This window comes from Centroberyx gerrardi, chromosome 18, assembly GCF_048128805.1.
Source record: "Centroberyx gerrardi isolate f3 chromosome 18, fCenGer3.hap1.cur.20231027, whole genome shotgun sequence".
NCBI classification, from domain to species: domain Eukaryota; kingdom Metazoa; phylum Chordata; class Actinopteri; order Beryciformes; family Berycidae; genus Centroberyx; species Centroberyx gerrardi.
The window spans coordinates 2,274,584-2,340,979 of NC_136014.1; the positions used below are offsets into that span (position 1 = coordinate 2,274,584).

General features: G+C 41.3%; 3 protein-coding genes across 3 annotated transcripts; 1 reads left to right on the forward strand and 2 right to left on the reverse strand.

Moving 5' to 3' along the window:
• Positions 1–1,682: 1,682 nt before the first annotated feature.
• LOC144542741 (uncharacterized) lies at positions 1,683–6,385 on the reverse strand. Its single transcript, XM_078289793.1, has 6 exons — positions 6,332–6,385; positions 5,800–5,825; positions 4,225–4,416; positions 3,208–3,410; positions 2,232–2,271; positions 1,683–1,948 (listed from the first exon to the last, which is right to left on the reverse strand). The coding sequence occupies exons 1-6, from the start codon at positions 6,367–6,369 to the stop codon at positions 1,851–1,853; spliced, it is 597 nt and encodes a 198-aa protein (XP_078145919.1). The 5' UTR covers positions 6,370–6,385; the 3' UTR covers positions 1,683–1,850.
• Positions 6,386–10,025: 3,640 nt separating this feature from the next.
• Positions 10,026–13,778, reverse strand: LOC144542786 (uncharacterized). The gene is made up of 3 exons (XM_078290061.1): positions 13,759–13,778; positions 11,336–11,527; positions 10,026–10,249 (listed from the first exon to the last, which is right to left on the reverse strand). Exons 2-3 carry the CDS (start codon positions 11,520–11,522, stop codon positions 10,026–10,028), a joined length of 411 nt encoding a protein of 136 aa, XP_078146187.1. The 5' UTR covers positions 11,523–11,527; positions 13,759–13,778.
• A 3,741-nt stretch (positions 13,779–17,519) lies between these two features.
• znf512 (zinc finger protein 512) lies at positions 17,520–41,751 on the forward strand. The gene is made up of 17 exons (XM_071925799.1): positions 17,520–17,636; positions 19,662–19,794; positions 21,032–21,087; positions 21,321–21,379; positions 24,018–24,598; positions 25,210–25,299; positions 30,259–30,381; positions 30,735–30,859; positions 31,849–31,935; positions 32,713–32,808; positions 34,699–34,866; positions 36,305–36,502; positions 37,422–37,523; positions 38,201–38,263; positions 40,304–40,402; positions 40,617–41,055; positions 41,651–41,751. The coding sequence occupies exons 2-17, from the start codon at positions 19,695–19,697 to the stop codon at positions 41,749–41,751; spliced, it is 2,487 nt and encodes an 828-aa protein (XP_071781900.1). The 5' UTR covers positions 17,520–17,636; positions 19,662–19,694.
• Positions 41,752–66,396: the final 24,645 nt, after the last annotated feature.

The following is a 66,396-nucleotide window of genomic DNA, read 5'->3' on the forward strand; positions in this document are numbered from 1 at the left end:
CTTTGGCTGCATGTCTATTGCCAACACCAGAGCTTGCTGTGTCACCGTTGGCAGGAGTTTTCCGTAGTTCCCGTAGTCTGTCTCTTACTCTCTGCATGAGAGCGGACTTAACTGTCCTTACTTATCCCGACTTTTTGTTTGTCACAGTTCTTTGCCGACAAAATGCTCTGAGTGCAAGACGGTCCCCATATCTCATGATATACTGTCCTAACTCCTCATCAGTCATAATATCTATGACGTTGATGTCGATCTGAAAAAAGCAGGGCAAATGTCAAAAACGTTTGAAAAACGAAATTACCATACCAGGTAGAGAAAGCTAGCAAAATGAGGCTAACGAAGTATTTCTAACGTTATGTGGCTAAAGTTAACATTTTACCTTCAGAGCATGCAATGAGTTAACGGCGGGATCATTTACCTTATCATCTTTTAGTTGGTTGATGATACTATCAGGTATATTTCGCGTTTTCAGGAAAGTGAATATATCCACCTCATTCTTTCTAATAAAATGAGCTTAATGGTCTTTTGCCAGCTCTGGAAGCTGAAGTTACCTGAAAGAGTTTCTCGTGCGCACGCGAAACTTTCTCGTGCCCACAGGATAGTTTCTGGTGCGCACCAGAACCTTAAAGATTTTTCTTTTTTTTGCCCATGTCCCCTTAGGGGCTCCGTAGTCTACTGCAGTTGTGCCACATGTGAAAAATATAATTGAGTCCTGAGTTTAAAGTCAGAATTCTGACATGAGTGAAAAAACATATATTCTCAAAATCTCAATGTTATTACCTGGTTAAAAGTTGAATAAATCAAATAAAAATCCTGGAGGCTTCTCTGACTTCCCCTACCTAATCATGTGTTAACACAAGACAGTCAATGCAGAGAATGATTTTGACCTATAACACCTGCATCAACCACAGAGTACAAAATAGTAATGTCTTGCAAGATGAAAGTTTCTAACCTTAAAGGCAATGACGAACATCTGTATATAATACAATGATAATGAGAAACATAAAACAGACATTTACTTGGATTGATTTATTTTATTGATTTATTATTATTATTATTATTATTATTTTATAATCTGCACAAAAAACTCACAGTGTTGACATTTTAAGCAGCACAGTGGATCACACAAATTGAGTCCCTCAATTCAGTATACATTATTTAACACTGATTGATTTAAAACTTCATATGCTGTAAGGCTGGACCATGCATACTGACATGAGACTGCAGCTACTGTATGGAGGGCTATCAGGTGATGGCAGCCATATTGGAGTCTTCAGCTCTTGACAACAGTGGCTGTGAACAGCTGATTGTGTTTCTAAACTTATGGCTCAGCTGTCTCAACAGAATTGAAGAGACATGGTTAATTTCGTAATAACGTTGCTGTATATTTACACACCCGTGACTTTTTCAGGTATCTCTCCTTTAATAGCCCAGCTGTTATATATTTAACTATTATTTGCACTCAACTTCCAAGATGGCACAACTTCCAAGATGGCACCAGATGTAGTTGAGATTCCTGATGGAACTGCAAAGCCTCTGTCAGATAATTTCATCAAAAAATCCCAAAAAATATAAATAATAATATATCGAATAAACCAACATCTCTGTAAGGTCAATGGATAAAAACGTATCTCCAAACTCATACTGTCCTAGTCACACTCATTTGTTTCATTTTTTCTTTCTGATATTATGATTTTTGCATATGATTACACACACATATAATAGCACATTAAATAAAATTTTTACTCCAGTCTGACCTTTCAAGGTTTACATAATGTGACAATTTGGTCCACTAACATTAGGACCCTATCAGTTTTAATGTGCCTGCTAGTGAGCATCCTCATACTCTTCCTTCATTTCTTGGACAAAGCAGATATGACTATCACAGTGATAATCAACCCCCCTGCAATAAACCCGGCCATAACACACAGAGGTCGATTGTTCTTCCAACCTAAGATAAAGGAATAAAGAGCAATATGTCAGCTGATATTGTAACACAACTATGACTGAACACTAAAGTAACTTTCCAGACATCTTTTTCTCTTCACATTCACTCTCTCACTTTACTCTCTCACGCCCTCAGATCAGGGTCAGGCTGCCTTTCTAAGCATCAAATAATACATCCAACCCCTTTTCATGCAGGAGAAATTCATCATTTCCCATCAAAGTTAGTAAACTTTCAGGTTTTAGAACATAAGAGTATGGTTTAAATCCATGATTACAGTAAAACTTACAATCCAAGATGTAATTCCTGGAGGTACGTGGGCTGGGGACCTGGAAAATTAAAAAGATATGTATAAGATGAAAATGTATTGATTCCGAACAGTAGCAGGATACAGCAAAGAAAATAGATTATAAATGGTGTTGCGTGTAAATTGGAAATGCATGAATACAAGTATGAAAAAAAAACTACAGCACTATGAGGTTGTGCAAAATAACGGTGGTAGAACTTTCCGAGGCAGAATAAGATAAGAATAGATATAAAACAGCCAGTAGCAGAGTAGATTTCTGAACATTATTAGTAAAGTTTGTCATAATGAATTGAAACAATAAGACATAACCAATAAAATAACAAAAATAAGTCACCACCATAAACCTTCCATAAGTCAAATTACTGAATTAAAATGTACGAAATGCATGCTGGATTTACAGATACAGCCAATAAGACTTAACTTAAAGTCATAAATAGGAGTGAACATGATTGAACGCAATATTTCCAACCAGGTCTATTTTATATTCAATGCATAAGGTTTCACCGATATGGGTTTTTGAATGCCAATATGGATATTTATTGATTGAAGCTGCCGATAGTCAATATTTTGTGCTGATATGCAACATTTTTTAATTCGACGCTTTCATGCTTATTTATTCAACTTTATTCTTGTCAGGGTGGAAAACAGCATTTAGACCATGTGACACTAAAACACTCCATTGAAACCCAGGATAAAATAATAATAAACATATTCCTGCATACTTCAATCCAATCAAAATGTCTCATTAGAATGAATTCAGGTTAAGGGCTTCCCATAGACAACCACTGCAGCATTGATCAGTTCTACAATTAATCAAACTGCATCATATCCATCATATCAGAGGTGGACAACACTGACTGCACCAGATCACATTTTTTATAAAATGACAATATCAGTCCCGATATACCATGTTATCTGGTTGATATACTGTATAAGGTTGAGTAAACTGAGTCAGTACCGGGAAACGACGAGGTCCAACAAGCCTCTCGACCTCATTGAATGCAATTTTGTTGCGGTTACAGTCCTGGAAGTGGCCTTCATGGAACACAGAGTCCACAGTGAGGATGACGTCCAGCCGGTTCACATGCCTGCTGCTGTCACCTACAAAACTGTCAGGATTGATGGTGTGATGCATCACCACCAGGATCACCTGTTTATCATCTGTCAACATAGAGAGAACACAGCTGAATGAATGGAAAACAAGATGAAACTTTAAAGGGGAAATGAGTGAGCATTGTTGATCAATACCAATGACTTTCCAGCCTTTACTCTGTGTTGGAACTAAACCTCCCCACCCATTGGAGTTTCTACACACTCTCAAACTCCCAATCAAACCGACCCATCACTGGCTGTATAGAAAAGAAAATATAAAACTTAAAAATATCAATATATATGTAATATATAAGAAATGAATTGGAATATGAAGAATATGAAGAAAACAGATATGTTAATTTACAGCACATTATGTGCAAATGCATACTGTGTTCACGTTAGCAGGTCTACATAAGGCCATACATATACAGAAAGTGTCTAGGTGTTAAAAAAAACAAAAACGATTCACCTTATCAAATATATTCAATTTACAGATGTAGATAACATGGACAGAACAGGTAAATTTGGATATGTGCATCACTAGCTGTTCACCTTATCAAAAACTCCAGATGGAGGAACCAAATGTGCATTGTTGTCTGCACTTTATTATACATTACATAATGTGCAAACAATCCATGTCTTGCACACTTTCTGGAGTATAGCTATACAATCAGTCATATCAGATCCATAATGTATTCTAATGCATGTCTTAATGAACATGATCTAATTGACATGATTTTCTGATCTTCATAATGTATAGGCCTACTAGTCACCTGATCAATATTTTCAATTTTTTTAAGGAAGGAGGGAGGGAAGGATTTAATTAATTAGTTAATGATGGATGGATGGATGGATGGATTTATACAACAGGAGGATTTCCTACCTGGAATCTTTTCCATGGCCTCGCTGATGTCAGTCCCGACTCGTGAGACGACAGGACAGAAAGCCAGATAGTAGTCGCAGTCGTCAGGTGAGAACACCTCAACCTGTCCAATGGCTTTAAGCTTCCTAATGAAGACATCATGAGCCCCCAGTGTTTTCCCAGTCAGAATGGTGTTGAACCTCTTCATTGGACCTATTGAGATTGAGAAATATATGTAAGTCATCATTCATCTGTAAGTTTCACATAGCCACAACTCCAGCTCAAACAACAGTGGAAGAGGACTAGGGCCACATGTGAAAGATTTTAATTCTGAGATTAATCTCAGAACTTGAATTTTTCACGTGGCCCTAATTCTCTTCCACACACCTTTTTACACACGTTTTGTTTCAGTTGCCATTTGTCATTCCCACCTGCTGAGGGCGATATTGCCCATCTCTAGCGTTAAAGGGGTATTACGTAATTATGATTTTATCGACTGCTATTGCAACAACATTGAAAGAACATATATGTCTCTGTCTCATTATATCCTATGTATTTATGTTTTGTAACATTATATTTATAGTTATATTTATTGATATGTATATCACAGATTTCATATTTAGTAATCTATATTTCAGTAGGAAATCAATAAGGGACTGTTCGTTATTTATGAGAGGGGGGTGGTGCAAAACGGGGGAGGCACGTCAAATAATTTTTTAAGCACTGGGGAGGGACTTATGTTTTTTATTTTGGCTTTAAGGGAGGGACATACAACTTTAAATGGTTGTACTTAGGTGGTACAGCTTCGACTACAACTGACACTGGCATAGTTAAGTGGTGTATATGGTAAGGGTTATATACAAAAATATTTACTGTAAATAGTAGTATGTTCTTGTAGCTTACTGGTTAAAACGCATACATTGTAACTGCAACGTTTGCGGTTCGAATCCAGTAATGGACTTCTGTTGTATGTTGCCCCCAATCTCTCTCTCTCTCCCTATATTTTTCTTGTCTTTGAACGTTGAACGTTCACATTTAGGTGGGTGGTCATGCATTTTCCCCCAGTCACTCAGGGAGGCTCAAGGAAAAATATTTGTAGCTCCGGGGAGGGTCAAGATAAAAAAAACACTAAAAAGTCACACCCCAGCCACCACCACCCCCCCCCCCACCCCCCCACCCCCCCTCATAAATAACGAGCAGTCCCTAACAACTTTAATACTACTACTACTTTATTAACACTAAATCCATAGGCCTACATGTCAGATACTTCCCACTCACACAGTCTAGCCACAGTCTAACATGTTGAAATTGCTGGTTGCGCATGTTCATATAACTTTATATTCTACTTTCATTGCTTTTATTTTTTTTATTGCTAATTTTATATTCTATTTCTGGCCTTATATTGTATTTTTCTACTGAGTCCTATTAGTTTTGCTGCTGCAATGACCCAAGTATAAATTAAACATATCTTATAATATCTTAAATCTTGTAGGTATTGTGAGTGTATCCTGAAACAGCAGCGTGTGTAGAAAGAGTAAGATATGTAGGAAATGTGGATGTTGTGGATGTACAGAAACAGTAGACAGGCTTCCTCACCAGTAGCTCCGCCTTGGTTCATCACTCTGAGGGAGAGACAGAAAGAGAAAGCAGTTTTTGTAGCTACAAGTGATCACATCAGCAAATCTATAATCCATCACCCCGACCTCCACAGTGTAACAACATCAGATGCACTATTTCAGATTAGGACCTGTTTCTAGTCGTATCGCGTTCATGTCATTCTTTCGTGGTGGGAAAACATATTTCTCTCACTTTTCGTGCACAGAGCATGTAATTGCATTTTAACAGATTGTGCTTCAATTTCAGGAGATCAGGTCGATCTGTCTATGATTGCACAACTTGAGTCAAATGCCCTTTGCACTTTTCCATCATAGAAATATAATCATATAAATAAAGTGAGGCTATTTTCAAAGACTAGTTAGACCTATTTTAACTGTCTCATGAATACCAAGGACACTATTAAAGAACATTTAGGAGGCATATAACCTATATTTTCTATCCCAGTGATACTCCATAACATTGATACACAGGCAATATTTTACAGGCAAGAAGTTTTGAGATGTTTACTCACACAGTAGACTGATAATTTCTTGGTGCTACCTCCGGCATGTCAGTCCCCCAGCTGGTTTACAGGAAACCCGTACCAGCTCCGCTATATATATACCAGCGTGTAACACTTTCACTTTTGCTTTCGCACACTAAACAGTGGGGGGTGGAGCGGCGGTATTTCTAAAGGGATTATGCTATGACTGCAGCAGAAGGAGGGTGATAGAGCTAGCGTTAGTGCGGGGAGGGGACAAATAAGGGTGAAGTAGACGATAAGTGCATTTCTGCACTCCGTTTTTGCAGCTAGGGGTGTTTTGCCAAAATATGTATCCCCTAAAAATCTGTTTCCCCCTGGCGGTGTGTCTTTGCCTCAATTTCACGGCATGGAAGAAAATAAAAACATTCCAGGATTGATTTTATTTTTTTCCATGTCATTTCTATTTTATTGGATAATTTACATGAAAAAACTGCAAAAAATCAGATTTTACAAAATCTGACTTTTTAAGCAGGATGTAATGGAAGGCAATCAACCTAAAATAAGTTTATTGGGAATGACTGTTGTTAACTGTCACTGTGTTATTTTTGTATTGTTTTGTTTTGAAAAACATTACATTATCCACCTTTTTAGGCTGACATAAATCTTTATGACATAAATTCATAGGAAATAGCAAACAGCTGTCATTTATGAGGATCGGGTCTTTTTTATTTTTGTTTACAACTATACTACTGATTATGTTTTTAACTTCATGTGAGATGAACGACAGTTTCGAGATCAGCCAACATCTTATTTATCACAGTGAGTTGAAGTTATGGTGTATGGAAGAATCTGATCTAGGATCTGCCAGTTAGATCCTACCAGGACCCGCCCCTTGTCCCAGTACTGCTGAATGATGCTGCGTTCAGGGTTAGCTCGTAAACTTCTACTACCGAGTCGGGAAATGTTAAATACGATTCGTTGGTGCATTCAAGTGCTTTTGGTCGAAAATAATAGCAAAACGGATCATGTAAAAAAAAAGCTTATAGTTTTTCCTGTGACTGTTGTTTCATAATAGTAATATAGTGGCACAGAGTTGCTTTGTGCTGCAGTGGCAAAACATACTCTCAAAATCTCAATGGGATTACCTGGTTGAATAAAAGTTTAATAAATCAAATAAAAATTCTGGAGGCTTCTCTGACTTCCCCTGCCTAATCATTTAGTGTGTTAACACAAGACAGTCAGGCCATGCAGAAAATGATTGAGCCATAACTCCTGCATTAACCACAGAGCAAAGTACAAGTAACGTCTTGCAAGATGAAAGTTTCTAACCTTTGTACACAATGACAGACATCTGTCCGTAATACAATGATAATGACAAACATAAAACAGACATTTACTTGGATTGATTTATTCACATTTCTGTTTGTTTTTGTTTTCCAAAAAATGAAAAAAGAAATCTGTACAAAAAACTCACAATGTTGACATTTTAAGCAGCACAGTGCATCACACAAATTGAGTCCCTCAATTCAGTATACATTATTTAACACTGATTGATTTAAAACTTCATATGCTGTAAGGCTGGACCATGCATACTGACATGAGACTGCCGCTACTGTATGGAGGGCTATCAGGTGATGGCAGCCATATTGGAGTCCTCAGCTATTGACAACAGTGGCTGTGAACAGCTGATTGTGTTTCTGAACTTATAGCTCCGCTGTCTCAACAGAATTGAATGGACATGGTTCATTTATTTGCTGTTTTTGACTGAGAACTGATCATTTCATCACTGATACATCTAACAGATTTTCTGCTTAGATAATAACAGCTTGTTAGTTAGCTAGTATCTGAGCTCAGCTATCACTGGCTTGTTGTTAACACATCTGATGTGTACAATAGCTAATGCAGTGGCTAATATAAGTTAGCTTGCTGACTGGTTAGCCGGCTTAAAGCCAAAAAACAACTGTTTGTTCAGGTTAACTGAGCTGACTCTTCTCAAGCTACAACTCATTCACTTGAAGCTATAACGTTGCTGTATATTTACACACCCGTGACTTTTTCAGGTATCTCTCCTTTAATAGCCCAGCTGTTATATATTTAACTATTATTTGCACTCAACCAATCATTTAATGGACTTCCAAGATGGCACCAGATGTGGTTGAGTTTCTGATGCAACTGCAAAGCCTCTGTCAGATAATTTCATCAAAAAATCCCAAAAAATATAAATAATAATATATCGAATAAACCAACATCTCTGTAAGGTCAATGGATAAAAACGTATCTCCAAACTCATACTGTCCTAGTCACACTCATTTGTTGCATTTCTTTTTCTGATATTATGATTTTTGCATATGATTACACATGCATAGAATAGCACATTAAATACAATTTTTACTCCAGTCTGACCTTTCATGGTTTACATAATGTGACAATTTGGTCCACTAACATTAGGATCCTCATACTCTTCCTTCATTTCTTGGATGAAGCAGATATGACTATTAGATAGATAATCAACCCCCCTGCAATAAACCCGGCCATAACACACAGAGGTCGATTGTTCTTCCAACCTAAGATAAAGGAATAAAGAGCAATATGTCAGCTGATATTGTAACACAACTATGACTGAACACTAAAGTAACTTTCCAGACATCTTTTTCTCTTCACATTCACTCTCTCACTTTACTCTCTCACTCCCTCAGATCAGGGTCAGGCTGCCTTTCTAAGCATCAAATAATACATCCAACCCCTTTTCATGCAGGAGAACTTCATCACTTCCCATCAAAGTTAGTAAACTCTTTTCAGGTTTTAGAACATAGGAGTGTGGTTTAAATCCATGATTACAGTAAAACTTACAATCCGAGATGAAATCCCTGATGGTACACAGGCTGGGATCTGGAAAATTAATAAAAATATATGTATAAGATTAAACTTTATTGATTGCTGTGGGGAAATTGGGCCGCTATTGCAGCAAATAGTAATAGGATACAGCAAAGAAAATAGATTATATATCAGAGTATATTTTATATTCAATGCATAAGGTTTCACCGATATGGGTTTTTGAAGGCCAATACCGATATTTATGCATTGAAGCTGCTGATAGACAATATTTTATGCTAATATGCAATAATTTTTAATTCAACCCTTTTCATACAAAAAAATTCCAAACTATTTGGGCGTCCTCTGCACAGCTGTGCGTTTCTTCTAAGGTGCTTGTGATTGCAGGAACGAGCATGTCCATGTATAAGTAGGTTCACCAAGCACTACTTTAGACTAATTTGCTTTAATCTTTCTTTATTTTCATGAAGCTCAGCAAGTAAAACATTCAAGAGCTAACAAAATGTTTTGCATCTGCTTCCTCAAGTGCATTCTGTTTGTTCTGGAACATTTTACTTGCTTTACTTGCTGAAAATAACAAAAGATTAAAGCAAGTTAGTTTAAAGGAGTGTGCAGTGAATTTACTTATATGTGGACAGTAGTCAGTTTCCCACAGAATTGTATTCTTGTCAGGGTGGAAAAGCCTCTTAAACAGCATTTAGAACTACCTTAGATCAAACTGCATCATATCCATCATATCAGAAGTCAATAACACTGACTGCACCAGATCCCATTTTTAATAAAAGGACAATATATATATTATATATAATATAAATATAACATGACAATATAATAATAGATGATAATATATGACAATATATATATATAACATGATATCCCATATACCATGTTATCTGGTTGATATATTAGGTCAGTTAACTGAGTCAGTACCAGGGGAGGGGGGAGGTCCAGCAAGCCTCTCGACCTCATTGAATGCAATTTTGTTGCGGTTACAGTCCTGGAAGTGGCCTTCATGGAACATAGAGTCCACAGTGAGGATGACGTCCAGCCGGTTCACATGCCTGCTGCTGTCACCTACAAAACTGTCAGGATTGATGGTGTGATGCATCACCACCAGGATCACCTGTTTATCATCTGTCAACATAGAGAGAACACAGCTGAATGAATGGAAAACAAGATGAAACTTTAAAGGGGAAATGAGTGAGCATTGTTGATCAATACCAATGACTTTCCAGCCTTTACTCTGTGTTGGAACTAAACCTCCCCACCCATTGGAGTTTCTACACACACCCAAACTACCAAACAAAGTGACCCATCACTGGCTGTATAGAACAGCAAATGTAAAACTTTCATGAACTTTTTTTTGGCTGAGTAATGTTGATTTGATCTTGTAGGAATATACGAATGAAAAGTATGGCAAAAAGTGTAAATCATACAGCGATAAAGTAAACAAAACAATGAAAATATGTACATATGAAAATATACCAAAAATATGACATGCAAAAATTACAAAAATATCAATATATATGCAATATATAAGAAATTAATGGAATATGAAGAAAACAGATATGTGAATTTACAGCACATTATGTGCAAATGCATACTGTGTTCACATTAGCAGGTCTACACAAGGCCATACATACACAAAAAGTGTCTAGGTGTTAACAACAAAATAAACAATTCACCTTATCAAATATATTCAATTTACAGATGTAGATAACATGGACAGAACATGTAGATTTTGATATGTGCATCACTAGCTGTTCACCTTATCAAAAACTCCAGATGGAGGAACCAAATGTGCATTGTTGTCTGCACTTTATTATACATTACATAATGTGCAAACAATCCATGTCTTGCACACTTTCTGGAGTATAGCTCATAACAATCCATACCAGATCCATAATGCATTGTATTCTAATGCATGTCTTAATGTACAAGGTCTAATTTACATGATATTCTGATCTTCATAATGTATAGGCCTACTAGTCACCTGATCAATATTCAGTTATGATCAGTTTTTTAATAATCAGTTTTTTTTAAGGAAGGAGGGAGAGAAGAATCGAATTAATTAATGATGGATGGATGGATGGATGGATGAATAGATGGATGGATGGATGGATGGATGGATGGATGGATAGATGAATGGATTGATGAATAGATGGACAGATGGATTTATACATCAGTCGATTAAACAGCTCTTACAGGAGGATTTCCTACCTGGAATCTTTTCCATGGCCTCGCTGATGTCAGCCCCGGGTCGTGTGACGATAGGACAGAAAGCCAGATAGTAGTCACAGAGGTCAGGTGAGAACACCTCAATCTGGCCAATGGCTTTAAGCTTCCTAATGAAGACATCATGAGCCCCCAGTGTTTTCCCAGTCATAATGGTGTTGAACCTCTTCATTGGACCTATTGAGATTGAGAAATGTATGTAAGTCATCATTCATCTGTAAGTTTCACATAGCCACAACTCCAGCTCAAACAACAGATCTGGGTCTGGAGAAATTCTCACCATATGGGATAACATGGTAAACATGGTAAAAAGGTGTGTGGACGAGGATTAGGGCCACATGTGAAAAAGTTAAATTCTGAGATTAATCTCCGAATTCTGAGTTTAAAATCAGAATTATGACTTTATTCTCAGAATCTCACAATGACTTTCTGAGAATAATCTCAGAACTTGAATTTTTCATGTGGCCCTAATCCTCTTCCACACCTTTTTACACACGTTTTGTTTCAGTTGCCATTTGTCATTCCCACCTGCTGAGGGCGATATTGCCCATCTCTAGCGTTAAAGGGGTACGTAATTATGACTTTTATCGACCTCTATTGGTGACCAATAGGAATTGCAACAACACTGAAAGAACAAATATCTCTCTGTCTCATTATATCCTATGTATTTATGCTTTGTAATATTATATTTATAGTTATATTCATATATGTACATCACAGATTTCATATTTAGTAATCTATATTTCAATAGGAAATCAATACTAAGTGACAACTTTAATACTAATAGCCTATTAACAGCTTTCACTAAATCCTACATGTAAGATACTTTCCACTCACACAGTCTACCTAACATGTTGAAATTGCTATTTTCATTGCTTTTATTGTTTTTATTGTTAATTTTATATTCTATTTCTGGCCTTATATTTTATTTTTCTAGTTTATAGAGTCCTATTAGTTTTGCTGCTGCAATGACCCAAGTATAAATGAATCTTAAATTGGAAAAGGAGGTTGCGCTTCAACAATGGGATTCTCAGTGGAGTGCTAAACCCAAAATCCAGAGCATGTTCCAAAAACTATGAAAAGGTAGCACATCTCAAATTTCCAAGTCAAGGAGGACAAAATACTAATATTTCACTTATTTATTTGGCTCACATCACAATAGAAAAACGCTTATGCGTTTTGGCACAGAGCCTTCTTCAGAGCGTTTGAGCTATACAGGTTCAATTTGGTAATATACACAAGTGCAGAGTTAATACACAGCTGGGAGTTGGACCCAATTATTTAGGAACCAATCATTTTTCTTATCCCATGGTTCTAGATACAAGGACCAATCACAATATGAAGCTTCACAAAACACTGTTTCTGGCCATCACTATTAAGACCATACACTAGATGGCAACAAAGGGACATAGATTAAACAGTCTTAACTTAAAAAGCATTTTAAGCTGTAGTCATCATTAAGGCCATTTGGTGTCATAGTATTGAGTGTGTATATCCAGAACATTTCTCTCTGGGCCAGTTTCTTCAAAACATCACCTCCTCTTGTGGGCATCATGACTTTTTCAGTCCCACAGAATTTGAATGAAGAGGGTGAACCATGATTTGCTTCAGCATAATGTTTTGCAATTGCATAATCCATATTGCCTGTACAGATTGCAGTTTTGTGCTCCGATATTCGTTGTTTAAGGGGTCATTTGGTTTGTCCAACGTATGCTAGACCACAGGGACATGATAACATGTAAACCACGAGTAGACTTACAGTTTATAAATTCCCGAATAGGAATTTTCCTCCCAGTGTGAGGATGATTGAACGATTTCGTATTTGTTGTATTGTTGCAGCAGGCACAGTTACCTTAATGATGACTACAGCTTAAAATGCTTTTTAAGTTAAGACTGTTTAATCTATGTCCCTTTGTTGCCATCTTTGTTGCCATCTAGTGTATGGTCTTAATAGTGATGGCCAGAAACAGTGTTTTGTGAAGCTTCATATTGTGATTGGTCCTTGTATCTAGAACCATGGGATAAGAAAAGTGATTGCTTCCTAAATAATTGGGTCCAACTCCCAGCTGTGTATTAACTCTGCCCTTGTGTATATTACCAAATTGAACCTGTATAGCTCAAACGCTCTGAAGAAGGCTCTGTGCCTCTGTGTAAGCGTTTTTCTATTGTGAGCCAAATAAATAAGTGAAATGTTAATATTTTGTCCTCCTTGACTTTTTGAGAAATTTGAGATGTGCTACCTTTTCATAGTTTTTGGAACATGCTATAAATGAATCTTATCTTATAATATCTTAAATCTTGTAGGTATTGTGAGTGTATCCTGCAACAGCAGCATGTGCAGAAAGAATAAGATATGTAGGAAATGTGGATGTTGTGGATGTACAGAAACAGTAGACAGGCTTCCTCACCAGCAGCTCCACCTTGGTTCATCACTCTGAGGGAGAGACAGAAAGAGAGAGCATTCTTTGTATACAAGTAATGACATCAGTTGAAGGCAAATCCACCACTCCCTCCACAGCGTAACAACGCTCTATGAACCAGTAATCCCTTAAAATACCCATACATTTACATTAACTCACCCCTTAAATCCCTTTAAAATTAGTTAAAGGAATAGTTCACCCAGAAATGAAAATTCTGTCATCATCTACTCACCCTCATGCCAAATGAAACACAGGTGAAATTTGTTAGTCCATATAACACACAGGGAGGTTGCTAGCACAACTTCGTAGCAGCCTTCTTCAAAACAACTGAAGTCAATGGGGACCTGTTCTTTAGAGTTCCAAAACAAAAACAGCCAAACAATCACACTGTGAATAGAAAGACCTATACACCATGATTTGTTGCAAATCAATCAGCTGTAGTTAAGATTTGCACTAAATTATGGTGTAAATATAGGTCTTTTTGGAACTCTGAAGAACTGGTCCCCACTGACTTCAGTTGTTTTGGAGAAGGCTGCTATGGAGTTGTGCTGGCAACCTCCCTGTGTGTTATATGGACAAATTTCACCTGTGTTTCAACTGGCATGAGGGTGAGTAGATGATGACAGAATTTTCATTTTTGGGTGAACTATTCCTTTAAGGGAGTTATTAATGGAGGAGACCCCATCAGAACCACCTTAAACACCCTTTCATGTTTGACTGCTTACTTTCTAATTGAATGTAAAATTCAGGGAGATTAATTAATTTCCACTTAATAACTCTGTAAACCATGCACAAAAGGCATGAAAAATCCCTTAATTTCTAGTGTCTCCACGAACCAACCCATGAATAAATCCCTTATAAACCCATGATGCTGACCTTACTTTTTTAAGCTATGTTATTTTTAATGGATAATTAATGTTTATGTAATGAGAAATTAAGGACATTTCAGGGATAAAATTAAGGGATTTTGGTTTCGTAGTGATGTCAGACCCACTATTTCAGATGTCTAGTCGTGCCACCATAGCCACCTTCATGTAATACTTTCAAAATGTATTTCTCTCACTTTTCGTGCACAGAGCATGTATTTGCATTTTAACAGATTGTGCTCATTTCATGAAATTTCAGGTCGATCTCTCTATGATTGCACAACTTGAGTCAAATGCCCTTGTGCTTTTCCATCTTATAAAATAAAGTAAGGCTATTTCCAAAGACTATATTTTAACTGTCTCATGAATACCAAGGACACTATTAAAGAGGAGGCATATAACCTAGGAGGCATATAACCTAGGCTATATTTTTTATATTATTTTTTTAGCACTGGGGGTATGTTCTCCCCATGCTTTCGATGCCCAGTGCCCAGGTGGGCTATCTCGTGAAAAAGGGCCTTTCTGTGTGGAGTTTGCATGTTCTCCCCGTGCTCACCTGGTAGTCCAAGTGATATGTGAAAATGATGTTCACTTTCTCATAAAAGCATGAAACTTGGTATACTTGTACAGTTTGGGGCCCTGAACATTTTCAGAAATGGAGCCATCGCAAAAACGCCTCATGGCGGCCATTTTACTTTCCGCCATAACCAAATTATGTATTTTGCATCATATCTCCTGAACCACACATGATAACACAGAAAAGGTGTGAAAATGTCTATCCCTATGTTTTCATGGTCAAAGATTACAATGATACCATATACAACATCATAAACTGTTCAGGTGAATAGTTAATGGTGAATTCAGTGACGTTGTGAGAAGGAAATCACAGTATCTGAGAATCTAGGCTAGACTTTATAATATCATGTCTGTTGCATGCATGTTGTGTAGAGTTTTAAAAGCTTAATCCATTTGTTCATTAACCCTGACAATACAGTGACTGTAAAGAGTAGAACAATATTCAATATGACCTTAGCAACTTAGCTTAAAAAGACACAAAGATTTACTTCAAAAAATTTATTTCAGAAACACGTTTGTTTGATTGTTTTGTTGTTGTTGTTGAACCTATTCTTCACTGTCTCCTTCACAGTCTCCTCCACATTGACACAGAGCTTTGTACTTTAAGGAGGTTTTTTTGCATTTGCAATGCCCCCATTACCCACCTAAAATACGTGTACTGGGAATGGCTGTTGTTAACTGTTATACTGTTATTTTTGTTTTGTTTTGTTGTGAAAAACAAAATCTTTATGACATAAATTCATAGTATACATAATAGGCAATAGCAAACAGCTGTCATTTATGAGGATAGGGTATTTTTTATTTTTATTTACAACTATATTACTGATTCTGTTTTTAACTTCAGGTGAGATGAATGACAGTTTCGAGATCAGCAAACATTTTATTTATCACAGTGAGTTGAAGTTATGGTGTATAGAGGAATCTGATGTAGGATCGGCCCGTTAGATCCTACCAAGACCCGCCCCTTGTCCCAGTACTGCTGAATGATGCTACCTTTAGGGTTGGCTCGTAAACTTCTACTACCCAGCCGGGAAGTCTTAAATAGCCTAAATAGCCTATAGTTGGTGCATTCAAGTGCTTTTGGTCGAAAATAATAACAAAATGGATCATGGTTTTTCCTGTGACTGCGCATTAGGCATGTAATTAATGTTTTAATTCATTTATAAAACAAAAATGTCTGACAAATAAATGTTAAGCAAAGATGAAAAACAGATGCATACAAGCATATTAATTATTTACATGGGCTGCCAGACAGTAACCTTGTGCAATCTGGATCGGAATTATACAGATTTTCCAATTCAATTTCTTTGCAATCCAGGATCAGACTAATGATTTTGTGTCACTTTTAACAGATGGAATCCCTCTGATCTACCACAAGATCAAGATTACAGAATCCAAACTTCCACTCTTTAAATAGACATCTGTTAGACAAATAATCTTACAACATTTTATATAAGAGGGAACTAGATATTACTATCTTCATGATGTATATGGCTGCATTATCCCTACATCCTCACCAGTTACATCACAATTTCTTCATTCCATATGAAGCCCTTCCTGTCTCTAAATCCACCCTGAATCCACCCTTCCAGTGGGATCACGATTACCCTGATTTTTAGCATCAAAGGTCACCTAATCTCTGCCTTTGAGTTTGGACAAAAAGGAAGAAACAATGTTTAAGATGGATTAAAGCCTGAATGATCAGAATCTCATTTATCAGTTTTGAAAAAACGAGCCTTTAAATTTAATCCAGTCTGATTATTGAAATCCCATCAGAAAAGTTTGGAAAAATGTATTAGTGTTAGCAAAAATTTGTATCCACAAAACAAAATGTATAAAAACCAAGCCCTTGTTGTTAGTGTTTAAAAATGAACTATTGTGTAACCATTTGAGTCAACTGAAATCAATGAAGAGGAAAAATGAAAAAAAAAAAAAAACATTTACTTTGATTCAGGAGTTACTAATTATTTAAGCCTTCTTTTTATATACGTATTCATATGTCAGTTTTATTGTAATAAATTGATTTTTGTACCATGGCGAAATGTTTGTATAATTTAAAAATAATAATAATAATAATACATAAAATAAATGAAAAATGTCCCTAGCAAGAAATTCCGATATTTCCGACAACCCCTGAAGGCAGCAGGAGATGCGGCTTTTATTTGTTCTCTCCACCAGGAGGGCGTTCCGCCAAGGAAGGTATACATACAATATGGTGAATTATGCTGGTGTTTGTGTAGATTTTGAGAAAGCTTAGTTTTAGTCCGAGAGTTTTTTTTTTGGGGGGGGGGGGGTTTACACCCGGACTAGGCCTTCCTTTAGGTTAGCCTCCCTGATGGTATCACTGCCGGGGGAAAGGCGAAGGAGGAGGCCAGGCTGGAAGACATGGAGGCTAACCTTGCAGAGGGAGTGGACGATAGCACGGTAGGCTCTCACCCATTTCTACCTCCTTAAGAAACAATGGATAGCAGACAGGCTGCTGTCTTCGTGTGTAAAACGGCTTGTTAGCACCGGTTGTTATGCTGTCGCTGCTTTCCCACAGCTGTCGGATGTGTTTCCCTGTCCGTCGTGGTCTGAGGGGAAAAAGCAAATGTGTTTTTATCCACAGACAATGATGGTGGTTGCTGGGTTGAAACCTCTTCAGCGCCTCAGTAGCCTACTGGAGCAGGGTTGGGGGGTTCACCGGACTAAAAACACCACCGAGTTTACATTATAACATGTTAGACATTTTCCACCGTTACTTGCTGGCTGTGACAGCTCTGTTTTGCTTTCCATCCATTAAAGCAGTGGCCTTCCACACAACATGTTATGGACACATCTACACACAAATACTGTCCAAATGACAAGCATGATGGAAATACAACAAACATGCACTCTTAACAAAAAGGGTGCTATACAGTTCCAGAAAGCGGTTCTTTAGGCTTGTTCCATATAACTCCTTTTTGGTGCTGTATAAGAAAGGTTCTCTATAGCACTATGTCCAGAAATGGTTCTACATCCAGTAGACCCCTTTTTACAATGTATTAAATGTTCCAAATCAGCCGTATTAAAGGAACTTTTTTTGGAAACCGTACTGTGGTCTTTATTATGATTTTACAGTTTTTTTTATTGTAACAAATCAGAAGTTTCTTTCAGTCATTATGGTTATATATTGAACCAACCAAAGAACCCTTGAAGAACTTTCTTTTTTCTGTGTGTAGCTGTGTTATTACTATTAGATGCTCTGGCTCTATGTGGAGGCCCTAATGTCTGTATTCTTGTAGTAATAATAATAATAATAACACTGTATTGGCATAGGTCCTTTCTGGACAAAGTTAGTGTTATAAAATTAAGCTTTTACAATTACCATCATCGTAATAAAGTAAGAAAGTTAGGACTTGAACTGCAGACTCCATTAAGTCCAACTCACCCAGAACAGTAATAATATTGTCATAACAGTACACATTTACATAAAACATAACACCTTTCAGCATTTCAGTAACTTCTAAGCTTCTTCTTAGTCATTTGTATTTAGTGGACCATGCATGACTAACTTAGATTTCCCAATTGCAAATTGTTGCTCTCGGGTGAAAATCTCTTATCTCCAAAATGTCAGCTTTTCAGGAACTAAGAAAAACAGCCTTGTTTTCAGCCTCTCCACCTCAGGAGTTTTTAAAAGGGTTTCATAAGCCCAAGAGGTCGTAGAACTTTCTCAGCCCATAGAGGACCATGTAATCCTTCAGTTGAAGTGAAAACATGAAAATCACCTAAATTTGAGTTACAAGGTTTTCATATGACAACAGCAATCACCCTTTGTCTTACACATACACTGTGGAGTAGTCAAAGGAACTAAGACTAAACTTAAACGATCCATAATAAGCTTGGACCAAGGCATTTTATCGCTTTAAAAGTATTCAATAAATTCCAGATGACAAAGAGCGTTACAGTTGAGACAAGAATACAGGGAGTTACAACAGTCAATATGGGATGAAATAAAGGTTTCCTCAAAGTTAAAGAATAGAACTGACCTAGTTTTGGATACACTGTATTTCTTAACCAATAGAAACAAAACCGAATAAGTGTTTGGACTCGAGTCTCAACTTGACCAGGTTGAATTTTATCATGAATTTTAGCCATTAAATTTGGTGAACCACCTCAGAATTGTTATTAAGTTAAAGAAAGTTTTGAGACGTCCAACATTTTAAGTATGCTGAAAAATCTTTACACTATCTTGGCTATTTGTGTCATTGGGTTTTACAGACACAGATATAGTTGTTTATCATTAATATAGAAATGGAATAGATATCTATAAATTAGATATGACCAAGTGGGACCATATAGAGAATATAATTGGACCCAGGATGGAACCTTGAGGTACTCCACTGCTACATTTTGCTGTGCATGGTATACAACTAAACAAGGAAACAGAACATTTTATATTTTGTAATGTTTGCTCCTCTGTGTTTTCAGTGGTGATTTGTAAGGTGTGTTGCCCCTCCTACAATGGACCACACACACATTGGCGGGGATATGTCACCTTTGTATGTGCCAAGGAAGAGAAAGTCTGTCCAGTCTCAACCAAAAAGTGGTGTGCCATGTCCAGGTAAAAACAAAAAAAAAAAGCCTACTTTATTGGGGTGACCTTGTAGCCTAGTGGGAGTCTACTAGACTTTGATATTTTACTCCAGAATCCGGCTAGTTCCGATGGAACCTGACTGACACTGCAGGTTCAGTATTCAAGTATTGCTCAGGTTTGAGTTCAAAGGTTCTGTTGAAAAATACAGTGTTCAACAAAGTTCTGTGCTATTGATAAGTTTGCTTCACCAATGTTTTACCCTCAGGCTTGGTTTGCATTTGAAATTTTTCAGTTTCTGACTGAACTCTTCAGGCCCTAGTCAAAGCTCTACAGCATTTATTTGTATGTTGTGATTAGGGTCTGTTGTAGCATAAATCATTCTATTTTCTTCCCTGTCTGACTTTCCTGTTCTATCTGAGAAATACTAATGCTGAGGAAGGGTGGATCTCTCTCTACTACATGTCACTACATTGACATAAATGGTTTGCCAAGTGGGTCCCCCAAGGGTCCTTGATGGTGTCTCAGGGGCCACAGAAAAATAAAGAATTGCATAATTTCATTATTTTTTTTAAATTTAGCAATGAAGTAAATTAGAAAATTAAATGCCAACTGCCTTTCTGTCTGGGATTCTCAGGCATTTAAAAGTTTGTGTCTACACATTGAAGTAGGGATCATGCCATTTGTCAGTTTCTGAGGCAGTTGCTATGTCCATTATGTAATGGATAATACATGGCGAAGTGATCATCAAACAATTGTAATGGATGATGCAGTGAAGAAATGCACCTATAAAAACAAAACTGCTTTCCAAGCATTATCTAGTAACATAAATATATACATTTTTATTTCATAAATAAATTTAGCCACTGCAATTGAAACCTGCTCATGGAGGTATAATTTCTATCTTGGGCATTTTGAAGGCAACCTGAAAAGCCATTTATTCAAATCATTATATGCCAGTGTACAATTGAAAATAATAATAATTATAGTAATAATAATAAATACAAGTACAGTGATAAAACATTGGATAAATGGATGAATACAATGGACATCCTCCAACATTGAGAATGGTTGAGAGTATTCAGGGTCGTTGTCATTGTGAAAATCAGCGAAGTTCACCTTTCATTGTATAGAGTGTAATGTATACCCATATTATTCTTAATAGAGGTAAATGAATATCTGAATGCAGGAGATGTCATTTTTTGTTATGAAAACTATGCAATACTGTGTTTCATGATTTTAAATTAATTTTGATCTTTTCCAACAGTTGTTCAGCGCATGCCAGATAGAGCCTGTGAATTGAGTGTGATTGGACATCCTAAGGTGAGAATGAACACATGCTACATGTATATATCACATGCTGTCTTTTTTTAAAGTCTGCCAAGAGTTTTGTCCAGGCAAACGTTTTGCTGCCATACATCAATTATCAGGAAATGCTACTAATAAAACAACGTGTGGATGTGGTTGTCCATTTCCTGGTTCTAATACTCAAAATCTGTTAACTTTATGCATACCGCTGGATCTCTACTTCACAGTTCTGTACTTGAATGTTTTAGAATGACGAGTCTCAAGCCCAAGATGCTCTAAAGATGAAAAGAACTTACGGTAGAAAAAGGTAAGTGATTCTCATCAGTCTGTCACAGTTGATTTATAATTGGGCCTCATTTATTAAGTAATACATGGATGAATTTGCATGACAGGATTCTCAGTATAGTAATAAATGTGTCTAACGATATACATATCATTGTATTAAATGCATTATGTAGAGAGAGATCATTTTGGCCCAGTATCTCAGTGTATTTTAACATTCTGAGGAAAAAACCCATCATTGATAAATGTGGCCCAAAAGAGCATGTGTCACTTTGCAAAATGTCAGAAATGTCACACATGTGTGCTCATGTGTGAGTAGGAGCCGGTGTCGAAATGCCGGTAAATCAGTTCCACCAATTTCACTGCTCAAGACGTTGTAACATTACTGGTAAAGTTCCGTATCGACTGTGTGAACAATGCCGTAACATTAACGGCACAAGCACGCACAACGTTAGGACGCTCTGTTGTCAAACTGTAGGAGGGAAATACAAAGCACTATACAACAGGCTGTAGCTTTACGTTTTTGACGAATATGTGGAATTGGACAGACGTGGAAATAAGAGAGACCGGAGTCGAGGCGGACGAAGAGAATAACCCGTGACTCCGGCGGTTGAACGTAATTTCCGGGAAATGACAACAGTGGAATTTAACGGTATTGCCAGTATTGTGTGAACGGTAGCATTACGTTAAAAAAGTGGAAAGGCATGTTTCTAATGAGGTGATGACAAGTGTCTCCAAAATGTGTTGAGAAGTCTCAAACACAAAGCTTAGCTATGAGCGTCACTTCTCAACAGAGAGAACAAAAGGTCATAGGGCGCGAGGAGCCTTACATCATTCACATTGCTTTTGTAATTTGTAAGCTATCTAATTATCATCGGCTAGCTAACCTGAAGTAACAAAGGGGATGTCTGTGCTTGCTCTTGAAGAACAGGATGAGGAGCACATTCTGAAACAGAGGATGTGGGTACATGACGTCCTCTTAGAGAGAACAGAGCACTGAGTTTTATCATCTCGTTCAAGAGATCCATCTAGATAGAGCCTTTTTCAAAGGTTATTTTCACATTGACATAATACACGGCATGGTTCAACATGAGACATTTTAGGGCAGCGTCCCAAAACACAGCCCGTCCACAACACAAGGCACATAGTTTGAAGGAGACGCACACCTGCTATGACCGAACCATGTAAAATGACTGAAACAAAGGTGTAGGCCGTTTTAAAAAGTGTCTTATGTGATTACAACCTAAGCAGATATCTACTGTTGTCTGCTGGTTCACATTCCTTGTCTCATTAGGTAATGTTTGGCTTGCCTGAGTCTAATGTTAAGCCTAACCATAACCCACACTCTGGCCAGTACCAGGATCGCCATCGTTGCCCATGAAATGTCTAAACCCACCGATGTATTTGCCTCAGTCAGAAGCTACTACTGTCTGTTCTACTGCAGGTTTGACTTAGGAGCCTAAGTCATAGGGTCTCATTGTTTTCAAAAATCCACTAAAAACAGCTTGCAGCGATATACTGCTACCTTGATTAATGTAATCCATCATGCTGAACCACATGTCTTGCAGTTTTTCCTAACATGACTTCATCATGCAGATAATTGTCAAGTTTAATGGGACTATTTTCACTTTTCCGTTACTGCGCACTACTTACTTCTGGTGGCAGAGTGGGAGGCAAATTCGTGTTGTGATCTCTTCACATTCAATTGTGGCACAATGGAACTACTTTTGATACGACTGCAACTGCAATCAGGCGTTATAAAGTCATGTTAAGAATAAATACAATACACGTGTTGTTCAACATGGTGGATTACGTTAGTCAAGGCAGTAGTATGTCTCTGCTTTTCTGTTGTCTCTGTTTTTAATGGATTTTTGAAAACAATAGGAGCCTATGACTTCCATGAACGAGGGCAAGCATAGCTTTTGGGTGGTCCCCAATGTTAGGAGAACAAAACAACTTTGGACATAACTCAGTGTTTGCAAACAAACCTTAAAATATGAACATGCAGCTACACCAAAAGGCTAAAGCATTGTCTTAAGTTTTACCCTCCCAAGTCTTTTGTTTTTCCATCATGTCTGACTGTCCTTCACCCCAGAAAGACCCCAGTGTGTCTGGAAGACTGCATTTATGTATTGCCATAGTCATTTTTTGATTGACGCTGCTGATAGCTGATATATTGTGCCAATATTCAGTGTTTACTCCAGAATGTTGTTCTTGGCAAGATAGAAAAGCCTCTGGAACATGTAAACCCAGGATGATGATACTACTACTACTGCTATTAGTACTGCTGCTAATATTAATAATCATAATCATGATAACATATTCATGCATACTTGTGTGGAATCTGATCATTTGTCTCATTAGAATACATTCAGGTTCAGGGCTTCCCATAGACAATAAGTGTAGCATTGATCAATTCTGCAATCTGTTATCAATCAACCTGCATCATATCCATCATATCAGAGGTGGATGACACTGACCGGACCAGATCCCATTCTTAATAAAAGGCCAACATCAGCCCCATATATTTGTCTAAGCCTTCCTAAGTATTTCATCTGTATGCATGGAGGTTCCTGCTACTTCATCAACTCAATTTATGATCAACTTGTTTTATATGCATCATTTTAAATAATAACATAAATTTTTTGTTTTTAACCAATCAGGTATGAGGACCTCCAGAGTGTTTCCATAGGAACAGTAGAATACCCAACCACCAGCTGTTCGGTCATGTCGTCGGGCGGTTTGGCCAATGGGGCGGACCCAGGTTCCTTGGCCCCGCCCACTGCGAGGCTGCCTCCGAGGCTTGTGGCAAAGGATGTCTGGCCTCAAGGCCCAGAGGCCAGCAGGGAGCGATCCCAGCCTCAGGACCAGACCTGGAACCCCAGCAGGGACCGAGGTCCCGAGGCCTGGGCGGCGGGTAGAGATCGACCCCAGGAACAGGTCTGGAACTCAGGCAGAGACCGAGGGGGACACTCCGGTCAGGACCAGACCTGGATTCCAGGTAGAGACAGGGCCCATATCGGACCAGAGCAGGCCTGGGCGACGGGCCGGGACCGAGGACCCGAGCAGGCCTGGGCTACTGGGAGAGACCGAGCCCAGGATCAGGCCTGGAACCCAGGCAGGGATCCAGGAAGAGACAGGGCCCCTTCAGGGCCGGAGCAGCCATGGAGCACCGGCCGAAGCCAAGACCAAGCCTGGAGTAGCAGTAGCAGAGACAGAGGACAGGAACACGTCTGGCGACCTGGTACTTATTCATACACAGTGGCTTGTATTAGTGCTGGGCGATTTGACATAAAATTGGTATCACAATATTTTTGATATGCCTCGATATTGTCATGTTAAAAAAATATATATATCTATATGAAAATACTTAAACACTAAGTTGATTCAATAGCAGAGCCATTAGAATTGTAAACCAAAGCTTTTTATTGCAAAGCTTTATGAATACTTTTGCTTTTGCATTAACCAAAATGTAACTCAGGTCTGAATGTGGTAGGCATTTGAACAGTTAAGATAATTTTGTGTAGAGCAGCATACCATAGAACTTAAAATGAACCTGAGTTAAGTGCAAAAACAAAAATAAATTGTGGCCATCCTAGACAATATGGTTCTACAGAACATATAGAAATATAGAATTCCTGTAATATGGGATTTGTGTTGTTTTTTTTTGTGTGTGTGTGTGTGTGTGTGTGTGCGTGTGTGCGTGTGTGTGTGTGCATGTTGGGGGATTTTGCTTGCATGTGTGTGTGTGTGAGCGAGACGAAAAATTGAGATGGAAATAGACCATGCTTCGATATTTGTTGGTTTGATGTTGTGGAGATTGATTCTATTCTGTATGTATGTGTCACTTTCAAGACTTGACTATGAAGAAGGTCCAGAGAGTGGAGATGGAGCGAAGCCCACCTGTTATTAGCTTCCCACAGCCGCCAGAGGGTAGAGACTCTGGTAAGTTACCATATGCAGTAGTCTGATATTGAGTGGGGTGAGGCACATATCACATACTTCACAATCTCCACAGGTTTGAGCCTGGCAGAATCTTTAGTGTATGACAAATTCTCTTGCTCTCCTCTTGTACTTGTTACTGCACTGTAATCTGTCCAAAAAAGTAATGTCATAAAAATCGCTGTAGATGAAATCTAAATGAGATAGCCACCATTTGAAAAAAGTGATACTTACACAAATGATTTATTGCACAAAACTAAGTTATGATTCTTTTTAATGGATAGTAGATAACTGAAGGCAGTTTTTTTGTTTTGTATTTTTATTCAAAGTCGATACGACATTTTGCAACAGAATTATTCAGGTGGTGAACAACAATTTATCAGTTAGCATATGAGTAATGGTAATGGCTAAATGACATTTATAAACCAGTGTTGAAAGAGTTGTTTTACAGTGTGCCCACTGACATCAGGGAACAGGACTGTACATCTGTCCTAATAAATCATTAATTGGATTGTGACAGCAGTGCTTGGCAGCAATGCTGTCAGACACCATTATGTTTCAATAGAGCCTGTTGAGGGGCCATTACTGACAGTACTACTGTTAGGCCAGTAGGGGGCACTGTTCAATTTAGTTTCAGCAGCAGTGCTACTGTTTAGCCAGTTGAACTTAGTTGAATGTAGACTTACAATGGTTAATAAAGTTAAATGGTTGTTTTGTTTTGGGTTTTTTTTAGATTACTTTTTTGGGCATTTTCGCCTTTATTACATAGTTCAAATATGGGGGATGACATGCGACAAAGATCTTGGCCAGATTTGAACCCATTCTATGCTTAGACAAAAGCCCAAACAAGTACAAATAAAAAGGAAATCGGGGTAGAGAGGGCTACATTTGGGTATATGCCGGGGTGGAAAGAGTACCAAAATATCCTGCTTGATTAGAAACATTTACTTGAGTAGCTGAAATTTTACCTTAGTAGAAGTAAAACTATAGGTAGCTCATTTAAAATGTACTCGGAGTCAAAGTTTAAAAAACAGAATGTTAGTACATGTGATCTTTACAATGCAAAAAGGATGAGTGTTCGAACTAGATTCTTTTAATTAAAGAAAACATTGCAAAATAAAGTGCATAAAGAAAATAACGCAGGAATCGACAGCATTTTAGGAATGTGGTCATGCTGGTTTCCTTCTTTTCTTCAACAGCATACTCAGGGGCGAATTCACAAAGAATGGATTGCGGCCGCTAATAGCACCATGAATTGCGTATCATTTGCAACCGCTATTTGCTCTGTCTCAAGGACCGATTCACAAAAGATATTGCGCTAATGATATGCCAGCGCAAACACGCCCATAACCTGTTGCAACTGAGTACAATTTGCACCTGTTTTGCGTCTGATTGCAATTATCAATGTGGCAAAGTATAAATGTTGCCTTAGAGAAAAATGATTTTTTTAGACCGCGAGCTGCAAGTCCTGACGGACAAGGTGCAGAGGCATTCCTCAAAACTTCAGGCAAGAAATTTAACCGGGACTGCAAGAAACCATATTTGGGATTTAATATCCCAGTCTGTCAGTGCTGTTGGTGTTTCCAAACGCACCTTCAGACTGCAAAAGAAGATGGCATGATTTGAAGCGGAGAACAAAGGAGAATGTAGGGGAGCTTTATTCATTTATTTTTCATGACACAATTGCATCCTGTCACTGCATCCTTTGTTTGTCATTGCATCTCACTGCATCCCAAAATAAACTAGAAGGGCACTTGGAGAGCGCAGACCTTCGCCAAGGCCAATCCAGTCTTCTATGATATGCAAATGTGCAAGCGCAACCAATATACGGATCCGCTCCAAAATTTAATGGGTTCTTCCTTGGCCCATGCTACACCCTTCCACCAAGTTTCATGAAAATCGGGCCAGTAGTTTTTACGTAATCCTGCTGACAGACAGACAAACACACACACAAACAAATGGCACCAAAAACATAACCTCCTTGGCGGAGGTAATACTGTAAATGAGTTTGAGCGGGGCTGTCCATGGTGCTGAATCTTTAGGCCAAAATAAAGCCCACTGTTCTGACTAGTGAGATAAGTGAAAATATTTTCAGAGTGAGAAATTGAGTTGTATTGATTGTTTGGTTGTACTGATTTATTTGCTTTTGATTGTGAAGCAATCTGTGTTAAAGTTCTATAGTAATAATAATAATAATGTCAAAATATTATTTACAGACTGTATTTACAGACAATTTTATTTTTTAGGTCACACAAAGGTGGAATTGTTGCAGAGACATTTGCAAGGTCAATTCAATTCAATTCTCAGTTAAATCAACAAGTAATAAAGTCTGAGCGTGACACCCCTTATAAATGCGCTTCAGTTACCACCAACTCTCTGAAGACGCTAATAATTTCACTCTAACTGCGTGTGGCAATTAGCGCCGACCTTTGTGAATTGGACTGTTTTTGCAATGAGGCTCATTTGCATAGAAAGGGGCCAATTTTGCGCCAAATGTATGCATATTACCTAATTTAAATACGTGCAAATAGCACAGGAGCACCGAGGCGCTATTTGCGTGGCAGCGCAGTTAGCGGGGCATTTCACCCTTTGCGAGTGCTTTGTGAATTACACGGTTTCTTTTTGTGTTATTTGCACAGGTTTAGCGTCAGCAAAAGCCGCGCAATCCTTTTGTGAATTCGCCCCTCAGTGTTTTCAGAACTGTCAATCTAAATAGGCCAAGGCCATGGTTTTGGATCTGATGCATTGACAAGATAAGACTTTCTTTAACCTTGTTTCCTTCACTCATCACTTGTAAATTGTCCAGTTTTTTGTACTGGATCGATGTGATTTACAATGTAGCAAAGTACTATGAGTCCAAATACCCAAGTAAAAGTAAAATAACAATGGCTTCAAAACATACTCAAAAAAGAGCATGACAATCCAAGTCAGTTTCAGTAATGAGAGTAATTGTAATCTGTTACTTCCACCTTGGGTATCTAGTAAGAATCTGAAGTGGAAGGTAGTTTTTGGTGTTAATGAAAAAAATCAAAAGGCCTTTAATCCATTGGCTTGCTCAATGAACAGGATAAAAAAAACTTATGAACCTTTATCCTAACGTTATTCTTATAAGCATGGTACATACGAAATATTTAAAAAACAAACCTGACGATAAACATTGATCAACCATCACATAACTATCTCAGTAGGCAGTCTATAGTCAAAGTCAGTAAGTCACCTAGTTGGACACCAGAGGGCAGCAGTGACACAGTCAACTATAACAATGATAGAAGAAGAAACAAGTGCACATTCTGCACAGTCCTACGATGCATTTGTAGCAATGACATATTGACAAAATTAGTTATCAGTGTATTTGAATGTGATTTCAGCTCTCTGCCCCCTTACTTGATCAGCTACCTTTTATCTCTTCTATGGAAAATACAATAATGTTAGGAAACAGTTTAATACATATTACATACATAAAAGCACTGCTTATACAACAATGTGACTTATTATAAAATGCCAGGCTGTGTTGTCTTACCATCATCAAAAAGATTTAGCTGTATGTATCGCCATACATTACTGTATAGCAACAGTCTGTGCAAACTAATACTGTATGAAGAAACCAGAAGTTCTCCTGATTTAAACGATCTGCATAAGAAGAGGATTATGTGAGATTAAAATCACAGCTAAATGTTAAAATCCATAGTTTAACGGGCTTAAACATTTTTAAGATTTGTACTGCCCGATAACACAAAATGAGCATAATGCCTTTCTTTGGGACACATTCCGACAGTGATTGTGTTTGTCACATTTGAATGAGCCTTTGAGCTATTTTATTGTTGGCTGGGTGATAACTATGAACCTACTTACCTCCCAATGTAGGACTTATTTTGAAACTGATATGGTGAATCTGGGAACATTTTCTGAAGGATTTATTTTCTTGTATCCTCGGTTCAAAGCTTCCAAATCTCTGGAATTGACCTCAAAATCATGGGCATGATCACAGTTTCTGCAGATTGTCTGATACTGTCCAAATGCAATGGAAATCAATGTTATAGGACTATTAGACAGCAGCGCCAGTCAAGTCAAGTGAAATGTATTTCTAGAACACATTTCATAAAATGATGCAACTCAAAGTGCTTCACAGACATGATGAAAAAAACATCAAAGAGAGATAAAAACAGTTGAATGTATGTTTAAGGATAAAAAGTAAACGTGCAAATGTATGTAAAAAAGATGTTTTTTTTATTTTCTTTAAGTCATCTAGGGTTTCAGTATGTCTGTTCCACAGGCTAAACGCTGCCTCTCCAGACATTTTGGTTCTGGCAGTAGGGAAGTTAAAAGGAAACATCATATGGAACAAACATTTCAGATAAATATGAAGGTGCAAGGCTGTGAAGAGCTTTAAAGCTGCAGTAGGCAATTTTTGCAAATTGGTGGCCCCAAATGGCAACGGGAGGTAATTGTTTGAATTTTGAGGACTTCAACACCCAGAAATCCTGTAAGGTTACATCAGTAAACCACACACAGCACGCTCATGTTTACCAACCCAGCCGGCCTGTGATGCTTTATACCAAAGAATACCAAAGGGATGGAAAAGGTAAAAGATCTAACTTTTCCACAAAAAGTTACACTTTTTGGTAACTTCTTGTAAAACATGCTTTTTGCAGTTGCAGTGTGTCACCTCCTGTGTGTTGGGAAGACATCCTGCCACTGGTATTTCCCAGTCACATATGGGCAAACCAGGCAGTCTCATGCATCACTGATGGGTAGATTTTCTCTTGTTGAGCCCAAACACATTACTTGGATTGAAAATAACACAATATTTTTTCATGAAAATGTTAGTGGATCTTTAAAAAACAACCAAAAACCCAAAACAAAATGGAGCTGAACCTAAAAGCCGATAAAAGTATTTTAAAATTGATTCTGGAGCTGATTAACAGCCAGTATAAAACTAACCACCTAATGTAAATGTTCCAGGTTCAGATGCAGTCAGTGTTGGTGGTCTCCAGAGCAGCCCAGAGGCCTCGACGGCCCAGGCCAACGAAGATCAGAAACCCCCGGTCCTCACCACCAAGAAGGAGCCTCCTACCTACCCTCCAGGTGAGGGAGGCCAGTTTGGCTTTCTGAAACCTGCAGATAACTGATATTGGAAATTAATCCTTTTAGGTGTTCTTAGGATTACCGACCGCTGGTGATATATTCTATACACCGCTGTCCTATACACGTCTATCAACAGCAGTTTATCAGTGACAAAAAACTATACATTGTATCTTTAAACAAAGAATTGCAGCGTCAATTGACTGAACTCAAAGTGAATTGACTCCAACCATAACTGAATGAAGACAAAATACACAAGGAGTTCAGACAGGCTGCTCCCCTCTTAAGGACTACAATATACTGTAGCTCTGTGTTAAATAAGCAACAGCCTGTTCTTATGTGTTGACGTCAACCAGGCAGTCAAGAGGAGCGTTGGCAGCTCCAGATCGTGGCCAAAGGCAGAGTCACCTGTCCGAAATGTAAAAGCGTCAGCAGGAAGACTGTGGAGGGGCTGAAGAAACACATGGAGAACTGCCGACTGGTGAGTACTCAGGACTAGGTTTACCGATATATTGGGCCGATATTGGTGTTTTATTAAAAATGGGATCTGGTCCAGCCAGTGTTGTCCACTGATATGATGGATATGATGCAGTTTAATCGATTACATATTATTGTACAATTGATCAATACTACACTTTCTGATCAGATTCCACACAAGTATGCATGAATATGTTTTAATATTATAGCTTTTCTACCATGACAACAATAAAACTGTTGGGGAAAAACTGAATACTTGTTGGCATAGAAAGGGTCAAATTGAAGGATGTTGAATATCAGCAGAAAATATTGTCAGCTTCAGTCCAAAAATAATGGTATTGGCCATATTGGTTGAGCTTGGTAGGGCATGCTAGCTCCATTGTGGTCCAGTACACCTTGATGCATAGAGAAAGGCACTAACGCTACCAGGGAAGGGGTTTGACTCAAAACAGGGCCACTCATGCAAAAAACATAATACTTTACTTAAAAAACACTTGAGGAAAACATAAGCTGCAGGGGTCGCTGCACTACCATGGATGCAAGGTAGATGCTCACAGCTGCACTAGTCCAGATTTTTATTCTAAAAATGCAGCTGTCTTATCAGCCTAAATCACAAAGTGGGGATGCAACAGAGAAGAGCGTCCCATCCCAACTCATTGAGACGCTGTAGATTCACCCTGTTTGCCCATATTAAATTCTGGTGTCAGTATGGTCATTGGTTGGAAATCTTCTCCACACAGGAGAAGACAGCAGTATTAAATTAACAACGAGAAACACCCAAGAGTGAGCTAATGAAGAGTTCAGATCTATGATGATGGGTCACACCATGTGTGTTTGGTGTGTCTTATGCTGTCCTGGCACTGACACTGCAAAGGTTAGGGTTTAGATTCCCACTAGAGCCAGAAGATTATCCACTGAGGGTACTGTAAGGATCTGTGGTTAAAAGCACCCACCAAATGGCAGATACCATGTAACTTGAATCTTTGTATGCAGCAACCCTTTACCTGTCAACACTGTGGGAAACAGCTGAAGTCTTCAACAGGGATGAAATACCACATCATGGCTGACCACAGCCACTTGGTAAGACCATTCACACTTTTTTTTTTTAAACTCAGACGCTCTGACGGCAGCAATGTCATGTAGATGGACAATTTGTATACATTTTGACTTTCATCACAGTCATGACCACAATTCTGTTTGTCTAATCTTGAGTATGACCACACTTAGTTTTGATATGCCTTTTTTATGCTTTTATTTGAATCCATGGATGCTTTGTCCATCTCTGTGTGTGGTATTTGGCCTGTCTTGCAACCCCCCTAGCTCCATTACAGCCATGAAGTGGAATGCTTCCTTCAAAATGAATGAAAGGTGTTTCAGTGTTGTGTCATGTTCTTATCGCCGAGATTCAGTTCTCCATGGCTCACGCACACATTCCTCTTCGTATAGTGCACTGAAGTAATGATATAGTTGATACTGATTGTTTTCTGGTCTATTGTCTCACATAGAAATCTGATCATGAATGGCAATCCAACTAGGCTATGAGGTTCAATTTTAAAAAAGGCCAAAACATTTGTAGTTTTTTTATTTTTTTATTTTTTTATTTTTTTTTTATTTTTTTTTTATTTTTTTTTTATTTGTGGTTCAGCTCAGCTTTTCTTTACATTTGTACACATACTAAAAAAATACCAAAGCTATCCTCAGCTATATTAGCACGTTGATGAATCTGGTCCAGGCAATTTTCCCCTCTGCTCTTCTTTCAAAATAAAAGCACAACACAACACCACACATTCAGTGGAGTTTGAGGGTGAGTTTTTGGTGTTTGTCGTTATTTTAGCTGCCTCTGTTTTCTCTCCCTAGCCCTCACCAGATGCCAATGACCTGGATGATCGTGCCATCAAAGACAAACTGCGCAAAATTCTGAAGAGACTGGGCAAATTAAAATGCTCTAAAGAGGTGAGCTGTGCTCATTTGTGCAAGGATTAGAGTGTTAAATCAGTTTGCTGATATATTGGACTGATATTGTCCTTTTATTAAAAATGGGATCTGGTCCACTCAGTGTCGCCCACCTCTAATGTGATGGATATGATGCAGTTTGGTTGATTACATATTTATTGTAGAATTGATCAACACTACACTGGTTGTCTATGGGAAGCCGCAAGTATACATAAATGTTGTCTTCTTTTTATCATCCTGGGTTTCAGTTGAGAGTTTTAGTGTCCCATGGTCCAAATCAGGGATGGGCAACCACGTGCCATGGAGGGCCAGGAGTCTGCAGGTTTTCATTCCAACCAAACACTACAGCAGGTGATTTCACTAACTAGTTCTTCCTCTCTGGTTGAAGGTGTCCTAATCAGTGAAATCACCTGGTGTAGACTCTCGGCCTTCCGAGGCACATGGCTGTCTATCCATGGTCTAAATGATGTTTCAGAAGAGGCTTTTCCACACTGACAACACTGACTACTTGGGAATCTTTGGCATCAAAATTGTCAAATTTGAACAGCAGCACAAAATATCAGTCTAGTCTAGTCTTGTTTTGTTTATATAGCCCTTTATCACAAGCATGTCTCAAAGGGCTTTAAATAGCATCATATACAGTACATGTCATATACATATTACATTATATATATACATACTACATATACACATCATATACATCCTATAATATGTGATGTAGGTTACATACTTCATATACATACTTCACATCATATACTATGTCATATACATCATTTTACTAGATTACATACATCATATACCATAACACACTCATGCCTATGGGCAATTTAGAGTCTTTACAAACATACTGTACCCATTATAGCTTAATATAGGCTATCAATTGCTGTACACATCCAAAGACAAACTGTCTGACATGACATTTGCCAATAAAGTCATATCGTTTTTCCTGCGAATTACAAGGCAAAAACACCTCACCCTCTAAATAAATGTGACAGATTAAACAAATAAGAATCTACATTTTTTTCGAAGGGGAACTTTAGTAATGAAGGCCATTTTAAGACATTCCCATGAGGAGAGATTACAAGCAAGTGTAAGTTTAGAGCATTGTAAGTATTCCAGACTAAGTATTACTGTATGTAATAGATTTGTAGTGAAAAAATACGAGAATTTCCTGTGAAGCTATTCGGGAGTTTCACTCAGTATTATTGCCTTCAATAGGATTAGGGATATGTTTGAACAGACAGACTAAACAGTATGTGTAACAGACAGCATAGATACATGGCTGTTGATGATTTGAATATTTACAGTTACCAATACAACATAGTTTATTGTTCCTTATTTAACTTAATATGACATTTTTGTGCAAAGCTGCAGTCACGGTTCAAAAGCAAAGCATGAACTTTTAACAGCTTACATTGCTGTGTATCAGACCGCAGTGTTGCAATAACTGGTGCTATACTTTGAAAAACAAAAAAATCCATAGAAAAATCATTAAAATCATCATAATCCAGACATGTCAGCCACATAATCTCAGGAGAAAATAGTGAACTAGGTACATAGGCAGATATTCTGCAACCAGCTTTTTATCTGCCATGGTAAGTTTTCTCGTATTTATTATGTACTATGCCATTTTTTTTTTTTGCTTGTAACTGCTGAGATGTGGATTTGCATGGGATTAATATCACCAGGGACCAAAATCTAGCAGGTAATTTGTAGTGGAATTTGTTACGGGAAATGTTAGTCCACGTGAAAAGTGCTTCTGACAAATTCAACTCACTTTACATGTATTCCTCATTTCCTTTGCTGTCAGATGAGATAAGAGGAGAGGAGGTGAATCTTACTTGATCCCCATGGGGTAATTGGGTAAAATGTGCGTGTTTTCCACCTCAGGGCTGCCATGCTGGCTTTACCAGCATCATGGGCTACCTGTACCACATGAAGAAGTGTGGGAAGGAGGAGTCCGAGCTGGAGAAGATGGTGCTAAATTGCTCTCACTGTGGAAAAGCCTACAAGTCCAAGGCTGGTCTGGAGTACCACCTGAAATCAGAGCACGCTCCTGTGAGTGATGTGTTGTATTGTATTTCATCGCCTTATCCATGTTCACGAAGGAAAAAGTGTGTTTTACAGTGCATCATGGAGCACAGTAGATTAACTAGTCATTAGGAGTGCTCACGATCACAGATGACAACTCAACTAGCCAAATCCAGTTATCATCAGCTAAAAAGTTCCTCTGGTAGATGTATATCTTTAATGCAAGTAATAAGCAACAGAGTTTACAGGCTACAGGCATTCACCCAGTAGAATAAATAAAATAAAATGTATGAATACTTTTAACTTTTGACATTTCTTTTTAGCCCCTACCCCCCCTCCCTCAAGAGGCTTTGCCTTTTGCCAGGTCGCCATTGTAAATAAGAATTTGTTCTTAATTACTTGCCTGGTTAAATAAAAAAGTAAAAAATTTCCCGCTTGCACTCTTTTAGCGCTAACAGCCTCTGGAGATCATATGCATGTATTGTATATATTGCATTCATAAAGGCACACCGTTGTGCAAAAAATACCACCTCATCTAACCAAGCGGTAAGTCAAATGTTGAATTCAAACCTCAAACACTGTATGAAAATAGGTTTTAATACTAAGTATATTTCACAATCATATTTAATTGTGTCATTAGGCATTATTCTGAAAACATGAAAAACTGCTTTTTGAATAATTCTGAAGCAATATTTTCAACTTGCCGTTGAAATCTATCTTTTAGAGATGACATTGTGTTACACATGCCTGTGCTTTACATTGATGAAAACGGCACGGATGCAATTCCTCACTGGATGTACTTTGCTGATTTATAATCACAGTAACCGCCTTAATATTGTCATAATATCACAGTTCCAGTCAGAAATCGGGGCATTATGCATAATGACATTCCCCTGATTATAAGTGGGCAACTGTTGTGCTTGCAGAGGAACATTCCAAATAGTTTTGTGATTTTCTGCACCTGCCACTTTCTCTGAAAATACACTTTGACAGGCACTGAGTTTGCTGCTCTGATACATCAAGTAGTGTGGATACATAACGTTTTGGCTTTCACCTGGGCGACCGCTGACAATAACACCACAGAAACGTGACTCTGGTAGACAACACTGCAGAATTTTGACAACAGTGGAATTTAACGGTATTGCCAGTATTGTGTGAATGGTAGCATTACATTAAAAAAGCGGAAAGGCATGTCTTGTGTGAACAACAGAAACTGCTACCTTTACTGGAAAAAAATGGCAATTTTCATGTGTGAAAGGGACTATATTTATCAAGGGGCTATCAGTTATAGTAATCAAATTCATTACTCTACTGATCCTCTGAAAGTATTTTATAGACATAGATCTTACAGTACCCAGTAGGTTCAGCAATACTCTGTACATGAGCAGATATTGTATGTGTTTTCAAGCAGTGGATATCTCAGTTTGAGGTTAAAATTGATCTTCTCTTCCCTCCCATTATCCAGACGCCCCAGCAGAGTGAGGAAGAGGAGGCGCTGAAGGCCCAGAGGGAAGCCAACCCGGAGAGGACGGCCAGCGGCAGGGTGCAGCGAGCCTCGGCCCAGGTGGCCAACTTCCACCTGGCTGAGATTGCCAACAATGAGTTGCCCAAGGACTGGCCCAAGAGGAAGTTCCAGTCTGACTTGGTGCCCGATGACAAAAAAGTAAGAGGAGATTTAGTTTACCTTTAATTTATATATGAAGTCTGAAAAATCCTATCCATAAGGGTCCTCTGTCTACAGCATAACCAAACACAACAACATAACTACCTCATAGATATTTCACATATATACAACAGATTATTAGTAGTAGTAATACCAGAAGTAGCAGTAGTAGTAGTAGCAGTAATAGTAGTAGTAGTAGCAATAGTATTAGCAGCAGTAGTAGTAGTAGCAGTAGTAGTAGTAGTAGTAGCAATAGTAATAGCGGTAGTAGTAGCAGTAGTAGTAGTAGTAGCAGTAGTAGTAACTGTTTTTGTTAACTTAATTTATATAACACTTTTCAGACGAGAAGTCACAAAGTGCCTCACATGATAAAAACAAACAATATAAATATAATAAATTAAAAATGATACAAAATTCAGGTGATGCAATACAGTACAAGCTAAAAGGTAATTCAATGCAGATTAGAGCAGCAACTAAAAGCCCAAAGTAAAAAGATGAGTTTTTAAGCATTTTTTTAAAACAGTCGACCAAATTAAGTGTGCAGATGGAGGTAGGTGAGCTGTTCCATAATCTGGGAGCCTCTTGAACTGAGTTGCTGTATCAGTATCAGGAGTGCTATTCCCTATCTCACTAGTTCTCACTTCAAGCCATTAGCCATTTTTGATGGTTTGGATGTTAATTTAATGCATTTTTGCACTTACTTTGTAAAGAAAGCGACTTTATGTTCACAGTTGAAAAGCTGCTTTTAAACAGCAGTACCTGATTGAAAATATATAGCCTTTGTGTTGATTCTGCCTTACAGCAGAAGTGTGTACAAGGCCAAATAGACACAGACATATATGAGTGAGTGTACACATATTAATATAATATGCAAAAATAGACTCTTTGACCTCCTCTTTGTTCGTGCTGCCCTTCCTAGCTGAAATATGCCCGACCAGGCCTGCCTGCCTTCAGCCAAGAGGTGCTGAGGAAGTGGAAGAATGAGGTGAAACTGCAGAGGAAAGTCCAGTGTCCCAACCAGGTAGGAAACATAACTACTGTTATGTCTACAGATGAATTGGTTAAAGTAATCATCAGTGCCATTTTCATATGCCTGAATGTTTGTTTTGCTACTCTCTATCTGATTGATTTAACACAATAGTGGTTCAACCTATAGCCAGTTCATGAAAGCTTTTCCATTTGGTGTTCTAAAGATCCGGTGTCTGGTCTTTTCTGGGAATAATCCTCTGGTGCACAGGAAGGGATGTGTTTTACATTTCCGATTTGTTTGGAATAAATAGACGAAGAACTGAGTAGTTCGCATGAGCAGCGATCGCCTCCATGGCCTAACAGACAAAGAAAAGAGCGCCACCTACAGAAACTCAAACTTCATCAACAGATCCAATCCAATCCAAGGAAAAAGACACACACTGAAGGACACACTGTTTGATTGACAAGTGATCTCTGGGAAGTGCAGTGCAACAACACCAGATAGAGATGGAGACAAAATTAAAAAACAAAGGATATTGTGGATTATCACTCTAAGAGAATGATATGTATTCCGTCTAGCCTTGGGTTGAATCTTTCTGTAACTCATAATTCATAAATCCTCATAATTTTAGTATCAGTGATGGTTGGGGAGTTGGGGATATTTCTAGTTAGTCTATGTAGTGCACGACTATAATGTTGTTGATGTAACTTATGTTCTATCTTCCTCAGGGCTGTGGCTGCACCTACACCAGTGTCTCTGGACTGAAGGCCCATCTGGGACTCTGCACAAGGGTAGGACATGTGTTTCTTTTTTCTCTGAACCAGAATCAGAATCATTTTATTGTCTAAGTCCAATAAATGTACATACATTTCTCTTAATGAATGGAGGACATGAGGATCTTTTTGAATATTGACCTATAAAATTAGACCAGTATTTGTTGTGAGACACTGAACATGTTCACAGAGAACATCCTTTCTTGGTCTTTCGTCAATCCATTTGAGGGTGGTGGTTCTTGAGCCGGTCATTCAAGTAGCCTGATTTGAATCGACGCATTTAGACATTATAACTCAGAATGACCTAAGAACATATTCTGATTATGAAAGTCCTGGTTAAGGTGCGTAGCGTACTCATATTAAACAGCCATGGAAACATCTTACTGCTTTCACTTGTAGTACTTACTATGACAGTTACTACTGGGGTCATCATTTCTTTCTCCTGTATTAGAAGTAAGCTACCACTACTCAGTCAAAGAAGGAGGGGGAATATTCTGTTAACTGGTTTATTCATGGTAACAGGGAGACTCAATCACAGAGGATCAAAGGTTCATGGAAACAGATTAACCTGAATGAGACCTTAACCAGGACATGACCAGTAGCCAGGTTACCCTGGAATGGAAATGTAGCCATTGAGGTGGGTAGCTATGTCTTTCTTGGACACAGAAACAATGGTGGATGTTTTGGAGTTGATGTGAACTTTGTTTGTGGACAGGGATTAGTTGAAGAAGCTGGGTGGCGGATGGTCCCAGGTGAGACTCCCCATCAGGCAGCTTTCTAGAGGCCACTGAAAAAGTGTGTGCACTTTCTCCTCAGTAAGGAGGGGGTAGGTGCTGGCCTTTGAAATCTGAATGCTGTAGGACAGTTGGGTAGGGGGGGGTTGGTGTCTGAAGAGGAGGTCTTGGGACTTAAGATTGTAGGACAGCAAAGGGAGGAGTGTAGGAGCTCTGGCTGTTGCTGGGAGGTTGGAGGGGGTAAGGACCTCCAGCAAGTAGGTTGAGATGATTGAGATGGAAGTGTGGGGGAAAGGAGTGGCTGAAAGGGCCTTTTCGTCTAGCTAGGGAGTAACTGAAATGCTCTATTGGTTGAGAGTTTTTGAAAACAAACTGGTTCTCCAGTGTGGCTCTGATGGCCTGATTGAGCTGGGTTCTGGCCAGGTGATATTCACTCATGTGGGCTCCTTGACTTTCCTGTGATTCCTGAGTTCCTTAGTAAACCTTGGCATTTTTCTAAGCAATGGTTTTCTTCAGTATGCAGGCTTGCTCACAGAAATTGATACAGGAGCTTACCGTATATACACTCACCGAGCACTTTATTAGGAACACCTTACTAATACTGGGTAGGTATCAGCTTTCAGCTCAGTGTCAACCGGCTAACAAAGTGACATCCGCCTCAAGGTTCGACGTGTTCTGAGATGCTTTTCTGCTCACCACAGTTGTAAAGAGGTTATCTGAGTTACTGTAGCCTTTCTGTCAGCTCCAACCAGTCTGACCTCTCTCTGACCTCTGACCTCTCTCATCAACAAGGTGTTTCCGTCCGCAGAACTGCCGCTCACTGGATGTTTTTTGTTTTTTGCACCATTCTGTGTAAACTCTAGAGACTGCTGTGCGTGGAAATCCCAGGAGATCAGCAGTTTCAGAAATACTCAAACCAGTCCGTCTGGCACCAACAACCATGCCACAGTCAAAGTCACTGAGATCACATTTTTTCCCCATTCTGATGTTTGATGTGAACATTAACTGAAGCTGCTGACCTGTATCTGCATGATCTTATGCATTGCACTGCTGCCACATGATTGTCTGATTGGATAATTGCATGAATAAGCAGGTGTACAGGTGTTCCTAATAAAGTGCTCGGTGAGTGTATGTATGTGTCATTATCACTGGTTCTCCAGTCTAGCCCAAATATTACAACATAAAAAGATAACCATAGATCATTCAAAATTTTTCTATAAAAACATCTTATTTTACATTCATTATTTTATAACCCCAATGCAAATGCAGTGGATAGTTTGTTAATCAATGTATGGCTCTTTTATTCTCTCTGCTCCCATTGCAGGGTGACTTTGAGGCTGGGAAATACAGATGCCTAATCTGCAATAAAGAGTTTAACTCAGAGAGTGGCGTGAAATACCACATCAATTCTGTCCATTCGCAGGTAATGACCTACTTTACAACAAAAGTCACTCAATTCCTTGATTATGATGATTATTTTCTGTGTGTGAGAGAAAGAGGGGAAGAGAGAGTATGCAAGTGACATTGGAATAAAGCAACAATTAATTTGTCAAATTTATTTTCTCCAACCATCTGTGAAGAATTCCCCTTCAGAAGCGCTTGACCGTGTCTTGTATTTCCTCTCCTTGTGTCAACAGGATTGGTTTGTGACAAACAAAAAGGCCTCCAAGAAGTTTGAGAAGTTTCTCAAAAACCAGCCCAAGGAGTTCGTCCACAGCGTGGACAAACAGATCATAGAGCACTATCACCAACACCACATCCACCACCACCTCCAGCATCACCAACAGCATCACCACCACCATCAGCAGCACCAGCTCCAGCACCAACCCCTACAGCAACCACTGCAGCCTCTGCATCACCTCCAGCACCAAGCCCAGCTCCTCCACCCAGCGCACCAGAACCTCCCTCCACAGATGGATCCTCAGCTCCAGCAGCCGCTGCTCCACTACGCCCCTCTAGAGCCACCTGTGGGACCCATGTGGGTGGATATGGACCGGAGAGGAGCTGTGATAGGAGCGGAACAGGCCCCAATGGAGATGGGGATGGCTGCTATGGACAAACCCGGAGGGGAGAGCAGTGGAGCGGCAGAGGGGAAGAGGAGGGAGAAAGGGGAGAGAGGAGGGGAGAGAGGCAAGGCCGACGGGAAGAGGAAGGATTGCTTTGCTTTCGGCACGGGTGGCAGCGGTGGCGGTGGTAGTGGCGGCAGCAGTAGCAGCAGTAGCAGTAGCAGCAGTAATACTGGCAGCTCGTCCAGCGAATCAGAGGTGGAGCAGCATGACAGACAGAGACAGATTGACCAGTGGAATCTGAAAAGGCCTGGCATCATGGAGGCCAACCCTGAGGTTGCAAAGCGACAGAGGAACAACACCTAAAAGGACCCTTCGGTTGCTAAGCAGACAAAACCGGCACCGACACATGACACCTGTCTTATTTACTTCCCTCATCACTTCCCCTTAACTCTTCTCCTTCACCAGATCAGATTTATTTTAACATACTGGTGGAAAAAGAAACCACCGGTTGTCCGTCCACCCCGTCCACACCTGATTGGTTTGTCACATAGAGGAAAACACTCTTGTGTTCGTCATTTTAAACAAGACCTGAGAAAAACAAGGAGGCAGCTTTAGATGACAGAGCTAGAGTTTGTAACTTCTAACGTTTTTGACACTTTCAGGTGACGATGGATACCCTCAAGATAACCTCAAGGTTTCAGTGTGGATACGAGACTCTGTATACAGCTCTGGTTTAGAGTACCAGGCTCTTTCTCTGTCCTGAAGTGGTTGTCAGTGTATAGCCCTAAGAAATGTAGTATATTGTTTGTGTGTGTATCTGTAACACAGAGATTCTTTTCACCAACGTTAAATGTGTCTTATTCTTTTAAGAAGTTTGATAAGCCCTTTTTTGTCCAACACATTTACTTTGAGGGAAAAAATGTTACTTTAACCTCAAGAAAGGATGCTATAGTATTTTGGAGTGTTAGACTTGTCTAGTTGCTCTCTCTTTGAAAAGATTGTGTGCCTCTTAAGTATGATCTATATATCTTCATACTTTTCATCTTCGGGCCCCTTCCATTTTTACTTATAAACCGACTGCCCTTTCCAGGGGTTAAATTGGAATGTTGGAAGTGTAGATTTTCCATTTGGAGTCGATGGAAATGATCAGTTCTCCCTGGCTTGGATTCCCTTTACCCTTTCTCTCCCTTTACCATATTGTCCTTAGTGGGGTTTTGATCAAATTTAATTTAATGTGTTCATTCACCGTGCATTCACACTGCAAGCAACTTGGTTAATGTGTCGTTCTATTCTGGCCAGTTGTGGGCGGTGCGAGAGGCTCTGATTGCATCTATTGGTCTGGTGCAGCTACAAAGTTTTGAACAGTGGAAATCATCTATGAAGAGCAATGAAGAAAAACAAATCCAAGGCACTCTTAGAAAAAAGTTAAAGCCTTTATTTTAGTGGGTTAACGCCTGGCATCACAGATTAAAAGCTGCACTGATACGTTGCGGCACATCCTGGCCTTCCTCGGTGCTTGCTTAGATTTGGTTTTCTTCATTGCTCTTCATAGTATGAACACTCCAACTTCCAGTGAGCACCTCTCTATGACTAATTGAAGCCAAGGCAGCATTCCTCCCCTGGACCAATCAGGCAAATCCTAACCCTAACCCTAACCCTCACATCAGTAGGGAAACAAGGAAGCACAGAAATCTGATTGGCCGTTGACGGCTGATGACTGCGAAATGTTTAGCCGTGGCAAACGTTTCTTAACAAACAAGCTTGCTGAGCGTCCAGACATCGGCCGAGTTTCCCCAGTCGCTCAGCTCTATAGGAAATGAATGGACTTCTGGTGACTTGCTGACCATGTTGCTTGCAATGTGGACACACAGTCAGTGGATATTTGTGAGGGCCAAGTGGAGAGGAGGATTGCAGGATAGCATGCATCCTCTTTCGCCTTGCCTACAGAGTCTTGAGTCACCATACGTTTACATCGGTGATTCTTCACTCTGATGAAGGAAAGCTAACATACCAAGCATTTAAAATGGAGGGTGTGGATTTTTTTTTCTTTTCTGTACGTTCACATTCTGCCAGACAGACCTCTTTTTTTTGTCTGTCTCACAGCATATTTAACCAATAGCATGTAATGTTTATGTACTCTGCATTTTGTATCTTTGATATAGTGGTGTATGGTCATGGATGGTCGTCTGTTTGTGATGTTTTAACACTAGTTTAGTTTGTTTTTGTGCAGTTGAGATGGGTATAGGAGCAGTTGTCACATACATTTTTTTAGTCTTGTTTGATCAGCCTCTCCGCATTTATGAATGTATTTTGTTTATTCTTATTGATTTTTTTCCCCTCATTTGTGCACTTCTGTTAAGCCAGTTTTGTTAGGAAGACATAAATTAATATATCTTATGATTTGCTTTCATTTGAAACATAGATTCAATGAGCAACTCTGTAAAATTGTCCATAACAAAATATGTTAAAATGTTGTGTCCAAAATATTTATCTGATTCTGTTCAAAGTGCATTAACCTTCATTGCCCTCAATCAGATGCCTTTTTGGAAGAACAACCTGTGTCATATAAGTTTAGAATAGTAATCCTAGTTCATGGGAAGTATTTCAAAAATCATGATTAAACCAGGCTTTTTTTTTAAAAAATGAATATCAGTCATCGTGGATGTCATGCAGTGATACAGGACATACAGTGATCTCTTTATGAATATTTTTGGATAGTTTGAATTTTAGTTATCTTGCAAAATACTTAGCGATAATACTGAGATCATGTCATGTTTTTTTTTTTTTATTTTGTCTCCATCTTTGGTGCTCAGCGCTCATTGCTGTGGTGTTTCTGCACTGCACTTCCCAGAGATCACCTGTCAATCAAACAGTGTGTCCAGTACTGTGACGTCTTTTTCCTGTTGATGAAGTTTGAGTTTCTGTAGGTGGCGCTCTCTTCTTTGTCTGTTCAGCCATGGTGGCTATCGCTGCTCATGCTAACTACCCAGTTCTTCTGTTTATTCTAAACAAACTGGAAATGTAAAACGCATCACGTCCTGTGCACCAGAGGATTCTTTCCCACGAAAGTCCTATACCAGACACCCGGTGTTTAGAACAGCAAATGTAAAAGCTTTCATGAAATGCGTATAGGTTGAATCACAATTGAGTTATATCAATCAGTGATAGAGAGTAGCAAAAGGGACATTTATTAATATGAAATTGTTATTTCTTTAACCTTGCCTTTGAAATACTCCCCATGTCTGTTTTTGCTTGTGACCAAAACTACATCATCATGCATGCACTTTCAACTGTTTGAGTCGCACAGAGGAAGGGAATTGCTGCTCAGCATTAAGAGATTTTACAGTTATGGGCCAATTTCAGGAGGCACCATTGATCCTAAACCAATGCTTTTTTTTCAGTTGCTATTTCAGAAAGCGTGGATTCTTCCATGGTGGCCAGTACATACTCATTATTTATGGAATCCTATTTTAATAGGAGAATGAGATGTAACACTGTCTCAGTGAAAAAACAATTTTAATAGTTGGTCCTAATAAAAACATGACATTTAACATTTAGAGCAGCCATCTGATGAAGGTATGAAGGTCCATTTGGACTGAAACCTTGTTATTTTTCTATATGATAGACTATTAAAGCTTGGACATTTTTTCACAGAGAATGTTGCACCTCATCTTCCCTCTGTTACTTCAAATAATATAGCACCTTTCCCTCTGGTTGGTGGTACACGGTTCTTTCTACAATCCTATTTTCATCTAAATAGAAAACCCTTTCTGTGATCATTTTTGTATTTTGTCACCAACAGAGAGGATTTGTCAGCTGGCATATAGATTCAAATTAAAGGGGCAATAAGTAATTTATTACTTTTATCGCCCTCTATCGGCGACCAGTAGGAATTTCAACAATATGGACAGTTCTCTGCCACAGTTTATGGGGGGGGGGGGGGTTCTTCCAAAACAGAGTACGGGCCAGAAAGTGAGTTTTGAAAGCCAGAAATCTCAGCAGCTGTAATCGGTGATTCACTGCCATTGATCAACAACCCTATCAACGCTCCATAGAAACATTATGGTTATTTTGTGCTATAGGACAGGAAAAAATGCACTTATTGTCCCGTTACATTTTTGAGTTGGTCCTAGCCTGCTATGGGGAAGTGTGTTAACTTTTCTATTAGTTGGACAAGGCTTCGTCCATTGGCCATACTTGTGACGCTGAAAATGGAAGCCACCAAGTAGCTTTTAAAAGGTACAGGACCTCTGTGAGTATATTCAAGTCATATCACAAACAAAACCAGTACCATCTTCTTGTGCCCACTACCCCTCCCCCTCCCTCCTTTTTTTTTTTTATTTCTAATGTCTGAAACTATACTCAAAATAATTGTGTAGTCTAGGCCAGATTTAAATAAAGGTTTTAATTAATAGCCACGCACCATTTGTAGACAGAAAAAGAAAATGTATTCAAAAGCACTTCATTTCTCCATTTTGTGGGACATAATTTATATTCAATTGAAAAAAGGTATTGTCTCAGCCAACCATACATTAGTAATCTGTATATTTCATGCATTATTACTTGTTACTTGTTTTTGTTTTTTTAGAAGTTATGTGCTGCTATTTCATAGTACCAGCAGTGTTATAACAACAGGTAAGAATAAAAAAAAGTCTAATTCATGGTTATTTTGGGGCTCTGTGTCTTCAATAAAGCTCAAAGTTTTACATGTGATGATGATAACATGGCTGAGCTCATGCATTCCTTATCGCAGTAACAGATCACTTGTTTCTTTCAAGGTTAAAATGTATTGCATTCTATATATTAACTTAAAAAATAAGTTAAATCACTGGATACTGACTGACTGGGTACTGTGTCCACAATGCCAATCTCCCATTCACTATCAATGGAGCAACCTACACAGAGGAGGCCTGAGAGGCTGCAATGTCTTAATGAAACACCAGAGGGCGCTGTTGTCTATGTTGTTATCAACCTCTTTCCCTTTGGAATATTATAGTGAATGTGTATTTATCTCTATTTGTCCCTGTTGCTTTATTGGCATGATAAGACTTGGTTCACATTTTCAAAGCAGCGTACAGCAGCATTTACACCAACTCTAATAACACTGACATAAATGGCAGCTTAAATTTAATACTATTAATATCCAAGCCAAGCCATTTATCCTTATTACGACAGGATAGAAAATTAACAGAGGAATATCACCGAATTCAGCAATCGATTTTGTATCTTGGTGCACGGCATGACAGGTTTAAGTTTCAGTTCTCTGCTTAATAGTGCATGGTCAAAAATATTGATTACACTGCCCTAGAGAATATGAATTTTATGAATAATTCAATAGGCTGAGGTTCTGAAACCGAACACTGAACCCTTGAAAAGTTCAGGTGTCACTTCAACTAGATGAGGTGCATTTGTTACAGTGCAAAAAACAGTTCATCCTAATATCCTTCCTATTCATAAAAGTTAATAAACTTAATAAAAATGACAAATTCTGCCAATGTGGGTGAGATAATTCCATTTAAGTCCACTGCAGTTCAACTTGTTTCAGGAACAAGTGTCAGTAGCCTATCTTATAACAAGGCAGAATAAGGCAGATCACTGCAGTAGTATGAAGAAAATGACAGTTGATTATAAGAATTGAATTGATCTCACCTCACATGCAGATTTTTTTTGACTTGCTTTAAGAAAAATCAGACGTTAAGCCTCAATATATGATTAAATGAGTTACTCCAATGGACATTTTTTGCAGTTTAAAGACATTAGAGACCCGATTTGTGATAGCAGTATGGTGCTCCCTGTTGAAAACACTACTGTCTCTATTTATGTCTCTATTTATGTCACTGTTCAGACATTTTCTGACTCTCAGATTGATTGACTGAGCTGTCGATACAAAGGCTGACAGTATGTGACAACTAAACAGGAGTTTTAAATGCATTTTGAGGCTGTAGAATGTCTGGCTCTGTTGGTAATGTTTATGTTTTTTTCAGTCTACGGTACAGCGCATTAGGAAACGCTTATTTTCCATATACTAGTCAAACTTTTCAAGACCAATGTATGTAAAATGAGTCAAAATGTGTATTAGGATGTCACATGCTTCTTAGGGGCGTGTGTGTGTGTGTGTGTGAGAGAGAGAGAGAGAGATACACCACTCATTGCCACCTCCATGTGAGCAAAATTACTCTGTCACACACATATGATAGAAAGAGAGAGAGGACTTCCGGTTGGCGATGTGAGAGTAAAGACGTCGGCTGCAGGTCTCTCAATCATATTGTCAATTTTACTACTTAAACATCAGGTTTTCTTCAACAAAACTGTCACAACTGATCTTGTCAACTCGAGTGACCTTTTTCATCATTAAAATGAGCAACTCCAAACAAAAAATTCCAGCATACAAGCCCCAGTTGCAACACGAGCTAGCGCTAGCCTAGCAAGCAAACTTTCAGCTATGGCGGCTAGCACAGCCTCTACTAATAGCGAAGTTGCTAGCTTACCTGTCGGGGATGCTACGGACACCATCTCCATGAAGCAATTGGTGGCCGAGTTGGCGAAGCAGAGAGCCGCTTTCAAGGATGATGTCTCTGGTCTGATTCAAGAGTCTTTAAAGCCACTTCAGACATCCGTAGATGCCCTTCAGGATACGGTTGGCTCATTCCAAAGAATTTTGAACGATTGACCACAGCTGAAGCTACAATCAAATCTCTCCAAGCTCAGAACCAAGCACTGTTGGATTGTGTAGATGACATCGAAAACAGGTCATGTAGATCCAACTTGAGAATAGTTAACATCCCGGAGGGCAGTGAGAATGGCAAGGACCCGGTTAAGTTCATTTCTGAGCTCCTGGTGGAATGCATGGGTCCTGACGTTTTTACCGCACCGCCGGAGCTGAACGGGGCTCACTGGTCTCTGGCTCCAAAACCGAAAGACGGGAAACCAGCAAGACCATTCGTCGTGTGTTTTCTCAGTTTCTAGCAGAAAGAAGCGGTTTTACGGTGGTCTAGGAATCATGTGGTGAAGTTCCGGGAGACAGCTCTGAGATTCTACTTCGACCTTAGCTCTGCCTTGCCGAAGAAACGTGCAGCCTACAACAGTGTCAAACAGGCACTCTACCAGAAGGGAGTTCGGTTTCGTCTGATGCACCCTGCCTGCCTGATGGTAACCTTCGAGGGGCAGATGCTTACCTTCGAATTGCCTGAAGAAGCCCAGGAATTTTACAATCGGTGGGTAATTAAGAAGTGAAAAAGCGCCTGTAACTTCTTCCGGCGCCGTCATAGTGGGTGGCAGCCCATCACAGCAGCTCCTAGTTTTTCTATACTTTATCTAATTTTTCCTCTATATTTTTGCTACTTTTTTGTTTTTGTTGCACTACTCTTGCACTACTTTCGCACTATTTTAACATATTTTAACGTTCTAGCTCTATGATTAGTGCTACGACGTGATTTTTACCTGCAAGTTAACCGGCCAGCAGACGGGACAGACGATGGTTGCCTATACGCGAGAGGCGCTCCTTGCGTTTCAGGCTAAACCTGCCGCATCCCCGGCGGAAATACCAGCGGAGTTTAGGAGACATCGTCAGGGAACGAGAGCCGGTGTGAGGGTGAGGAATAAGAGAGAGAGGAATAGGAGTTTCAAACCTTGCCTTCCATCGGTCCTCATGGGAAACGTAAGATCGCTGGCCAACAAGACGGACGAACTCTCAGCCCTGGTGAGCAGTCAGCCCGTGTATCGGGAGAGCAGTGTGTTGGGCTTCACGGAGACATGGTAATATGACATGGAAATATCCCGGACTGTTCGGTCGAACTAGCCGGCTTCATGCTAGTGCGTGCGGACAGGGAGAAACAAGCGGTGAGAAGAAAGGAGGAGGTCTGGCCGTCTTTGTTAACTCCAGGTGGTGTAACCCAGGACACATAACTGTGAAGGCACGCATCTGTACTCCAGATATCGAGCTGTTGGCTGTAAGGTTGAGGCCATACTATCTTCCACGGGCGTTTTCGCACGCCATTGTTGTTGTCTACATCCCACCGTCGGCAGTGGCGGTGCGCGCTAGTGACATCATCCACTCCACAGCCGCAGGATTACAAACACAACACCCCAGCGCCTTCATGGCAATCAATGGAGACTTCAACCATGTCCCGCTCTCCAGAACCCTGACTGACTTCACACAGTATGTGACCTGCAAGACAAGGGAGAACAAGACCTTGGACCTGCTGTATGCTAATGTGAAGGAAGCATACAGCTGCACTGCCCTCCCCCCCCCTCGGCAGATCAGATCACAACCTGATACACCTTGTACCGACATACAAGCCTGTTGTCAGGCAGCAGTCCGCCACCACCAGGTCTGTGTTGGTGTGGTCTGAGGAGACTGAGGAGGCCCTCCAGGACTGTTTCCAGACCACGGACTGGGAGCTGTTACAGAAGGACTATGGGGAGGACATCGAGGGTCTCTCCCATTGTATCACAGACTACATCCGCTTCTGTGAGAGCAGCATCATCTCCACCAAGAGGGTGCGCTGCTTCCCAAACAACAAGCCGTGGATCACAAAGGACATTAAAGCTCTGCTGAACAGGAAGAAGAGAGCTTTCATGGCGGGAGAAAGGGAGGAAGTCAAGTCTGTCCAGAGGGAACTGAGGGAGGCCAAGAACAGCTACAGGGGGAGACTGGATAGGAAGCTCCAGCAGAACGATGCTAAGGAGGTGTGGAAGGGGATGAAAAGGATTACTGGCTACAAACAATCAGGTCCATCCGTGGAGGGGAGCCAGGAACATGCAAATGAGCTAAACCTGTTTTTCAATAGGTTTGACTCAGGAAGTGAGTCTCGCCCCCCAACCACCACCACCTCTGCCCCCATCCACACCTCTGCTGCTGCCCCCCACCCTTTGCGCTCCCTTGACGAGCCTGAGGATGACACTAAAGACACTATGGCTCCCCTCTCCCCCCTCCCCCTACGACCACTCCCATAGCACCATGGTCACCCATCCCCGCCTGTCCTCCACACTGGATGACAGCTTAATGACCCCCTTCTCCCACTTCTCCCAGCCCCAGTCTGTCTTCCACATTACATTACATTACGTCATTTAGCAGACGCTTTTGTCCAAGGTGACTTACAATAAGTACATTTTGTCAACAGTAGTGAAACCAACTGTGCATCACAGTCTTCATCAGACTTTTAATAGGAATAAGTAGCATTCGTTGAATTTTATTTTTTTTTTTTCACATCAGAGGACAGTTCAACACCCCCCCTCCCTCCCCCCAGCCCATTCATCACATCCGGCAGGTGAGACGGCAGCTCTCCAAGCTGCGAATAAACAAAGCAAAAGGTCCAGACAACATCAACCTCAGGGTGCTCAAGGCATGTGCTGGGCAGCTGGCAGGAGTGTTCCAGCACCTCTTCAACCTCTCTCTGAGCTGAAGAAAGTGCCCTAGCTGTGGAAGACCTCCTGCATTGTCCCGGTGCCAAGAAAGGTCGTCCCAGTGCTCTCAATGACTACAGGCCAGTAGCTCTGACCTCACACGTCATGAAGACCTTTGAGAGACTGGTTCTGCAGCACCTTAGGCCCCTGGTGGTCGGCTCCCTGGACCCCCTGCAGTTTGCCTACCAGGCCCACATTGGAGTGGAGGACGCCATCATCCACAGAGCTTACTCGCACCTGGAGAGGCCAGGGGGCGCTGTGAGAATCATGTTCTTTGACTTCTCCAGTGCCTTCAACACCATCCGGCCCCTCCTGCTGGCAGAGAAGCTCTCAGAGATGCAGGTAGACCACAACCTCGTGGACTGGATTACAGACTACCTCACCGGCAGGCCGCAGTATGTCCGGCTGCAGGGCAGCCTGTCAGATGTGGTGGTGGGCAACACCGGCGCATCCCGAGGAACTGTATTGTCACCATTTCTTTTCACCCTCTACACCTCGGACTTCTGCTTCAACTCTGGATCGTGCCACTCTACAGAAGTTCTCTGACGACTCCTCCATTGTCGGCTGCATCACGGAGGACAATGAGGAGGAATACAGAGAGCTGGTAGAGAGCTTTGTAGGTTGGTGTGACAACAACCACCTCATCACGAAGACCAAGGAGCTGGTGGTGGACTTCAGAAGGAGCAGGAGGCCCCCAAACCCCGTCACCATCCAGGGGGAGGAGGTGGAGATGGTGAACTCCTATCACTCCTAGGAGTGCAGCTCAGCTGTACTTCCTGAGGAGACTCAGGTCCTTCAACGTGTGCAACAGGCTGCTGCAGATGTTCTACCAGTCTGTAGTAGCCAGTGCACTGTTCTTTGCTGTGGTGTGCTGGGGAGGCGGCATCAAGGCAGGGGAAACAAAGAGACTGAACAAGCTGATGAGGAAGGCCAGCTCTGTTGTTGGACACGAACTGGACAGTCTGGAGGTAGTGGCAGAGAGGAGGATGAGGGGAAAGATAAACTCTATCCTGGAGAACCCACCCTCTCTACAATGTGCTGAGGCTGATGAGGAGCAGCTTCAGCCACAGGCTCCTCCTCCCACGATGCAGGACAGAGCGTCTCAGACGTTCCTTTGTGCCAGTGGCCACTGGACTGTTCAACAGCATCAGCGACCCCTGTGACAGCCAGCCATGACCACCACTTTTCTCAAAAATTGCGATACAATTTGCAAGGTTTTATGTGCTCTTTTTGCGGTAAAATTGCGGGAATTGGGAAAAATTGCAAGAAAAGAAAAAAAAAAAAAGTTTTGCACTCACCTCGATTCTTGCTGCTTTTCTTTTGTTTTGCACGGTCTATGGCAGTAATTTTTGTTGGCAGGTGAGTTTTGTTCATCTTCCACTTGAATGCGCGCTGTGATGACGTAAGTTACCACGACACCGAATGCGACAATTGGTCCAAATCACAAGCGGTCTGTTGATTTGGCCATTTCATGCGGAAAAGTTGCGGCAATTTTGCAAAACTGCAAGCTCTCGCAAATATTGCAGAGATTTCTTGAATTTGCGTTAATTATTGCGATCGCAAATGGCACGCTTTTTAACTGTGAGCCCCTGCCTTCACCCTCTTAATGTATTTAGTAATTTCTCCATTTCCCACACAATTTTTTTTTTCTTTCTCTCCTTCCTTTTATTTGTTTTTTGTTTCACTATTTCAGTATTATTCTTATTTATTATTATTTCTCCCTATATTTTAAAGACAGTAAGTTGTCTTCTGAGTAAAGTAACCCATATAATATAATATGTTTGGCTAATATCCATTTACACTTGCCCGTGTGCTAAGTGCCATATATCTTTATTCAGTCTTTTCTCTCGACAACTTTATTCGATGTTTCTGTAGTAATGTTAATACTTGTATACAAAATGATTGGGAGTACCTTGAGTTAGAATAGTGTTAAAGGGGATGTACTCCTGGAAGAATAGTGAAGTTATGGTGAGCCTGCAGTTTGCCTCAGTTGGGGATGCAAACATAAGCAATGTTTATACTATATTTTATTATGTTCTGTTGTTATCTTGAGTAATTTGGGATTCTGTTAGGGTTATTAGGGAATTGGGAGTGTGCATCCCTGGATTTCAAATCCATTTTGCAGTTTCTACTATTTGTTTTTACCATTCTACTCTATATTCAAAATTGGAGGTGCCTTTGTATGCTTTTCTCATTAAGTGTTGGGCTGTGGTGTGGCAGAGGTGTCATTATCGATAGATTTCATAGATTGTGAACAGACACAGAATAGTAGTCTGGATGTAGGAGGGGTAAGTGTAAGATTTATCTCATGGAATGTAAAAGGCTTGAATGGACCTGTAAAACAAACTAGAGTATTTGCACATCTTAAACTTCTAAAATACGAAATTGCTTTCCTGCAAGAAACGCATTTATTGGTTAACGATCCTATTAGACTAAAAAAATCATGGGTCGGCCAAATTTTTCATTCAAATTTTAATTCCAGGTCACGTGGCACAGCAATCATAATCCATAAAAAGACACTCTTCAACGCCACAAACATAATGTAATGAATGTGGGTTTTGTCCTTATTTAGCAGGAAAACACTGCTATTAATGCCAGAGCCTTTGAATAATCACAATGCGATGATGTGTAGTACAAAAAGGCAATGTTTATTAAATAGACAAATATATAAGCGACTTCATAAAAAGGCGAGGGGTCTACAAACAATTAGGGGCAACTAGCCACACTAGGACAACCAAGGCTTCCACGGAGTTGAAGGACCACTACACACAGGGCTAGACTCTAGCTCTAGCCTCTAAACTGGAGGCACTGCAAATATCAACCAAAACAACACTGCACAGGCATTGCACTACACAACCATCACCGGCTTAAAGTGGAACTAGATGAATATCCCGCCTATGGGCTTACAGTTACCCCTCCCTCATCTGTTCTCCCTCCCCACGCTATTAAAAACAGGCCTACCTACACACATACAGGAATACACAATATTTTTAAGCGTGTATAGGCTACTTAACTCGCCCACTCAGCGAGACCCTCCCCCGGGGTCTGAGCTTGAGACGCCGTCCAACTCCCCGGGGAAACGGCTTCGCTGGATGGCGTGGACAGAGTTCAGTCGGCGTCAGTGTCACACCAGACGGCAGGAAGTAACACACACGGAGCGGTGGCGGCTACTGCACTCTTCTACAGTCCCGGCCCTAACTTTCTACAGGAGGCAGCAGACCTCCCCTCCTAACACAGGAACAGCTAACCACCTACTCTCTCTGTCTTCATCGCCGGCAGTCCTAAGTGACTGCGAACGATACCCTCCCTCCCAAAAGAGTGCCGAGCCGCAACAACAAGATGCTTCCCCCAAATGCGGCATCTGCCCAGTCTTTTGTCTGCTTAGCGTCTCTCCCGTCTCGCAATCAGTCCCACCTGTATTCACTTCAATCAATTCAGTCAATCGGTGAGTCCATGCACATTACGTCACTAATTATGAGTCCCACAGCTCATTCACATCACACTTTCTCCCCTCTTGACAAAAGGGACTCGTCCTCGAGTCACTACGTTGACATACGATAATCTCAAGACCAAACTGGTGGTCTCCGCTGGCGTACTGGACGTCCCTCCTCAACTGATGACACACCTGGAAATTGGTGTTCCTGTTGCCCTGGACAGGATACAGTCACATCTGAAGGAGGGGCTGATTCAGAGGCTGATGGGTCTCCTGACAGGGCCCTCTGTGTTCCTCCGGCGTCCTCCGAGGCAGGATTCCAGTCAGTCCGACTTGCTGGTGATGTCCTCACTTCTGCAGGGGCATTCCGGCTGGGATGACGATGGTGGACCCAACTGGCACCAAACTGGACCCCAGGGCGCTGACGTCGGCCAGATTGAGTTGAATGATTCCTCTGTTCACTTCCTCTGGATGCCGACGCTGGATTTGATGGCACTGCCAAAGAAGAAGTGAAGGGTTTAAGTCGGTTAAAATGAACAACACTCTCTTGGCCTCCTTCCATTGGCACTAGCCTATAAAGCACATCTGTCACCCTGTCCGTCACTCTAAGGGACCTTTATACCGCCTCTGCAGTTTTGGACACACCCCACGCTTCCTGGCCTTATTCTGAACCCAGACTAGTTCTCCCTCAGAATAATATTGGAAATTAGCCCTAAAATCATAGGACATTTTCTGTTGCTCTGAGGCCCTGGCCTAGTGCCTTTTGACTGCCTCTATCACAGTAGACAATGTGTCCCTCAGCCTAGACACATAATTGTCCATGGAGGCAAATGACTCCTGATTGCCTACTTTCAACATAATGTCAACAGGCAAGACAATTTCTTGCCCAAACAATACCCTATATGGGGTGAAGGAGGTGCTAGCATGAACACTGCTGCGGTAGGCCAACATGACATAAGGCAAAAGCGTGTCCCAGTTCAACTGATTATCCTCCACAAAAAGAGACAGCATAGACAAAAGGGTACGATTTAAACGCTCGATCAGCCCATCTGACTGGGGGTGGTAAGGGGATGTCCAAGATTTATGAATATGCAGAAGCCTACATAGTTCTTTAAACAGATTTGACTCAAAGTTGCGACCTTGGTCGGAGTGGATACTGCGTGGCGCCCCAAATCGACACACCCATTCCTCAGTCAGAACTTTAGCAATAGTGTGCGCTTCCTGATTAGGCAATGGAAAAGCCTCTGTCCACTTTGAAAAATAGTCACCAACAACCAGAATATACTTGTTTTTTTCTGGGGTCTCCGGGAGAGGGCCAAGAATATCAAGTGTCACCTGTTCAAAAGGCCTAGATGCAACTGATGGCTGCAAAGGTGCACATGGCTTTCTCCCGAGTGTTGCGGGAAGCACAATCTACACATTCTTTGACCCATGCCTTGACATCTCTAAACCACCCCGGCCAATAAAAACGGTCTTTAGCTTTTCCCTGCAGTTTTTGCACCCCCAAATGGCTAAACTAGCCTAGCCCCCTGCACCTGAAGCTGATTCCAAACAGGGGCATATTTCTGCAGGTCAGGATCTTCTGGCATCAGACTATGATCAGCCTGGTTTTTACAGTCAATTATTCGCCACAACTCAATGTCGGCCATCTGTGCCTGAGATAACTCATCCATCTCCCCTTCTTCACTGGAGGCTATAGGAGGCAAAACCTCTTGTACTGCACACACCTTGGGGGTAGCCCTGCCTGTCATTCCCTGGGAGGGCTTCTGATCAGACTGCCGCTTGCTTTCGAGAAAAGCTGGCAGCCTGGAGAGGGCATCGGCATTGCTGTGTAGCTTGCCTGGACGATGGACAATCTTGTATTGGAAATTGGCAAGCTGCTCAACCCAGCAAGCCAACTGCCCCTCCAAGCCCTGAAAATTATGCAGCCACCGCAGGGAATTATGGTCAGTTCGCAAAACAAACTCTTTACCCAACAAATAGTGTCTGAAGTGTTTTGTGAAGGTCACCATACTCAGGAGCTCCTTTTTGGTAGTAGCATATTTGCGTTCTTGCTTCGTAAGGGCCCTACTAGCATATGCAACAACTCGCTCCAGCCCTCCCTCCTCCTGAGACAACACTGCTCCAATCCCCACGTCACTCGCATCAGTGTCCAAGAGAAATGGTTTGCTGGGGTCTGGATAAGCTAATACAGGGGCAGTAATTAGACTAGTCTTGAGTCGATCAAAAGCACCTTGACAGTCCTCACTCCATCGAAAGCGCCTCCCCTTCTCTGCCAGCTGATGCAAGGGGCGGGCAATGTCTGCAAAACCCCTTACGAAACGCCTATAATATGAGGCCAGCCCTATGAAGCTCTGGACCTCAGTCTGGTTGGTGGGGACAGGCCACTCTCTGACTGCCTCCACCTTAGCTGGATCTGGCATGCCCAAGGTAATGGACCTGTGTAGAAAACAAGTCACACTTGGATGGTTTAACTTTAAGATTGGCCTGCCGAAGTTTCCCAAGCACACCATCAAGATGTATCAGATGTTCATGAAAGGTGCGGCCAAACACAAATATCATCCAAGTAAACTAAACAAGTAGTCCACTGCAGATCAGCAAGGATTAGATCCATCAACCTCTGAAAGGTACTGGGTGCATTGCAAAGCCCAAAACTTAAGACATTGAACTCAAATAGTCCCTGACGTGTGGTAAAAGCAGTCTTATGGCGATCTTTCGGGTCTACTTCCACCTGCCAGTAGCCGCTAGCTAAATCAAGAGTGGAAAACCAACAAGCATGACTAAGGCTGTCCAGAGCATCGTCAATCCTAGGGAGGGGATATGCATCCTTTCTAGTAACCTCATTGAGTTTCCTATAGTTGACACAGAACCGAAGCCCATCCCCCTTCTTTTTTACAAGCACGACCGGAGCTGCCCATGGACTACAGGAAGGACGAATTATCTCACTGGCAAGCATTTGCTTTAGGTTGTCCGTCACCTCTTGCTGTAGGTGAAGGTGGACCCTTCAGGGGTGCATCTTAATTGGTTTAGCATCCCGGTGTCAATTTCATGTGGGGTCCTGCCTAAGTCAGTCTCACCCTGACTAAACACAGCGACGTTCTTATGCAGTAACTGTGTAACTGCTTTTAACTCCTCTGAGGCAAAACCCTTCTCCTCCAACCCAAACTGGTTCATAAGTGTGTCAACTGTCCAAGACTGCAAGATTTTTCCTCCCTCAATGTCCTCACACTGCTCTGCCACCTCATCCTCCACTTCGATGTCAGTAAATAGTGTGCCTACTTTCATGCCACTCTTTAGCGTTAGACTATCATTAGTTACATTAATGACTCGTACGGGCAATATGCCCTGTTGAACTCTACAAACCACTCGAGCCACCAAAATATCACAGTGTTTGGGGATGGAGGTGGAGGGTTCCAGCATCCCTTCTGCATAATCTCCCCACCTATTCTTGACCTGACCCCAAATGGCATTGTTTCTTCCCCAGGTCAACCACAGCACCATACTTTGATAGAAAGTCAAAGCCAAGCAAGATCTCTTCAGAGGGAATATCAGAGACCAAAAACTTGGCAACAAGCGCGAGGGAATCAAGTTGACATACCGTCTGCCAGCACCCCAAAACGTGCATCCCCCCACCATTAGCTGCTGTAGCGCTGCTGCTGACATAATCTACCAAGTCACATCCCCTTTAGTAACATAAAGCCACAGTTGTTTAGGGATAACAGAGCGTGAGGCTCCGGTGTCTACAAGTACATGACAGTCAAACCCATCTATTTTAGCTTTAAGATAGCCAGAACCACCCTTTAAGCTATCAGGGGCCACGGTGGACACAGAAGGGGGGGGCGAGCATTTGGCCCTCTGTGCACGCCCCCTCTAGTTTCCCTGTAAATAAGGGCAGTCGCGTCGTATATGACGATTACATCCACACTCCCAGCATCCCCCACTTCTTTCAGCATCACGTTTAGGCAGAGGAATGGGGGCTTTAACTGAGTGTGAGAATGGAGCTGACACTGTGGGTGTAGGCATGGGGACAGATTTACTTGGGTTGGCTATCGCTTGTACAGTTGTTTGCAGGGATTTAACTTCCTGCCGTAGGCCTTCTACAACCCCAAGCAGAGTGTCGATTCGCTCATCACTGACAGACTTCTCAACAACTCCACGCACCTTGGCATCAGGAGCTAAACAACTGCTCTCTAAACCTCTAATCAGCTCAAGCTCTGCAGCAAGGTTAATGGCGTCCTCTAGTGTTGTAGGTTTAGCACTGCGAAGGCTGACCCGCAAATCCCCATTTCCAACATTTGCAATAAAATGGTCTTTAGCTAACAAATCTTGGATATTAAGATCTGCTGAGGGATAAGCTTTAGTAACCAGTCGCCGGAGTGCAATGCCAAATTCTCTGACTGTCTCATTATGTAGCCTCCTGCGAGAAGAGAAACTAGCCCTGTTCCAGTCATCGCTATCACACGGGTCTAAACATCTACCCATTGCATCTTTTAGCAAGACATAATTGGCTTTAGCTATTGCAGATAACCCACTATATACCTCACGAGCTCGGCCTGACGAGAAGACCCATGAATTTTAATCTCAATGGTTCATCCCAATTATTAACATCAGCTGCCATTTCAAACTGTTCAGCCCAATCTGACCATTCCCGTCCCATACCAGTAAAAGTTTCAGGCATAAAAATTGGTCGTGGAGTTATAGCCTGACTACTAGATAATGGAGAAATGTTTGACTGACTTGTACCTGCTTCTGTGGGTTGAGATGGATTATTTTCAGGCTCCGACATTTTTAATTGATCCCACCGCTGCCACCAGTGTAATGAATGTGGGTTTTGTCCTTATTTAGCAGGAAAACACTGCTATTAATGCCAGAGCCTTTGAATAATCACAATGCGATGATGTGTAGTACAAAAAGGCAATGTTTATTAAATAGACAAATATATAAGCGACTTCATAAAAAGGCGAGGGGTCTACAAACAATTAGGGGCAACTAGCCACACTAGGACAACCAAGGCTTCCACGGAGTTGAAGGACCACTACACACAGGGCTAGACTCTAGCTTTAAGGCACACCACTTGAACACGGCACGCTGGCACCCTCTAAACTGGAGGCACTGCAAATATCAACCAAAACAACACTGCACAGGCGCTGCACTACACAACCATCACCGGCTTAAAGTGGAACTAGATGAATATCCCGCCTATGGGCTTACAGTTACCCCTCCCTCATCTGTTCTCCCTTCCCACGCTATTAAAAACAGGCCTACCTACACACATACACAATATTTTTAAGCGTGTATAGGCTACTTAACTCGCCTGCTCGGCGAGACCCTCCCCCGGGGTCTGAGCTTGAGACGCCGTCCAACTCCCCGGGGAAACGGCTTTGCTGGACGGCGTGGACAGAGTTCAGTCGGCGTCAGTGTCACACCAGACGGCAGGAAGTAACACACAGGGAGCAGTGGCAGCTACTGCACTCTTCTACAGTCCCGGCCCTAACTTTCTACAGGAGGCAGCAGACCTCCCCTCCTAACACAGGAACAGCTAACCACCTACTCTCTCTGTCTTCATCGCCGGCAGTCCTAAGTGACTGCGAACGATACCCTCCCTCCCAAAAGAGTGCCGAGCCGCAACAACAAGATGCTTCCCCCAAATGCGGTGTCTGCCCAGTCTTTTGTCTGCTTAGCGTCTCTCCCGTCTCGCAATCAGTCCCACCTGTATTCACTTCAATCAATTCAGTCAATCGGTGAGTCCATGCACATTACGTCACTAATTATGAGTCCCACAGCTCATTCACATCACAATAATATCAGATCCACATGGTCGTTTTATCATTGGCTCCGGGTCCCTTTACCACAAACCTGTCCTATTGGTTAATGTGTATGCACCCAATTGGGACAATGAGAAATTTAGGGAAAAAGTAATTTAATCTATACCTGACCTAAATTCATGCTGCCTAATTTTTGGAGGAGATCTAAACTGCACAATTAACCCTTCCCTAGACCGTTCCAGCCCAAAGTCTAAAACCCCCTCTAAAATGGCTAAAATGTTGTCAGCGTTCATGGACCAAATTAGATGTATCGATCCATGGCGTTTTCGCTTTCCTAATGTTAAAGAATTTTCTTTTTTTTCACATGTTCATCATTCTTATAGCAGAATCGATTATTTTTTTATTGACAGTGCATTACTACCCTTTGTCAGAAAAGTAGAATATTCAACCATAGTTGAATCCGACCACACTCCAGTAATATTAGATCTTTCCTTCCCACTTAACTACTCTGAGCGTGCTCCATGGAGACTTGATACCACACTTCTAACAGACAAAGGATTCTGCCAAATGATTTCAACAGCCATCGACAATTTCTTGGAAACCAACAAGAAAGATACTGTCTCTCCCTCCCTGCTTTGGGAGACCCTTAAAGTGGTAATAAGGGGGGATATTATCTCATACACACATCTATGGTAAACAAAGCTAGGAGGCAAGAACAAGAACAACTTCTCAGTTCTATAATTGACATAGATCATCAATACTTTGTTTCAAGCCAAATATGAATTACTATCATCAGAACGTTTGTTAATGAAGTCACGAGACTTTGTCTATGAGCATGGAGAAAAGGCTGGTCAACTCTTAGCACATCAATTAAAATGTAAGTCCTGTGACCAGCAGATTCCACAAATAAAAAAAGAAAATGGTGAGCTTACAACCAACCCCCTCGAACTCAATGAGACTTTTAGGGCATTTTATTCAAAACTGTACACTTCTGAGGCATCCAATGACGACACTGATATGCAAACTTTTTTCACAAACCGAAATACCCCTGTTATCAACCCTGCTCATAAAGCAGAGCTAGAACTGCCTTTCCAACACAGAAATTTTAAATGCGATCACAGCAATGCAAAGCGGTAAGGCTCCGGGGCCAGACAGATACCCTATTATTTTTTTTTAAATTTTCAGCCAAATTGACACTTGCAGGATTTTATGACAAGGATTGGCCACTCAATCATTGCACATTGTTACGGTGAGGTGTGGTGAGGACCCAAATGCAAACACAGACAGGCTGGAGCACAGTTCAAAAGACAGTTTATTTACTGTACTGGTAGCTGGTAGCTGGAAGCTGGAGCGAGGGCCTGGGCAGACAGTCGGAACCCTGGAGCTGAGGATTGGCACGCAGCTGGGCCAAGGCAGGACAGGCAAAGAGCAGAGGTGAGCCAGGCAGAGCGGGCTCCAAAGAGCGGGGAGCCGAACTGATCCGACGAGGGAAGCAGGCGAGGCAGGAAGGCTGGAGTCTGGCTGGCAGGCTGAACGGTAGTCGAGTCCAAGGAAAAACAAAGTGTATGATCCGGCGGAGAGTGGATGGCAAACTGGGGATAATATACTGTGGGCTGATAGGAAGCAGGTGAGCAGACGAGCAGACCGGTGATGAGCTGATAGCAGGCAGCTGAGCTGGGAGCCAGGAGAACAGGGAAGGGAGACCACGCCCACACACGAACAAAGCATGGACAGGGGCTGCGGTCGAATAGTCTTTTTTGCTTAGGAAGGTTCCTAACTGAGTGAAATGACCCGGAAGTACCTAAGTGGCAGCCATGATAAGAGCTGTTCGAATTCTCTACATGCTAAGGAAAGGTGCTTCAATGCTTCCTTACTTAGCTCCTTTAGCATAGGATACACTGGACCATCCTTTACGAAAGGAAAGGAGATAACGCCGTCCCACAATTCTTTGCGGCAGCAACGACGCACCATTCGGCCGTTCACGAAAACAAACGATCATGACCGACAAGGGACGCAGATCATCAAGCAAGTTACCGTTGCTTATTAAGCATGTTCCATCTTATGCCATAACTTGCTAATATGCTTATATGTTTTGAACTGTCAACAATATGTTAAACCCATAGAGGCGAACTATGAACGTTGCGCTGCTGTCGTAAAATGATCAAAGTGAAGTTAACGTTGTAGCGTAACCTATGCTCAGTTTGCATTAGTTATTTCTTCATTCTGAGCGTTGTTGTATTGCCAGCCTTTAGGAATATCATTAATTAATTTTACTTCAGTCACAGATGCTGAAACCCTTGCCTTAATAAAGGCCTGTATCAGCCATAACAACTTCAAAGCACAATCAAGTCAACATTTCAAGGTGTTTACTGAGTTGTGTGGTGGTTCTTAAGCTATTATATGCATAGGCTTATAATCAGATCATAATCAGCATATTAACCATAACACAGAAGTCTGTCTTTCTAGAAAAAGGGATATGAGACGTTTTTAGCCAGATGATGTTTTTAATTCAACATGTTTGAAACTTAAGAATGATGATATGTACAGTAGTAGATTTGTAGGCCTAACAAGTTATGCCTATGTTGCATGAATTTAACAATAATTTTCATACAATCATACTAATTGGGATTCATGTCGATAAATATGAGTGGACAGGAGGGTGAGCGTGAGCAACCATTCTCAATGTGACAACCATTTCGTGTCACTTTTGTGACTGGTAGCCTATATTCCTTTTTTATTTCAATTCCAACCTTGGTGATGAAGTAATATTTTTCACTGGGTTGTCCACGTTTATATAGCCTGCATGAAATAACACGGTAAGAACGCACGGGGCGAAGTATCTAAGATGCGCTTTTAGTAGTCCATCTCCGGAACATTGTAGTTTCACCACGGCAGACCTACGTCATTAACATCCGCCGTCGCATAATTACGTAGCCTAGTGTAAGTGCAGTCGGATTCTCTTAGCACCGCGGTTGTCTTTTGAATTCTCCTTCACATCTTTCCTTGACCTCATGACGTTTTCCAACGAGGTCAAGGAAAAGTGGTTAGGAATAGGAGTTAGGACGTATTTTTTTGACTATTCGACCGCAGCCAGGGAGTGAGACCAACAGGGGAGCACTAGGAACACAAGGAAGGGGAAACACAAGGAAAACACAAGGGCCAGGCAGGGACCATGACACACATAGCCCAGAATTGTGGAGAACTGTGAACTGTTGCTAAGGGGTAAGGTCGCAGAATGGCAGCCACTTAAAACAAAGAATGCTGTCAAATCCCCTTTGAATTATGCATAGACACTCTGGGTCTCCCCCTACGATGTGGAAAACATTCTGATGTGTGTGTGTGTGTGTGTGTGTGTGTTGTGTCTTTATATGTGTATGTGTTACTTTCCCTTTTCATTTCCCCACCTTCGCTTTTCTGCTTCATAGAAGTCAGAGAGCTGGAACTCGGCCCATGTCATTTCTCTCTCCATCCCCTGTTCCTGGTACAGAGAAAGCACCTTGGCAGGACAGTAGATGTATTTCCCTGCCACCCCAGGGAAGCCTGTGGCAGGTGGCAGAACCTGCAGAGGTGACCTGAAGGCTGCTCAGTAGACACCCTCTTTCCCCTCTTCTCCATCACCCTCTTCCTCTCTGCTACCCTCTTCTTTGGTTCTTCCAGCTCCCTCTGGAAGAAGGGAGTGGCAAGTCCTGGAATGCCATCCTGGGATCGGTGAGCCCCTCTGCAGCATAAGTCTTGAAGACTTTTGCTGAACAGTAGAAGTACTTCACCTCTCCACTCTGATAAAAAAAAATGGATGGATGAACCATCACCAAGGTAGCAGGACTTAGGCCGGCCACAGGAAAGGCAGTTCCTGGTTTTCCTTTGCTGTTGCTGCTGTTGTAATGCAGCCTGCTGCTTCTCCAGGATCTCCTTCACCACCTTCTCCACTGAGGCCTGTGTCAGAGGGAGCTCCTGCACTTGACCATCTACTGACAGGCTCACTGGAGCAGGTGGATTCACCAGGGCTGGAGGCAAGGTGACAACTGGCACACTGACCGTCTGACTCCCTGTCGTCAGATGCTGCCACAGCTGCTGGGTCTCCTGGAGCTTCTCAGGACTGGTATTCAGTGAAGTACTGGCATGGGTCTGCTTTGCCAAGTACTTCACATACCGTGAGATATGCTGCTTGGTGGTGGGGTGCAGGAGACTGTTGGGGTCAGCGCATGAACTCTGCACCAGAGCAGCATAATCTCTGTCCACCCGCTTCAGGAGGTTCTTCTCCCCATGATGCTTGGCCAGGAGTCCATCAATGGCTGCTCTCATGGGTGCTGGCCATCTGTGGTGGTCCAAGACGAAGACAAGCCCCCCTGTCTTGACTGGACCGGTCCGGGGAGTGCAGAGGGAAGCAGCCAGTGGCAGTGGTGGTGGGCCTTAGAAATTTTAAAGAGATAAAAACTTCTCAGTGATTGTGCGATAAGCACTCACACACAAATAAACATTACAAATCAATTGCATATGTGTGTGCGTGTGTGTGTTACTTACATAATGAGTGATTTAAATTAGACCATCAAGTTACATCAAGCAAGTGTTAAAACAATATTAGTGTAACTAAAATAGTCTAATGACAAAGGCAAATGTGGACTACCTGTGAGGTGTCTGCAGAGGTGTGAGGCGCAGGTGGGAAGCGGAACACTACAGGTGGGACAGAGGATGGCTGGTTGGAAGGCTGCTCTGTTTCCATGGCTGCAGCGACAGGAGGAGGAGGAGGAGGAGAAAGTACAGCGTTCTGGGATTTATGTTTTTCCCAGTCCAGAGGAACAGGACAACACCCTGGCTCCAAGTATTGGAGGCCAAACCTCTCCCCAGTGTCCCTGGCAGAGATGTGGAGTGCTGGGTATTTGGCACGCCCTGTCACTCTCTCAGATGCCCGGTGAGCTCTGTTATTAAAACAGGGTTGAAGACTGCCGGCAGTGCCACATCAAGCTGCATCAGGTCAACCAGCCACTGGAAATTTCATCTCACCAGTCCCGTCAAGCCTTGTGCCTGGAACAGCTCGGTGGACACTTGGTTGCCTGTCACCCAGCATGCCTAGTGGAAGTGGAAGCCCTCCTGCTGCGAGGTACCCCTAACAGGGATCCAGATGGTCACTGTAGCTCCCTCCCCCTGAACATGTTGAGCTGCAAGGTGCCACCATGTCTGTAGAGGACCCCTTCCTCCACCTGTGGGTCACTGAGGCAGCCTCTCAGGATGTGGACATGCTGGATCCTCCACTCCTTCAGCATGGAGGGCTTGAACAGAAGGACATCCTTAGGGTCCTTGGCCAGGTGGAAATGGCGTAAGACGTCCTCTACTCTCAGAACCAGCTCCTGTGGACATGGCACCTTGGTCCTGCAGTGCTCTGTAATGTGTTGCTTGGTGGGCTCAGAAGGCATAATCCCACAGAAAGTGTAGGCCTCCTTCAGCTTCTGTAGGTCACTCTGGTCCACAACAGAGAATGCTGCAGACAAGAACTTGCAGAAGGTGCCGTACACAGGATGGTGCTCTGAGACACACTCCCTGGTGAACCTGCTCATGCAGTGAAACAAGTCCAGTTTGACAGTGATGTCCTGGTTGAACTTGCTCTGTGATGCACAGTTGTTTGCCAAGTTCCCAGAAGTCGCCTCCGCCACAATGGTATCAGTGGTCCTCCAGGAATCCCACTGAAGATACTCGTGAGGCTTGGGGTCCGGGACTCGAAAGGGTGAACAGCAGTCCCTATTTACACACAAAAAGAAGAGTTTTTGTTAGAGGAACAGGAGAACACAGGCATCAGAACAGACCAGAACACGGCCAGAATAAATGAAATTGACTGGAGTATATTTTTTATCACAAATGGGAATATAATCAGCATGCCTAAACAAAAAGGTTTATTTATATTTGGAAATGTTAAATGGGGCAGATATCTTAAACTGTAATAAAAAGTTGTATTATCATTGTACATTATCATTTACAATTATTTATCATTATCTTTTTTTTATTCTTCCCCTTATGTATGTAAACTAAATTGAATGGAATATAAAAGTACATTTGACCAGTTGTACCTGTCCACTCACTGGTATTTGGCCTTCTCAACCCCAGCAGACCTGTAGCGGTGTGCTAGTCCCTCGTACAGCAGCTCTAGAGAACGCTCACACTCTGACTGGAGCATTGCCCAGGACAGGATCATCCAGTTTTCATTCATCACGGCATATGATGTCATGGTGCCGGATGACAAGGAGACCTTTCGAGCCACTCGACGAGTATGGTCGGATCTGAAGGTCTCTTGTAGGAGTTGGGTCAGAGCTCCCTCCTGCCTCTGGTACTCCTGAAGGAGGCAATCAGTGAGGTAGTATGAGGAGACAGACACTCCACACCATCCATCTGCATCCTCATACTCCCCAAATGGTGCTGGAGAGTCCTCCCATCGGAGAAAGCCAGTGATGGTGGTCTGTCCATACAGACCTGCCTCTGCATCCCTGATGTTCTGCACGGCAGGTAGGCCAAGTTGGCACGCTCATATTTAAGGTGGAGCAACTCAGTCACCTGGTTGGCCATGCCATTTGGAGACTTGCCTGTACTTCTCAGCTTATCCAGGACTGTCTTACAAATGGCCTTCTTGTGTGTAAGGAAGGCGGGGAGGATGTTGGACAGCCTCTTCGGGAGGATGTCCAGCCACTGGGGTTTGTCAGCGAACCAGTACCGCTTACAGATTTTGCAAGTAAGACGGGAGGCCAAGATGTAATACTGGCCACTGGTGCCTACTATCACCTGAGGCCTTGTAAATGCAAAAATGTACTTCACCTGTTGT

Coding starts and splice junctions, on each gene's coding strand:
- LOC144542741 (XM_078289793.1), bottom strand. CDS start 6,369: ATGCCGGAGGTAGCACCAAGAAATTATCAGTCTACTGT. Junction 5,826..6,331: donor AGAAATTATCAGTCTACTGT/GTGAGTAAACAT, acceptor TCTCTCCCTCAG/AGTGATGAACCAAGGCGGAG. Junction 4,417..5,799: donor GAACCAAGGCGGAGCTACTG/GTGAGGAAGCCT, acceptor CAATCTCAATAG/GTCCAATGAAGAGGTTCAAC.
- LOC144542786 (XM_078290061.1), bottom strand. CDS start 11,522: ATGAAGAGGTTCAACACCATTATGACTGGGAAAACACTGGGGGCTCAT. Junction 10,250..11,335: donor GGCCATGGAAAAGATTCCAG/GTAGGAAATCCT, acceptor CTATGTTGACAG/ATGATAAACAGGTGATCCTG.
- znf512 (XM_071925799.1), top strand. CDS start 19,695: ATGGACCACACACACATTGGCGGGGATATGTCACCTTTGTATGTGCCA. Junction 36,503..37,421: donor TGGTGCCCGATGACAAAAAA/GTAAGAGGAGAT, acceptor TGCCCTTCCTAG/CTGAAATATGCCCGACCAGG. Junction 37,524..38,200: donor AAGTCCAGTGTCCCAACCAG/GTAGGAAACATA, acceptor TATCTTCCTCAG/GGCTGTGGCTGCACCTACAC.